This window comes from Pezoporus flaviventris, unplaced genomic scaffold (genome assembly GCF_033815535.1).
Source record: "Pezoporus flaviventris isolate CSIRO_AGI_PZ_B2104156 unplaced genomic scaffold, CSIRO_AGI_Pfla_v1 ptg000057l, whole genome shotgun sequence".
In the NCBI taxonomy this organism is placed as follows: Eukaryota; Metazoa; Chordata; class Aves; order Psittaciformes; family Psittacidae; genus Pezoporus; species Pezoporus flaviventris.
In genome coordinates, this window is record NW_026892605.1 from 3764312 (window position 1) to 3836400 (window position 72089).

Sequence of the window (72089 nt, forward strand, 5' to 3'; positions counted from 1 at the left end):
TAGCTATTTCACCCTCACAGAGACTGAGCAAGTACCTGTTTCACTTGAGTCAGCAGCACAAATATAATATCAGGCCACATCCCTATCGCATTTGTAAAATTCTATAAATCAGTGTAAAACCACTGTTTATAAACCAGAACCTTATATACCACATCTATAATTATACTATTCCAACTACTTTTAAAGATAAATTTGATAGCAAAATTTCCAAATCTTTCCAGTTAGAAAACACAGTTCCAGTTAGACAAGTTGGTTTGCAACAGACATTACTAAAAAGAAAGGCCATATTACATACGTACTTTTAGATGATGTGACTGATCAGCTGTATGCATGACAGGATAATATGTTTTCATTAATGAATATTCATCATTAAAGAACATTTTTTTCCTGTATATATCTGTTTGCTTTTCCTCCATTTGCAAGCATCAAAATATAAAGGAAAAACTCAGCTTTTGGAAAATGACATAAACCTCACAAGCTATATATTGTATTCAGGAAGAGATTTAACAAGGTAAAATATCATGCTAAGAGAAGCTCTAAGAATATCAGAGTTGCTAGCACTCTGAATATGACTGTGTGAATTAATTTGAATATTTATATCACATAAATACAGTTCTATTTTGAAATTTTAAAATAAAAGTTTATTTTAAAAACCTTGTAAAAACATTGTTGAAATTATTAAGCACAGGGAAGAATAAAGCTATTAGTGTAGTTCCTGATGAAACAAAGATTTTTGGTTTAGTTTTCACTAAAGAATGTAGCTTTGTCTTTCAAAAAAATTTCTCCCACCCAATGAAACGAGCTATATGGTAAAAAACAGACAGGGAATCAAAACTGACTGAAAATTTATAATCTCACACCTGGAAGAGCAGTTCTTTTTAGACTACAGAAAAAGTAAACAGGAGAAGCAAGAGTAAAACATTTCTGGTACACTTTTTTTTTGCATTGCACAAGCAAATTGAAAAAGAGAGTACCGATGTGCAAATGCTTGTGTATAATACTGCTGTACAGTTTTAAATTATGCCTGGAAAATAAGCAATCTGTATGAATCAAAATTAATGATTTAGTTAATTATAAAACCAGACCTCACTGCTATGTCTGGAGCAGGGATTTATCATTATTTCCAGAGTTCCCTAACAGTTATCACTATTTCTAATATAAAATGTACCTGTTTCACTCGGGGTCCTTCCTTGTAGCTGCAAATCAGGCTTTAGCAAACTCAGCTGTGTGTATAAATGGCTAAATAAATGAACACAACATTTCAGGTTGTGAGTTGTTAGACTCTCTGCAACCTTTACACTCCTGAAAAGATAACTGCAACTAACCTTTATAAACACAAGATTCCCCTTTCAAAATTCATATACTGCCATTTTTTTATGTTAGCCTTTTCCAGATACCTCTCTATGGTGAGTAGCTGGTCTTACACTTGCTGGAAATATTCTGGGAAACTGCCAATACCTTCATGTACTGTTAGAACAGGTTTTCTGACTTGTTATCACAACTTGCCTGAAATAAGCTTTTTTTTTTTTTGTTAGCTGAGCTTTAGAAATGCTATCCTTTTAAATGTTCCGTAATGATGATGACACTAATCATTATTTTGCCTTTTCTTATATCGGGGAGTGGATGTGGCTGCATCACACATTTGATTGCTTATGGGTCTTCACTTAATATTTGCAGCATTTATCTCTGACCAGTTTGTGAGTTTCAAGAAGATCTCATTTTAAAAGCCCATTTTTTAGGATGCCATTAAGATGCATAAGCTTTTTTCCAGGCTAATCATTTGGAAGGTGGCCCATTCACTTATGCTGGAGGCAATTGGTGACATTCATCAGCTCAGGATGCCAGGGCTGGGCAGGTGGCAGCACCCCTGACACGACAGCTGAGCATTAGCTGACTTGCAATCTGTGCAAAATGGCCAGGGTTAAGAGAAAGCACAACTAGATTAAGGCAAAGGCATTTTAACTTCTGCTGAGGTGCTCAGATCCTCAAATCATTTAATCCTGCAGTAATTTCTGCCTGCAACAAAACCAAAAGAGCAACAGTTGCGAAGCAAGGGCTGAAAGCAGAAGTCAGATGATAAGAGCAGGCAGCAATTAATGCCTGAGTCTGCATGCAGCCCAATACATGCAAAAGGATGGATTGGGCATTTATTTCTTTAAAATGCTAAACCTGGTACCCACTGTTCCTCATGCTTCTTGAAAGTGAATATCAGCACCATCCTGCAAGCAAGATACCAGACAGAGATGTACCACGGGCCCTTCTGTAGCCCCTGGGGAGAAACCATGAATGCAGATAGAAGCAGCCCCAGCCTGTCTCTGGGGGAGGAGGAGACTGGGTTGTTGCTCCATGGGATGAGCTGAAGAAGTGAAGCATATCAGTGTCACTCAGAACAAAGTGGAGACAATCCTTGTGCCTAGGAATTTACTATATCCAAAGTAGTAAAGAGATATGATGGTCATTCCAAGACAAGAGGCAGTGTTGTGGAACGCTTCTTGTCAGTTTTGTTCATAGGACTTGCTCCCAATCAGGTTTAAAGCAATTCACAACCAGCATTACCACATTCTGCTCATGTTTTAGAATTTGTGACTGAAAATAATTTTTTCAGGGGAGTTCTAATTTTTTTAATGAAAGGTATGGGTAGCATATTGTAGAAAACACACATTTCTCAGGCATTTAAAAAGTGACTTCATAGCATCACATGAAACAGAACAGATTACTTTTGAGAACATTGGCACTGATACTCAGTCTTTAGTTTCATTGAAGAGAGAGAAACCCCCAGAGAGCCTAAATTTCTGCCAACAGTAAGGCAGAAAAAATTGTTAACAGCAGCAGACTTATAAATCAGGACATTAAATATTAGCTACTGTGTACAGTTACACAGTTAAAGCCAGGCAGGTCAAAGACAACTCACAGAAATGAACTAGCCATCTGCCCACATGGTCTACCAGGACTTCCTGAAGAGGCCATCCTGAACTTCAGAGCACAAAGCTGGGGGAACCAGACTTTGCCAGTTGACTAGATCAGTCTCCACAGGTCTCAATCTTCAACTTAGCACGGGCTGCGCCACAAGCCCAGTTTGTCAGCAGGTGCCCAGAGCCCTGTTCTTCCAAGCATGAGCCCAACAGAGACTGGGTAGCAGAGATGACTGCAGGACCAGATGGTTTGTGTCAATTACATTCCAAAAATGTTCAAAGCAGGGCCTGAGCCCTGACTTTTAGGATGTTGGCAAAGAATTGAGGAAAATGTCAGGAAAAGATTTTCCAGCTAGCTACCTGCTTTGCAAAGCCATTAGCTCATCCCTTAAATTTATAAATACAGCATGAATATGGGAAATAATAAAAATGTCTGTAACTTCTGAAAGCTTTTGTATCTGTATTTCACACACATAAACATTTTGTAGTGAAGCGCAGACATCCCTGTAAGACATTTCCAATGAACCTACAAATGGCTTATGTTTCTTAGTTGTCTTTCAAAGGCCTCTACAGATTGATGAGGGGAAATTGCGCAGCAAAATTCCTCACTTCTGTACTAGTGTGTTAAGTGTTCAGTTTGAATATTTTTACGTTGGTATATTCATTGAATTTTCTGGAAAGCACAAAAATCCCAGTCAGCTATTAAACAGCTCTGGTGACTACTCTAAACCAGCTTTCACTTTTAGCTGTACTTTGCTGTTAGTCAAAATTCAGCTCCCCAGCATGGGGGTGCTTGCCCTTCTCTTGTTTTCACAAGAGCTTCATTGACCTGACTATCATTCATCTCTTCCAAACAGTGCATTTGCATATACTCTCAATAGTATATTAGTCACTAAGCCAAATATCTCAAGTGTGTTTTTAATAGTATTTAGATGAGTTATTTATGAATTACCTTGTACATATTTGAAAGTTTCCAGAGGCTTTCAGAAAAAAGAATGTGTGTGGGTTGGAAATTAACATGCAAGATATTTATGCTTTTGCAAGAAGCTTAGGAATAGAAAATCAGGTTTTTTTCTTTAAGATCTTAAAGAGGTCTTAAAGAAAAAATAAGATTTCTCACTAATAAATTTAGAAAAGAACTGCAATAATTTAAATGTAGATGTGAAAGCAAAATTTTTGGTATTTTCAGAAGTATGATTTTAAAAAGATAGTTTTATTCTATTTCTTAAACAGCTTTATTTTGCAAGTCATTTGGGATACCAAATTTGAATGGTTAGCATGGCCATTGTTTATGAACAATTGCACATGTGAATAACAGTGTGGAAGGAAGCTGGCTATCTTAAACACATTTACTTACATGTTAATGTTAGTGTAACTATGCTGTATTTAAAGCCTGATGCTAAGCTGACATGAATGCGTAATTAGTTCAGTCTCCAACAGAACCCCCTCTCCCCAAAGCAAACCCCAAAATACCAAATATAGTGAGACTTAGATTGGATTTAATATGTCAGTTAGGTGAAGAATATATCTTATATAAATGTAAGTAATGACTGGGAAGGCTAGAATTTCTAGACTTAAGTGTAAAATGACACAGGATGTGTTAATAAGCTAATCTTTTCTGTGTGTATTAGAGAGTAGTGTACCCAGAAAATTTTTTATCTATTTAGTTGCAAGGACATGGCCACTCTTTTTCACATATTCCATCTGTCTAGTAACAGAAAGGCAAAGTTGTAATGAATCCCACAGATGCCAACAGTTTACAGCATTTTGTAATATTTTGTGTAATCTATTAGGTTACTGAAACTTCGCATTTTTCTGCTTTAAAATAAAAAAGTCAACTACACTTTCACTGTTTTAATGTGCTTATAACTTCAGGAAGACTGTCTTAAAAGTTGCTACCTTTTCAGCTGCATTATCATTCCAATCAAAAGTGTTTCTAGTCTTGAGAATATTACTGTAGATTACCCTGTAGATTCTTGCTTTTCCAGATTTTGAATGCTATTTCTTAGGGGACTACACAATGTACGCATTGATTAACAATGTCTTTTTACCTACCACAGAGGTTATGCAGAGATAATAGAAATCAAAAGGAGGAGTAAAGAGTGCTAGGCAATCTGAGACCTCATGTGACAACCTAAATGTTAGCATCAACTTTAATCTGGATCTCCAGCAAATGGCATTAAAAGTTTCTACTAAGATAGAATGTAGTAAACTGTAAGAAAGCAAATATGTGAGCATTTGCAACTACCAAATAAGTATCAAGAAGTTACAAGGCTTTGATCTTTCATTGCAGTTTTTTTTGTCAGAAGAAAGTAAATAGCTCTACTCATGTTTGTTGAGATGGATGAAATACTGGAACTGTATGTAAGTAGTGAAAATGATATTCCAAAATGTCACATTCTGTTTAGGCTTTGGTTGTCCCTGCTTACAGTTGAAGATCATGGGAGGCTTTTACATGTGAGATCCTAAGGTTTTGAAATCCTCAGTTTGAGTGGCAGTTCCAAGAAGCTGAATGAAGAAAAACATAGTCCTTATTCCATCTTTTTAACAGATCTGGAAAATTGCTATGAAACTGTTTCCAGGCTTTACAGAACAAGTGGGCTGTCCAGCTACTACTAAGCAAAAATTTATCCTACACAGGCATGCAGTAAACATGTATTTAACATTTTCCAGCTGGTTGGTTTGTATGGTATCCTCCATAGCATAGTAGCTCCTCTTTGCTCTGGCCAAATATAGTGCCCTCATTAAGCACTTAGGTAGCTAAAACAATTTTTAGGCTTTATACTGTGTCATTGGTCATCTTACAATCCTTATGTCAGTTTCCGCTATTTTTAGATACAGGAGATCCTCAAATTATGTGAACCATGAAGAATAAAAGTCATAAATTTTCCATATCACTTAGGTCAGACATATAATATATAAAATGTGTTTTCCCATTCTATGTACAAATCAACAAGATATTTCTATACTGCAATTCTAGTAGAGAGAAAAAACTATTAATTACAAATGACCTCTAAATTTCTGATTTTGTCAATCACAAAATGGTTAAAAATTGTGAAAAATAATAATTCTCCATGTAGCCTGAACAAATTTTCAACTTCTGTCATGACTGGGTCGCTATTCTTCCAAAACCTTGTTTGCTTTTGGTTGCTTAAAGTAGAATATATGTGTCAGTAAATAGCCAGAGGGGTATCACTGATGAACAGATAATATCAGACCCCATAGCAGTTGACCTTTTCTAAAGGTGTCATGTAGCCATTAAACAGCCTGAGGACAGGAACAAAATCACTAGTCTGTTGCAAGGTACAACGGTAAGCGTGGATTCAATATCATTTATTACCATTTCTAAATTTCTGTCTTTCAGATATAACTTGAACAACTGCAGACCATTTCTAGAAATGTGAGCATTCAGTAACCACAATATAAAATCAGTTTGTTCTTTATGGTCAATGGCATACAAATAAAATGTTAATTGATTAAGAGAGGCTGTGCTTAATTTTTTGACAGTCAGGTCAGATATCAAAGGAAAAACTTTATTAGCTGAGAATACACAATATGAGGTGTGTGACTAAAATGGTGTCTAATGAGTAGGTACAGAGTGGGCAATCAGAGCTCTATCAGACATTGCAGGCTTGTAGCAGACAGCCATTTTTAAGTGCTGTAGTTTATTCCCTATGTGCCTCCCAAAAACATCAACAAGGAGAACTTTAATTGTAACAAGATTTCAAACGTTTGATTTTTTCTTTGATTATTAGCAGCTGAGAACGGGTTTATTGCTTGCAATATAAGAAAATACTTCCCATGTTAAATGCTCCTGTTTAAATTGCAAATATTACACCTATCAGTCAATAAACATAAACTTCAATAAAACCATGCAATGTTACAGTAGACACAATGTCACCCATGGTCTTATCAGTAATTTCTTGCATTTGCTATTAAATACTTAATAAGATACAGCTTGTAATCACCTTTAAGAAATGAATTACAAGGGTAGGACAGCATTAGTTTTGGTCAACTGATGTTGGGTTGCAATGAGTTAACAGGGATCATTGTTTCTGGGGCTGTTCATATCCCCAGACTTTTCACAGCCCTGGCAGAGGCTGACTCTGTAATAAGTCTCACATTACACGTGGATTAGATTTGTAGAAATCCTGTAACTCAATAGGTACCTGCCTATTCTCTCCTGGCGTCAGGCTGCCTGCACTACTTTGCTCTGTAGACATACCTGACATTCCACCCGTGCCTCCTTGCTGGCTAAGTGGGCTGGAGCCTGCCTACCAAAACATTGGGGTATTGTTGGGAAGGGGAGACCCCCTTGACAGATGAGCGAAGTGTGAAGTTAGTCTTGCAATGCCTTATTACCTTCCTATGAAGTATACACGCAGCTCCTTTAAACTTCCTTTATGCTGCAGTAATGTGGGAAATCAGATCTGCACAAGCGTTTGGGAGTAGCAGGGGGTGGAGATGTGCTGTAGACAAGGACAAAGCCAGTCCGACCTCAAGGCCTTCCGGCTTCCCCCCAGCCACCACCACCATGTTTGTTTACACTGCTGGAGGAAGACAACAAAAACATATTTGGCAGCACATCAAGGGTGTGAAATAGCTTGATTTCTGGGAATTGTGCTAACATTTTGTTTTAACACCCGTTCTTCATTTCACTGCATATTGTTTGCTAAGTAATTAGTGGGTAAATGAATTAGGATTCTCAAAAAAATTGAATAAGATTAAAATACCCATTTACATCATTTAGGGCTTTAAAAGTGAAACAGCTATCTCGCTCATGAAAACTGACACATGTGATGCTTAAATAACAAAGGGAAATTTCTCAATTTGTCATTAACAGTTTATGGTTCATATCCTGAAAGTCTTATACTTGAAATCAATTCCACTGAAACTCACAATAAAGCTTATAGAAGCATCATCAGATCAGCTGATCAGCCAACCTACTAACTTTTCATTGTTTTTTTTTTTGCATATTTGGTGAGAGATTTTTTTTTTTTAAATGTGTAATGAAATTTGAGATCTATAAAAACTCTTTCCTCCTCTTTCAGCAGTTCATCATCTCATCCTGGAAGATAATTAAAAGACTCCTAGTGATTTCATGCAGATTTGTATGTGATTCTAACAACTTACTAACAGCATTCAACATTAAATGTTAATAAAGCCTAAGCCTTATATTATCATTAAAAGGCACTATTTTTTTTTAATGGAGAGGAGCAATCTGTGTAATGGATTACCATCACAGAATGTATGATAACAATCTGTGCATATAAATATCTGCCTTAGAGTTTTGGGAAGTGTTTTTACAGGCTAATATTTTGAAGTTCATGGCTGTGACTTCTAAGATGAGTGAGATTTTACTTCAGTCATCAGAGAAAATGTTGGAATGAAAATTGGGAACATAGTTTTCCCATGAGCTGGCAACTACCTTAGTTAGGCATTGTCCTTTCCAAAAGCTGCAGTGTAGGTAAATTTGTGCCATTCAACTGGACCATTCTGCCTTGTCAAGTGGCAGTGACTTGCAAGGATTCTGCCTGAGAGATGTGCCCAAACAGCCTTCATGAGAGACAATAACTACACAGTAAAAGGGCCTAAGGGTGCACGTGTTGATTTAGGATTATTCAAGTGTGTGCCTTTGCAGGTTTTTTACCACTGCCCTCTTATATATTTGTTCAAAGAAAGCTCTTTTATAACTGCACAATATCTAACAAATATAAAATACTCTTAAGCCTTGTACTGTGCTGAAGAGCTTTTATTTTAGCATGGATGGCTTCAGATTGAGTTTTACCTATGAGATTATGAAACATATTTTTAGAAAGAATAACCTGTATATAAGAATTATTTGTAATACCAGTGAATACTTTTCTCTTAATATAATTATATCTCTTATTACTCACTGCTCACCTAGAAAATAAAACTATGACATCAACAGCCTTCAAAGGAAAATAATCCCCAGTTCATTTTGTTTTTTAAAGTTGTGCACACTCTCATACAAATAGACGGAAGGTGGATTTTTTCTTGTTTCTGTTATATCCAAAATATTCCAGTTTGCACAGTCCTTTTATTACAGTGTTTAACTTCCTTGTACTATAAGATATTTAGGGCTAGATAAAACTAAATTGTTGGTGAGCAATGCAAATAAAAAAGCCTGATTTCTCATGGATTTTTGTCCTTTGAGCATAAATCCTTTCATTTCCATCCTCAAACCACAATAATCCTTTCCCCTCCCTAGTGCCTAGTATGCCTTCACTCACAGGTAGCAGCTCATGATACAGCTAGTTCCTGAGCTGTGCGCTGGCTGATTAGGTGGCCAGCACTCCTGTGAGAACTGGCAAACAGCCTGCTGCCAAGGAGAATGTATATTAATACTTGTTCCTCAATAGGAATACTGATTTGGATCTTTCTTCTGCGTACACTGATTTTAATGAAATTTACAGAAACAGAATTTTCCTTAAGTTTTGCATCACTACTTTTGAGTTTGTTTGAATATGACCAATAACAAAAAGAAAAAAAAAAGCATTAGGATAGAGCAACCAGCAGGTAAGTAACACAGCTGCATAAACCACATTTCTGAGGAGAATCAAACTAAAAACCACACATGAAAGAAGGAAGATCATGCAGTGGTCTCAGTCTGAACGGTTAACATGAAGGTGTCCAGAATTCCACCAGTTTCAAGAAGTTTTTCTTTCTCATTAGTTCAGTGGCACAATTTTGGTGCCAGTTTCCTGCCAAGCAAACTGCAGAGGGCTTGTACAACTGAAAGGCTTTAAACCTGAGCCTCTGGTGACAAGCTTGCTGCAGCTCCAATCAGAGCTTTACAGGTCCCTAAAAAAGAAAAAAAAAAAAAAAAGCTGCCAATTGTAACAAATGTGAAGTGTCTCTTTGACATGAAACCACTGCCTATTAAAATGAGCCAAAAATATGAGGGTTTCACTGAAGACTCTTTTTTATCAGCTGAACACTTCTCAGCACATCTCTTGGGTCAAATTCAATGTAAAATCACGGTACCTGAAGGAAACAAACTGTTAAGAGTCTTGTATAATACTCAGCGTCCTCTTCTTCTCAACAAAGCTAGTACTTATGTGGTTTTCTTGATAGTAAAATGTAAAGAATTTTCTGAATTTTGACAATGGCAGATGAATGCAGGATGAAAAGTCTTTTTTTCCCATTTCAATACTTCTGCTGAAATAGCTTTGTTACAGTTTATGAATTCCTTTAAATATAAAAAGTCTATGAGCAGAATTTTGAATGAAATATTTCTTCAAGGTTGAATGCCAGCTCTAGCCCCACACAAATAGGAGAAATTACTTCCCAGTGGTGTGCCAAATTACTTGTTAACTACTTCAGCAACATGGTGCAATGAGTCTTTATACCAGGCTTGTTGTAGCCCTAATAGGCGCTTTCATGTCTCTAATTTCTGAAATCTACATCATCAGAAGCATTTTTCTGTTTCCAAATTCAGTTCAAAAGCCAATAACTCACTTAAATGAGTACAGCTGAGTACGTTTTCCAAGCCTGTAGTTACAGTTTCCAGATCTTTAGTGTTTATTGTTTGTGTAAAAATAATAATAAAAAAAATATACATGCAATTAATTATTAACAAGGTTGGTAAGCTATTATTGGAAAATTGAAGGAACTCTGAATTCTGTGTTTTCCCAGAAATGCTACAAGAAAAACTAACTCCTCCATGGATGTTCTAAATTCTGTGCTTTTAATGTGTACTTGTACAGAGGTTGAAATAAAATGCATTGAGCCAGTAACAATGATCTTCAAGAATCTTGTTAGGGAATGCTAGAGGTGACTAAATTTTTACAGGTTTCTATTTTTACTGTATTTTCTTTGATTATCTGGTTTTGTGTCTTTACATTACTGAGAATCTGTAAAAGCGGCTTAGTACTTTAATCAGGGCTGAAACTGCAGTGCATTAGCTACAGGTCAGAAACTGCCACCTGAGTCTCAGCTTGCGTCTGCCTCACACTTTTAAAGTCCAGCTCAACGCTGCTGCATTTCCAACTTGGCTTTCCCTGGGGAACTCTAGGGCCACATTTTGTCAGCCTGGGTTGTCTCACTTCTTCAAGGCAGGAAGAATTAGGGCAAATTACAGCTGATCACCACTCCTCTATTGTAAGCTGCTGCCACTCAGTCAATACTGTTATCAGGGAACTGAAGGAAGAATGAAGGAGGTAGGGAAATTCCTTCCCCTTCCTGTTTCCTTGGTTCCAGAATCCTTTCAGTAGGGAGAGTCTGACTCAAAATACGATTTATACAAGTTATTCTTCGTTTATGTTACAACATGGTTTTAGTCTCCTTTCTCTCACAGCGCATGCAACAGACATTGTCAGATTCAATATTCAGACTTAAAGCTAACACCACAGTTTACACAACAGGAGAAAAACTTTTCCACCCCCTTGCTGTAAGGCTGAACAGCACAGGCTTTCCTCCTTTTTGAACTGAAATGTAAAAACACCTGGCAAGAAATTGTCAGTGAATCAAGGAAAGAACAATACTGTTTGTGTCAACAATAGCTGTGAGGGTTCCAGAAATTTTCAGAACAAGCCTTTTAGAGAACAGAGAGAAGCAGAAGCTTCTTTGAAAGATCTGCAACACTGCCACAGTTGGGGTCTTTCACGTAAACATTGTCTCACTGACAGCTGTCCTTTCATGTGCCACCATATGTCTTTGACCCTCAGATTATGGGTAATCAGGTTAAACCTGCATGTTAAATTCAAGAGCAAAACACAACAGTAGTGAGTCTGGAGCAAACAGCCTACCACAGTCCCTATTGCATGTAGCTTTTTGCGGAGGGAGGGAGTTATTCACACTGTCTCAATACCTGAGTTAGTATATTAAGATGAAGGGAGTAGTAGTCAGCAGAGACTACCTTCTGCACTTGGGGATATCTTTATTTTTAAAACACTGGACCAGACTCACAGACTCAGGCGTGTGGGATCTTGACAATCTTCAAACCTGCACCAGGTATTTCCTTCAGCCTTCATTTCAGACCTCCTGGAGGCATATGAATCTATGTGAGCTGTGAATGACCAGGTTGTAGGATCAGTATAAAATGATGGCCAAATCAGCTCAATAGTGTAGGTAAATTCATTAATATTTGGCTGCATTCTCTTGTACAGATACTTCTGCAACTACTTAGAATTCTAAGTCTTGATTTTTATTGCTCCACAGAGAAGTGTGGCCTCCCGAGGCATCTTAGGAAATCTGTACAGCAGTATCATCTTTGCTATCAAGTCAGCACTTTCCATTTCCACATTTCTTCAGACAGAATGTACTGTTTCCTGCTGCTTCTATTTTCTGAAATGGACATGGCATAACACTCTATTACTAATGAATATTTTATTCATAAAATGGAGCTAAAAATGTATTTGTGCTGCTCTAGGGCCAAAGAAGTATCTCCATTTAAGATTTAATTGTACTGCTGTAACATCTGGACGACCTAAGCGAGATTAAAACTTCTCTATTATCCATGCAGTACACTGAGTTATTTTCTTCCCCAGAAGCATTTTAAAAAAAAATATAACCAGGTGAACATAAATACATGAAAGATCTTTGTGATGTTCATGGAAAACACTTTAAATACAAATATATATAAGTGGATAGACAGACAGACAAGTGTTTACATCTCCACTTGGATTTTCAGTGATTATTTACGAAAGAATGGAGAATAACATGAAGAAACCAGGAAAAATGGGGGGGGGGGGGGAAGAGGAGGGGAGGAAGAACATAAAAGGGATCATGTTTTAGCTTGTTCAAAATTTTATTACTTTATTACATTATAAACTATATGCCCTACACATACTTCATATAATCTCTTTCTTAATGTTTTGTGACAGCTTTAATACAACAAAATTAGACATGCTGCTGCAGTAGTCCTGACAGTTACTTGATTTCTGTGCATTAACACCATTGGCTTCTTGCCCAATGCAAATAAACTTGAAAGGCTAGAGAGCACACCCAGTGAAATCAAGTAGCCTAAAACTAAAAGGTAGAATTCAGCATTGCAGAATAAAATATCATTGCAGGGGAAACATTTGATGATATAATTAACTGAAATATTAGGAGCAAACACAAAAAATTCTTGAAACAAAGGCATTTCAATTCTACCTGTATATAGGAGAGTATATGAAAATGTTATTCTATAGTTAGAACATACAGAAACTTTGTGTATTTTATTAAGGGATAGTATTTGCATATCATACTTCCAAAAATCCTTTCCAAATAAAATTTGATTAAAATATGGTGTACATTGTGAGTGTTCAAAAAACTCAAAGGACTACATATACTTGCCTTTTGTAATATATTTTTGTTCTTCATCTAATACTGACACGTGAGTTCATACAATCATATACATATTCTGAACTATAACAGAGAGAAAGCCAATATTCCACAGCAAATGACATTTGACCACTGCATAAATATATATGAAATTTAAGTCTCTTAACTTGTTGTCACACCCCGAAACTATCAATTCAGTTATATATTGAATAAAATTTTTTAACCTTCACATTTTAAAATAATTTTTATAAGTATTTTTTCTCTATTTCAGTTTGGAACTGTTCTGGCCATTTTGAGTCCTATTTTTCTCTTTTATCACTAACCAAAGGGTCCTTTAGGCTTTTCCCTGTTTGATCAAAATATGAAGTGTCCCTGAAAATCACATAGAAATCATAACACTGTGAGAAGTATAATCTTATCTATTACTAAATTACTGGTAAATGGAAAAAAAACCCTTGCAAGTGGACTTGACTTTAGCAGGCTCTGGTTTAGTAGAAAAGTATTTTTACTATGATCTAAATGATTGCATTAGTAGTGTCATGACAGAGACAGAGATTAGCTTTTGTCTGATTTGGAGAAGTCCCCTGTAACAGCCATTCCCCCATGCCTGGGATGCAATGAATAAAGACCTTGATGCTGTCCTTACTCAAGGCACAGAGATGATCTAACAGTGTGCTGTCTACTGCATGAGAAGAAGTGTGTGCAGTCTTAGAGTCTTACTGTGTTCTGTACTTGAGTGGAAGATGGACCTATCATTAGCACTGTAGCTGCACAGGCAAAGCAGGGAAGGTATTCCTGGAGGTTTTTTTGTTGTCAGAGGTTGTCTTTTCTGAGATCTGACTTGTATTTTCATTACTGAGTCCTTATCACTGGAAATGAGACAAAAAAAGTTTCTGGTAAGCATCCAGGACTGTTTTGATTGGTGTTTTGAAATAACAATGTGGGTGATATAGATAAAAGAAAAAGTTTTTAGAAGCTGGGAGACTTTCATGGGTTAGAAAAAAGAATAAAAATAAGAAAGTAAAAATTAATGTTCAGCTACATGTGGGAATATCTTCCCCTTCATTTTTTTCTCTGTTAATTAGTGGGTACAAAGGATGCATATTCCAGTAGAGTAATCATGTTTGCCTCTTGTAACTTTCCTGAAACAATGGAAGGTTTGACACTAATTGAAAATATGGATCGTGCTTACAGACTTTGTGGAAGGGGTACAGAGTGCCAATACTGCTAACAGTTCTGAAATTGTTGTCGATATCTTCAACTCATTGCCTCTTTCATTTCTATCTCTTTATGGAAGTTTGAATTACCTCCACAAAGCTTTTACATCACCGTAGGAAAAAAGCAAAACCAAACCAAACATGTAGTACTGGCACTGGGACAAATTGCCTGCCACTTCAGAAAATTTCCTATTTATTCTGATGAAGTAGTGGTGAAGGGGACTGATCTGAGCTTGAGACATAAAATCTTACAGGAATAGAGTATCTTATAAGCTGCACCATTTTCTCATCAGGTGCAAACACATTTATTCATCCTGCCTTCCCTAATGTAAATATGTAGGCTTAGCTATTGAAATTATAAAACTATAAAATATTTTACCTTGCCCCTTCTCCAAACAAAGCAGTCCTCTAAGCATTTCACTTCCTTGAGTGTTCCCATGAGTGAACAAACTAAATGTGGCAGATGTTATCCACATTCCTAATTGTACAACTGGAAGCTGATCTCATCCTATAACAATGCATACAGAGGACTCTAGAAGAATCTGCAGAAAAAAGAAGTGGTCATCAAAAAATACTGCACCAGTTGGTAATTTTTTGATCCCCAAAGCAAGTTGCAGTGGCATCTGGAAAGAAATCTCTCCACCAAAGACTTTTAGGCTACATCATTCTCTGTTCTTTCCTAATGCTTAAAAAGTGCAAAGAGATTCCATTTAGCTAGGAATTATTACTATCCACTGTTTGAAAATGCGTTGCTACTTGAGTAAGAGCTTCATGGATGGTTTGTATTTTATATCAATATCATATTGCCTTAATGTATTATGTTAAAATGGGATTCTGCTTCCTCAGCTGTTTAAGTGCTTTACTTCTTTTAATCTAGTAGTTTATATAGTATGTTTTACCTTACATCAGCATATCTGGGTAAGTTCTTTGGTTTATCATAAAGCAGGTTGGACTATATGCTCTAGTGGCTCATCTCAGATTTAAAATAGATGTGTTTTATAGAGGTATGAATAAAGATTTTGCATTTGATTAAATAAATCTCAAAAAGACTCAAATTCAGGAAAGAACATAAGAGCTTGTCCTGGGTTCAGCAGTAGCAGTCATTTTTCTCCTTCTTAGTAGCTGGTGCAGTGCTATATTTTTGACTTTCAGCCTGGGAAAACGCTCATAACACCAATGTTTTTAGTTGTTGCTAAGTAATGATTACTCTGATCACAGACTTTCTCAGTCTCATGCTCTGCCAGGGAGGAGGGGAAGCCAGGAGGAAGCAGAGACAGGACCTGATCCAAACTAGACAAAGAGGTATTCCATACCACAGCACATCATGCCCACTGTATGAACTGGGGACAGTTACCTGGAAGGGCTAGATCACTGCTCGGGTCAGGATGGGTATCGGTCGGTGGGTGGTGAGCAGTTGTATTCTCTTCCCTTGTTCTTTTTCTTATTACTGGTGGTAGCAGTAGTGGTTTTGTGTTATACCTTAGTTACTGGACTGGTCCAGAGGCTCCATGCATCCTTGGCATAGACTACCTCAGGAGAGGGTACTTCAAAGACCTGAGAGGGTACTGATGGGCTTTTGGTATTGCTGCTTTGGAGACTGAGGAAATTGAGCAGCTGTCCACCTTGCCTGGTCTCTCAGAGGATCCTTCTGTTGTGGGGTTCCTGAAAGCCGAAGAATGACAAGTGCCAATCGCGACCACAACAGTGCACCAGCGGCAATATCGTACCAACCGAGACTCCCTGATTCCCATCTATAAGCTGATCCGTAGATTGGAGAGCCAAAGAGTGATCAGCAGGACCCACTTGCCCTTTAATAGCCCCATACGGCCAGTGCGAAAGTCTAATGGAGAGTGGAGACTAACAGTAGACTATCGTGGCCTGAATGAAGTCACACCACCATTGAGTGATTCCATTCCAGATATGCTAGATCTTCAGTATGAACTAGAGTCAAACGCAGCCAAGTGTCATGCCAGTGATATTGCCAATGCATTTTTCTCAATTCCTTTGGCAGCAGAGTGCAGGCCACAGTTCGCTTTTACTTAAAGGGGCGTCCAGTTCACTTGGAACTGACTGCCCCAGGGGTGGAAACACAGCCCTACCATTTGCCGTGGACTGATCCAGACTGCACTGGAACAGGGGCAAGCTCCAGAACACCTGCAATACATTGATGACATTATTGTGGGGGGTGATACAGCGGAAGAAGTCTTTGAGAAAGAGAGGAGAATAATCCAAATCTTGCTGAGAGCTGGTTTTGCCATAAAACAGAGTAAGATCAAGGGACCTGCACAGGAGATTCAATTTTTGGGAATAAAATGGCAAGATGGACGTAGACAGATCCCCACAGATGTGATCAACAAGATAACAGCAATGTCTCCACCAACTAATAAGAAAGAAACACAAGCTTTCTTGGGTGTTGAGGAGTTCTGGAGCATGCACATCCCGAATTACAGTTTGATTGTTAGCTCTCTCTATCACATGACCTGGAAGAAGAGTGATTTTAAATGGGGCCCTGAGCAGCAACAAGCCTTTCAGCCTGGGAAAACACTCATAACACCGATGTTTTTAGTTGTTGCTAAGTAATGATTACTCCGATCACAGACTTTCTCGGTCTCATGCTCTGCCAGGAAGGAGAGGAAGCCAGGAGGAAGCAGAGACAGGACACCTGATCCAAACTAGACAAAGAGGTATTCCATACCACAGCACATCATGCCCACTGTATGAACTGGGGGCAGTTACCTGGAAGGGCTAGATCACTGCTCGGGTCAGGATGGGTATTGGTTGGTGGGGGGTGAACGGTTGTATTCTCTTCCCTTGTTCTTTCCCTTATCATTATTACTATTGGTGGTAGCAGCAGTGGTTTTTGTTATAACTTAGTTACTGGACTGTTCTTATCTCAACTGTGGGAGTTACATTCTTCCAATTCTCCTCCCCATCCCTCTGGGAGCAGGGGGAGTAAAGGGGGGGAGTGAGCAAGTGGCTGCATGGTTCTGAGTTACTGGCTGGGCTTAAACCATGACAGAGCTCAAATCCCATTTAATTCTGGGAAACTTAAGAACTCTTCTAAAAGGAATACAGCAAATTCTACTATGTGCTTAAACCTAGCCATGATCTAACTGCTTAGAACAATCTACTGGCTGCTTCAATCTTTTAAAGGGATGTAGCAATTTTTTTTTCAGAGACGGGACAAAACTATTACATGTAATTGTTATTTATAAATGTAACACAAATGCACTAAGTCAGCAAAAATAGTGAGAGACCACTGTTTGCAGAGGAGAATAATGCCAGGCCAGTTACATTAGTTCTGGATTTATATACTACTGTTCTCCTACAAGCTGCGACTTTGGATCAGTCGGAGTGTCTCAGAGCAGTTTCAGTTGCATGTTCTCCATCCTCTACTATTACAGTTATGCTAGGATGTACATAGTTTTCATTATTTGGCTTTATCACCTGTGTTCATGGCCTTTTACTACAGCAAACTGAAGTTATGAAAAATAGCCTTTTAGTCCACAGAAAAAGGGCAACCTACCAAAAATTTTCTTTGGGAGAAATGTGTACACACAGACAGCTATCAGAAAGTAATTGATGTGCTGGAAGTTAGAAAGACTTGGGTTTGTTCCTATGCTCTGCCCTTTCAGTCAGACACAAAATGTTCCTTTCTCTCTACAGTAAGTTGGCCCTGAGTCCACCTTGGCTTTTATTTTCTCAAAAGTACCATATTTGGACTGTGGCAGCAGCTAGGAACTCTTGTCATGGCTCACAGTTTCGTTACAATCGTAGTCTCACTGACACAGAAACTGTGCAAACATGCAAACCCCATTCTTTCTGCCCGTGTCCCATCTGCCATCCTGCTCTGTCAGTTACACAAACGTGAAACCCAGCCCCACCCCCTATACAATGTCTTTCAACAGTATCTCATGAGTTTTTTCCAACTTCTACTCACTTGCAGACTTCTACATGTGAGGTAAAGCTTGGAGCTTGTTTTAAACTGTTCTCCAGCTGACTTACTTTACAGTGAATATGCAGCTAAAGCATCATATGTATATATGCATATATACATACACACTCATATAACATATGTACATATATATGTACATATTTATACTAATTATGTACACATAAAAATATGTGTGTATATATATACACACATACATATATGCATATATATACACACATATTCTTATGTGTGTAGTCTCCCCCATGTCCTGTGTGAGATATCCCGCTTTCTGCAGACATCTCAGGTGCCCTAAATAATTGAATGGCCCTGGCTTCTGTGTTTCTGCTGCTGACTCCCACCTTAAATGCAATCACACAGGGGATGTATGTGCTCTATCCCTTCCATCTATTGACTTTCTGCTTCCCTGCCCTATACAGCTGGCCACCAATTAGCCCTTGTCGCATGTGACTGCACAGCTCACTCAGGCTGAAGATCTCAATCTCTCATTCTTTTGGCTTGGCCAAGAATCACATGTAACCACAACAAAATGTATAACTATGAGATAAGGATAAAAAAGAAATTTAACAAAAACTATTTTAAAAACAGTAGTAGGGGTGGCTGTGAGAACAAAAGCTGTCCAAATGTGAATTAAACAGTGTCCTCTGCTCTCAAAGGTGACCACCACACAATGCATAAGTGGAGTTTCAAAGAGAAATATGAGCTGGCTATATACCATGTGCCTGTGTAGGCTAGAGAATATCTTGGGCCATACGCCAAAGAGATGTAGAAACAGGATTGTCAAAGCTAAAACTGGTAGTGAGGTGTTTAAATTGAAGGGGTTTGTAATCTGGAGAAACAGGCACTTTGATTTTGTCTTGCAGACTGATTTTTTCCAGAATAAAATATTCTCAAGACATCAATTAGTCGGGAGTAAGGGGGATTGAATTTAGACACCAACTAAAAAGTGCAGATTTAGAATGTCATCTTTGTATCCTACATAACTATGACTGTGATATCTATACTAGTGTAAGTGTATAGATAACATTTATAAGTATACACATATACATACTTTATTAGACCATAAATATCCTGAAAGTATTTTTTTCATGGTAGTCTTCAAATATGTCAAAGTATTTCTATCCTAGAACAAACTTATATTTCACCTAAATCTTACTTGTAATGCTGCTTAGGAAAAGAGTTAAAGATACACAGCAAGGAACTCTTCTCTGTGTAGCATTCCCACCAGCATTATTCTACCTTTGGCATTATTGTTAGAGAGGATATTACACACAATGACACAGCTTGAACCGTGCCATTTTTCAGTCTCCTATTTTTCTTGCTTTCTCATTCCTATTATGAATAATTCAAGGCTGATTTTGAGCAGAGAAAATAATTTAAACAGGCAATTTTCATCTTTCTCTCTCTTTCTTTTTTTTATTTGTTTAGTTTTTTTCCAAAGTCTACAGTTACTATTGTGGGGGGAAAAAAACAAACAACAACAAAAAAACCCAGCAAAAGGAAACCAGAAGATATAAGCCATATTCATGAAATCAACAACAACAACAACAAAAATAGGGACCCTGAGAGGTCATTTAGCCATTCCGTTGTACCAGCCTCTAATATCTAATCTGAATCTTCTCTGTGATACTTAAAACTGGTGTATGTTTTCTCATGTTCTATTCTTCCTGTAGCTGTTTCATATTGTTTGAGTGATATAATTATTTATAGCACTGATACATCTCAGGCAGCTAGAATATAAATCCTAGTGACTATTTTACATGAAAATGTGCCCTGATGCTTAGCTTCCTTGAACTGTCCCTTATTGTTGTTCTGTCCAGAGCATGGAGAGTGGCAGAAAAGAAGATAAATCAGCTTTGTGACTAAAACCTTGCATCCTAATTAAGCACTTCTTACTGAACATCCATCTTTTGTCGCACACCTGGTCAGTAGGTGTTTTAAGAGTTTTGCATCGAGAAATCCAGGTTGTACTGCAGATGTTAGGGCAAGGCCACTTCTGCAGTGGTTGCTTCTGTAGCTCATGAGCCCCTTCCTGTGCCTGGCAGATGGCTCTGTCAAGGGGTGACAAGGGTGATTTTCCAGTCTGGAAAACTTTTTTTCATCCTCTTCTGTTCCTTGAGGGCAAAAGGCTAAAATAATAGTGAGATTCTGGTCACTTTAACTGAACTTCATCCCTCTTAGAAAGGTCCTGCATTTTTAAGAGATAATTAAAATAAAATCTAAAATTCTGATGATAGACCCTTGACCTATATGCCTAGAATGAGCTTATGAAAAAGCCAGTTCATAAAGTCTAACAATAAAGAACAAAAGTATTAACTAAGGCACTGTAGCCCTGCCCTTTATATAGAACGGGCAAAGAGAGGAATAGACTTATTCTCGCCCAGCTCAGAAAACAACAAGCAATCTGAGTATTTTGGGTGGAATTCTGTTTTCCTTGACTGTGCTAATAGCATTAGATTCCTGTGGAGGCAAATCTCAAGCTATATAGAAAAAGGTTTGTGGTCAAATATGACATATTATGTGATAATACACAGAGGTAAATAATCTGGGATGATTTTATGAAAAAAGTCTATGTTCTTTTCACAAAACATGCATATTGTACTGAGCAGAGATGACCAAATTATATTTGCGCAACCTACCTAAGGCAGAAATCTTGCTGCAGATAAAAAAAAGACTTTGTGATGGAATAATTTATCCCTCTGAGAGAAAGTGATTATATTGTAGACCCTTGGAACAACAGAGAAAGAAAGAGAATCAGGACAGGTAATATGAGGAGAGGTGCTGTTGAAAGACATGAACCTGTTGGAGCTAGTCCAGAGGAGGGCCGCAAAAATGATCAGAGGGATGGAACACCTCTCTTATGGAGACAGGCTGAGAGAGTTGGGGTTGTTTATCCTGGAGAAGAGAAAGCTTGAGGGAGACCTTGTTGCCTTTCAGTACTTAAAGGGTGCATATAAGAAAGATGGGGACAGACATTTTAGTGGGGTCTGCTGTGGTAGAGGGTAATGGCTGTAAACTAAAGGAGGGTAGATTTATTCTAGATATAAGGAAGAAATTTTTTACAAGGAGGGTGGTAAAACACTGGAATAAGTTGCCCAGAAATGTGGCAGATGCCCCATTCACAGTCAGGTTGGACACGGCTCTGAGCAACCTGATCTAGTTGAACATGTCTGTCCTGATTGCAGGGGGGTTGGACTAGATGTCCTTTAAAGTTTCCTTCCAATCCTAACTATTCTATGATTGTATTCTATGATCCTGTCATTATAGCAACAATCCCTATAACAACACTTCCTATACCCTTCTACAGAGTCAGTTTAGTTACAAGTAGAAATGACTGGTCTTGTGGTGCTTATCTACAGTTTTTATGGTGTAACTGGGACAGATGTAACTGAATATGTCTGCTAATTGCATTGGGAGGCTAAGAATGGCTCTGTGAGGTTTCTCTGAAAAGAGATGAACTTCGCTCTACATATTGTGACCCAGTCTCTTACTGATGCTAATGTTGCAGGGGAAACCTGAGGATAGACCTTGGGTAAACTTAGCAACTATTCTGTGCAACTGAAGAGCTTGTGTGGAGAAAACAGGAAGAGCTGATTTTTTCTAATAGGATAATTTTTTTAATGGTTCTTAGAAGCACAATTTCAATGAAGGAACACAATGTACAGTAAATTGTATCTATGTACTTGCTTTATGTGTGTATTTGCCTATGAATGAAATGGCTAGTAATAATGCATGGACACTGAGCCCTGTCTATGTGGGAATAGTCTGAACAAGAACGCTTTCCAATTTCCAGGTCTGGGCTTTCACCAGATTCCCATTCTTTTGCAGGGACAGTACCTGGCAAGTCCTATTCCTTTCTTCTACTGGTGTGAGCCACCATGCGCAAGCCACAGATACCTGCCCAGTAACCCAGCAAGTGCCCCATCAGGGTAAACCTGAACTGGGAAACCAGGACTGCAGACTGCAACACGAAAGCATAACGGTCTCAAACCCTAGACATAGCTCAGTCAAAATTTATGGAGTGATCAGAGCTACTGAAGTAGTGACTTTCAGCATTAACTGAATGTAATTTCCATTCAAGCAGTACTAAATAGAATATTTAAATTTCTTTTATTATTTAAGTAATTCAATCTCTAAATCTGAAGATTTAAGAAATGTGTGGTTTATTTGTCACAAAATTGAAAGCTTTATTTACTTAATGACTTCTTTGACTCAGTCTTCACTGGCAAATTCTCTGATCACACCACCCAAGATGTGGAAAGCAGATGCAGGGACTGTGAGAATGAAGACCTTAGGCGTAGTGTAGGAGAGGATCTGGTTTGAGACTATCTTAAGAACTTGAACATGCACAAGTCCATGGGTCCTGATGAAATCCATCCACGGGTCCTGAAGGAGCTGGCAAATGAAGTTGCTAAGCCATTGTCCATCATATTTGAAAAATCGTGGCAGTCAGGTGAAGTTCCCGACGACTGGAAAAAGGGAAATATAACCCCCATTTTCAAGAAGGGGAAAATGGATGATCCAGGGAACTACAGACCGGTCAGTCTCACCTCTGTGTCTGGCAAAATCTTGGAGCAGATTCTCCTGGAAGGCATGCTAAGGCACATGAAAAACAACAAGGTGGTTGATGACAGCCAGCATGGCTTCACTAAGGGGAAATCCTGCCTGACCAGTTTGGTGGCCTTCTATGATGGGGCTACGGAACTGAGGGACAGGGGTAGAGCAGTTGATGTCATCTACCTGGACTTGTACAAAGCATTCAACACTGTCCCACACAACAATCTTGTCTCTAAATTGGAGAGACATCAATTTGATGGATGGACCACTCAGTGGATAAAGAACTGGCTGGATAGCCACACACAAAGAGTTGTGGTCAATGGCTCAATGTCCAGCTGGAGACCAGTGACGAGTGGCATCCCTCAGGGATCGGTGCTGGGACCGGTCTTGTTCTACATCTTTGTTGCTGACATGGACAGTGGGATTGAGTGCGCCCTCAGCAAGTTTGCCAATGACACCAAGCTGTGTGGTTCGGTTGATACGCTGGAGGGAAGGAATGCCATCCAGAGGGACCTTGACACACCTGTGAGGTGGGCTGATGCCAACCTGATGAAGTTTAACCATGGCAAGTGCAAGGTCCTACACCTGGGTGGGAGCAATCCCAGGCACAGCTACAGGTTGGGCAGAGAAGAGATTCAGAGCAGCCCTGTGGAGAAGGACTTGGGGGTGTTGGTTGATGAGAAAATGAACATGAGCTGGTTTCAGTGTATGCTCACAGCCCAGAAAGCCAACCGTATCCTGGACTGCATCAAAAGGAGTGTGACCAGCAGGTCGAAGGAGGTGATCCTGCCCCTCTACTCTGCTCTTGTGAGACATCACCTGGAGTATTGTGTGCAGTTCTGGTGTCTTCAACATAAAAAGGACATGGAACTGTTGGAACAAGTCTAGAGAAGGGCCACGAGGATGATCAGGGGACTGGAGAACCTCCTGTATGAAGATAGGCTGAGAAAGTTGGGGCTGTTCAGCCTGGAGAAGAGAAGGCTGCGTGGAGACCTCATAGCAGCTTTCCAATATGTGAAACTTACAAGGATCCTGGGGAGGGACTCTTCATTAGGGACTGTAGTGATAGGACAAGGGGTAATGGTTTAAAACTCAAATGGGGGAAGTTTAGATTGGATATAAGGAAGTTCTTTCCTGTGAGGGTGGTGAGGCACTGGAATGGATTGGCAAGGATGCTGTGAATGCTCCATCCCTAGCAGTGTTCAAGGCCAGGTTGGATGGAGCCTTGGGTGACATAGTTTAGTGTGAGGTGTCTCTGCCCGTGGTAGAGGGGTTGGAACTCGGTGATCTTAAGGTCCTTTCCAACCCTAACTATTGGGTTCAAAATTGAAACCAGCAAGTATTCATTTTGAAAATCTTGAAAGAAAATGTTTTCAGTGTTGAAGGCTTTCCTCATTCCCTTGTTTTTGTCCATCTCTTGGTTTTGTTTGTTTTTTTTTTATGTTTTTTTTTTCTTTTCTCAGTACTGTCTTACAGAATAAGCAGTCATTTACTTGTGATGACTGAAGAATATCATCCTGTAAATGTGAATAAACATATGCAATCCTAGACAAATTAGCTGCACTCACAGCCCTGTTCATTACTGGAAGCAGGCACTCCTTACATGAGATACAGTGATCCTGTTCCCCATGAAGAAGTGACTGAAAACTCTGAAGCCCCTAAGGCTGCCTGGAGACTGTGGTTGTGCTTACCATGCTGTGGGATGCACCTGCTTTTCTCAGATACCTGGGTAAGCTAGGCATTAGAAATAGCTCATGCACGATGACTTGCAATTACACAGAGCTGATGTCTGAAATTCAGAGAAAGCCAGTAACCTGAAATGTAAATGTGGTTTAGGGAATGCCATTTAACTGCATCACTTCAGAAATGGGCCCAAGTTTGAGATGATAAGCCTGCTAGAGACAAGTCCAGGAAAAACACTGCATTTGTAGTGCATCATGAGTGTTTGTGTATATGCGACCTAATGATGTCCCAATTTATATTCCAAAATAACTTCTTTTGCTTGCTTCATCAATTGCTCTAATAATCTAAAGTAAATGGCCAAGAAGTAAAGGAAGACATTTATAGTGTCCTGTTTACAGTGGACCCTGTAAATTCAGTGTTATCTCCATATTTTTCTAAAATGTTTATGTGCAAACGATTTTCATTCCAGTATCTTCATCATGCATGAATAAAAATATATGCTTAGCTATCAAAAGATAATTAGGTGAGACATGTATGTTTTGTCATAATTAATATTCTGTCAATAGGCTAGATAAGAAAGCTCCAAGGGTTAATGCTTTCCTGCTCTGTATCTAACATTGCCAGTGAATTTCTCTAGCTCACTCCATTAATCCAGTCAGCACAATGGATCAGGTTAGAGATGTGTCTCAATAAATCACTCTCAAGTGCTGGGGGTAGGAGTACCTAATTAATCAGCACTGTCATTATGTTTGACTTGTAGCTGCCTTACTGTGTATGGGATGAGGATTCAGTGTATTTAACCCACGCACACTCTTAAACAGATCTCCAGTAGTGATGTAAATTTTAACCCTTGTATGGAAGAAGCCATCCCATGTTTCTATAGGTGGCAATAAACGTACCAATAAACTAATCCACAGGTAATATATTCTTCTTTCCCCCCTGCCACTGCCAGGGACCATTAACATCCCGCATCTTATCTACTCTAACACCAAACTTCTAAAGTTAAACACACCACTACAGTTCATCACAGTCCGAAGCTGTACCTGTTAGCTTTCCCCCTCCCACTTCTCCATCCATCCCTTCTCCCCTCATTCACACTGCCCCCTTGTCCTCAGGCCATTGCTCCCCGTGGGAGGACTTCAGCCTATGCTGTCACTCTGGCCATGCTCTCCTGCCCTCACTTACAAGAGGCCTCTTACATCAGTTGCTTCAGTAGCTACCAGTCTCTTTCTCTCTATTCCTGCTCCTTTGCTTCTTTATTCCACAGGCATGCCTGGAAGCTACACACACCTTTACTGGCTCACTCTCCTCCAACTGCAGGCAGCACCTTGCTACCATAGCACAGATTTTTTGCTCCTTCAACTTTTGACCTGTTGTTTAGCATTATATTCCTAACTGAATACGGTTACAAATTTTCTGTCAAAATAATTGCTCCACTATGACTCTTTCCCTTGTGAATATTTTCCTCACCTCAGAATTCAATGAATTTGCGCTGATCAGTTTTGTGTTATTTTAAGATCCAGGTGGGATCAGTCAAGCTGGCAAGGTGATCTCTAGAGACACCGGTTCAGCCTGATGGAATAAGCATTAGCAGTGATGTGGTGCTGAGCTCATGGTAAATTCTTGTCTATGTGATTTCTGCTCTCTACTGGCATTCAGGCCACAGCACGAAGAGTGCAAGGGCATGATAGAGTGCAACATGGCAGAGCAAACAGTGTTTCTGTTGGTGGCAGGGCTGGCCCCTGGCAGCCTGCAGGATGAAGAGGCTGTGAATACAATTAGCCTGTGTCAGTGAAGAAACTGTGAGTATGGTTCCTCAATTATAAAGTGTAGACTAAGGCATAAAGAGGTGTAATGAGAAAACACACACTATCAGTATCTCGAACCTCATCTAAATATGCACCAAGCCAGTCACATGCAGGTCTGTAAATTTGCCTCTGCTTGCAACATAAACTGTATCTCAGATAATTTAACTCTCGTGTAAGGAGGCAATTCTTGTGGACCTCAGAGGAAAATTTATGTGTTCAGACCAGCCTGAATCTTGGTCCTTTTTCTATTGTAGAAAGAAAAATCCACTTTGAAAATACCTACACTAACAATAATATGCCACCTGCTTTCATGTGATGATGAATAAATTTATTCATCATGTGATGATGAATAAATGTATTAACTCTGTGTTGTACTAACTCAGTGCTTATAATTTTGTGCCTGTTCAGGCAAAAGCACCTATGTGACAAAGAATACGAAATAGTCTGAAAATAAAGACCCTAACTTTTCAAACTAGAAGTGATAAAACTGTATGACATGACACTAATACTTTTATGTTTGAGTTTCATCTACTTTAAGAAAAGATATATCACCATTTAATTTTAAAATGATATTGAACAATTATTCATTAATGCCTGAGGACACTTCCTGCTAAATTCTAATCACTGAGGAGAAACTTAAGAGAGAATTTACAATTCTGTGTATTGAATTAGTTGCATAGTGAACAGTAAATGGTACATTAAACAATGTGCTGGATAGTTCTGACACTACAGACAGGGCTTCCTGCCTATCCTGGAGCTGCACAAAGTGTATGTTTTGTGAAAACAGCCTGCTTCTGCAATGAGCAGTGGTATCACACAAAAGGCTTGTGTTCAGATTGCAGTCTTTGCATTTCTTAAGTTTTGAAAGCTTGACTTCTAGAATCATAATGATCTTTTAGTGTATATAGGAAGTTGCAAGCATAAAGTGATATTTACATATTACTCATCACTTATTTACAGCATCTGGCTCACCCTACATCAGCTGCAATCACCTTCCTACCACTCTGCAACCTGTGTATCAGCAGGATGCAGGCCACCCAGGCCCCAGCCGCGGGCTCCATCTCCTTCACTTGTCTGCTCCCTGCACAGAGGGGCAAACCCCAGGAGAAGCAGCAGGCCAGGGCTGCTGGGGGAGCTCACAGGCTCCAGGCAGTAGCTTAGGCTACTGACACTGATGATATTGATGACAATTAGTAGAGTGAGATTAGAATGGAGATGAGGAGAAGATTCATCTGTTACACTATCCATCATCTGTGTGCTGCCCCAGGCAATGTGAGCAGGCTGCTGTTTCAGTGGAGGTGCTTTTATTACAGACTAGCATTAGCCTTTCTGTGAGATAAAACTCCTTGAGTAACTTTTCCCCAGTAAGTCTCAGAAAAAAACAATTTTTTGCTTTCTGTGTTTCTCAGGTTTGGACTGAATGCCTATGTAGGTAGATCATTAAGTTTCTAGTTTTTGTGTGATACATTTCATACAAAAATCTGTTTCATATAAAAAGTCAGTGCTAACCTAAGTAAGTGGTAAATTGAAAGTGTCAATTAAAAGAAACAAAACCTGGTTTAATTACTAACCTCCTTCAAGCGCAAAAATGAACAACAGTTGAAAAGCATACTTACCTGTTGGCCCATTGTGAGCATGTCAGCTTCATAAAACAGTATTAAATTTTCCATTTTTCAGTGAGTAGTTACATTAATTACTTAACATGTTACAGGGATATTTTTTAATCCAGTAGTTTGTAAAAACTCTCACTCTCTGATACTTCAGCTATTTATATCACCATGAACCACCAGTTTCTATTTTATTATCCATGTTCATATCTCCAGAAAAAAAAGTAATGCATGTTGTTCATTGCAGATGATGTTTATATATATGTCACTTGCTGCATACATGCATACATGTAATGTGAACAAAGTTTATGCCACATATTTTTGCAACATTGCTGGAGGACAATGTTAACTTTAGGTTTCAATAGGAGATATCTTTCCAGTATTGTTTTCCCCTAGTACTCCATAATCAGGACAAGAACCCAAGAGTACAATTTCCTTGAATTATTGCCTGCCCTACATGTTTTGTTTATAGTTGGGACTCAAACCTTATTCTTTGTTTTAATGGTGTTGCTCATACAAGTTGAAATAATGTACAAAGTTTGCTAAGACCAATCAAGCTTTCCTGCACTTACATATCTTATTTTATACTCTCAATGATGATTTTTCTTTCCCAGAAAAAAATCCTGATTATCCTTTTTTCCTCATGACTTTGCATGCTTATAGTCCCTTCCTTCTTTGCTTCAGAAGATGTGTTATGCATTTGTAACATCCATTTATCATTTGGTTCCCATCTTTACCTTTGGCCTAACAAACATACACAGATTCTTGATATTTTAGGAAAACATCTTCAATAAATGTTTCAAATCTCACTTTTTTTCCTGTGGAATCTTCATGGTGGAGAGGACAAATTCATTTTTGTACGTGGGTCTGACAACTAATCTTTGAGTCTTAACTAGGTAATAGCTGTTATATGGCTGAAATGTAGAATATCCTTAAATATATTTGAATCACTAGATTGTAGAAGTTTTATAAATCTCACTGTCACAGGCTGTGTAGAGTTTTCTAGTTCATTAGCTAAATGTGAGCTTGAGAGGTTATCTGCCATCACCTCCACTGTGCAGTGTCCACTGTCAATGGAGAATTCACTCAGTAATTCACTTAGATTAGATAATATTTGAATTGTGAGTTTATCAGAGGGAGCAGGCCCAAACTGTGTTCTCTAGAGGCAAATACATACGAAGTAACTTGAACATAACTGATTGTCAGAAAATCAATGTATGCTAAGGGATCATTCTGTATTTTAATTAAAGATTAGCACCACAATAGCAAACAGAGCAGGCACTTTCTGACAGGGTGAGGTAATTTTCTTCCTTACAATACTGTAAATCTCAAGGAACCCCACTGGAATTAATTACTCTAGATTTACACTAACCTTTTGTAGTCCTTTCCTAATGTTAGATCTTGTATCTACGCTGAAACCAGTTTTCTTTTCTACACATCTGTACCCATGAACAGCTACAGCAGTCAAATTAATTGTTTTTAGAAGTGTGTTGTGGATATTTGATCCTATCACCAAAACAGCTGCAAATCAGACCCTGGACCTTCATTGTGTGGGTACCTGTTGTTACATTGTGGTATAATATTATGTGCTAAAGTTGGGTACTAATTCTTCTGCTCTCTTAACAAAAGTGACTTCTATTGAGTTTTGTCAACAATAAGAGAAATGCAAGAGAAACCCCCTGCTTGGACCATCTCTGACTGTGAGTTAAAGGATATCATAGGGCAACTTTATGGATATATTAACCAAATATGGTCAGTGAAAATTCTTCCTTAGAGATATATAGGGATCAATATTCGCTCCTCCCTCCTTTCCTCCCTCCTTTCCTCCCTCCCTTCCTTCCTTCCAAAAATTTAGTTGTTGATTTTAGATAACCAACATACTGAAGTCCTAGCTACACTTAGGGAGCACACAATCATAGTCTAACAATCCTGTTTAGCCAGTAATAAGAAAGCGAGTGAATGACTTTCCTTCCAGCTTGGTTTTCTATGCTTTTTACAGCTGTTCCACATATAAACAAGAACTTCAGTGTATAAACAAAGACTAAGCATAATAGAATGACAAATTAGATCCCTCAGAACTGATAATGTTTAGATTTCTTATTCATTTTTATTAGTGTTGCATATTGCATTTCTAATCCGTACTGAAAGAACTGTGTAAAGTGGCTAACAATATTGGCCTCAACCATTTATCTGGCAAAATAGTTCGATGTATAGAGCCCACAGAAAACCTTAATTTGCTAATAATTCTCAGTGAAAAGAGGAAGAATAGAAAAGAGGCAAGTCCAGCAATGACTTATTGAATTACAGCTGGAACAAAACTGTTTCATATTCAAGCAGTTAATTGGAAGGAAAACAGCACATTTCAGTCTTTAAACTTTGATGCCTTTGTTTTCCAAATATTTATTTATCCTGTACATGAGAGGCTTTATGAAGGAAAGCATTTTAAAAGCTGCAGGAGACATTCAGGCTGAACAGTAGTTTACTTATAATTTACAGACTTGTAGTACTTAATATATAATGCAATAATCTATGCTGTGCCATTTGTCATTTGGACTAGGCAGCAGATTATAGCTTAGGGCAGTGCATCTGTGCACAGATCAGGCAGGAAATGGCCTAAAATCTTGAACAGCTGAGTGTGATGTCTCAGTGTAGTTGCAAAATTCAACCTCTGCTCCAGAGGTCACTGCATGCTTCAGTCATGACAGCCCAAATTGTTAAGCATGTGACTAATATGCATACAGAAGACAGGCTGCCTGATGTCTGCTGCAAGCTTGATGGCTGGTTAGCGGCTAGTCTTAATTTTATGTGACAATCCTGTGTAGGAAGTGCCGGGTGGGTGACTAAATGGAGCATATTGATGTCCCACTGGGTGTAGCCCCTGTTGTTTTGACAAATTCTCCTTAGCATTTATCAATCAGGCCTACAATGGGGAGTGTGCTGAATATCTAATTCAGACATGCTAGTCAGGACTAATAGAGCAAGATAGCATGTTATTCAATTTGTACTTGTTAGCGATGTCCCACTGTCACTGGGCAATTTACCTTCACACTTCACAAATGAAAAGAGAAATTTGCTGGGCTTCAAACACCTACATGAGTTACAAGCAAAATTTTAATTAGCATGTCATTACAGCAATAATTTATTGCTTCTTCCTAGTTGTCTTAGCGTCCAGATTGCACTTTTCCTTTTTTTTTTTCTTTAAAGAGAGATGCGCTTTAATATTTATGGGACAGGTACTTAAAACAAAAATAAAAAAACACGCTGCAGCAATTGAAAAACTGCATAATAAGATACATATCAGTACGCTTTATTTTATGAAGCCTGAGACAGATTTATATGTTTATCACTTAAAGGAACCTTTTGAGTTCTCCCCTTACCAAGTATTAATGGATTCAGTAAGCAACATCATATAAAAGTCTGTTTATTTTAATCAACTTTTAAACTATGATAACATTTTTAAGTGCAATTTTCAGCTGTTGCCAAAGGAAGCATAAAGAAAGTGGGGGAAAACAGAGAAAGATGTGTACTCTAGAGAACAGTAAAGCAAAATTACAATTTTGTTATACCTAGGTAGACATTTGTAGTGAATTTTCAGCAGGCAACCCCCGTGTTATCAACTGAAGAAAGCCTAGTTTAAACAGTGAAGAGAAGGATCCTTTAGTTGAAGTCAACTAAAGATTTGAATGGATTAGTCTTTAAGGGAATTTGGGAAGCTAAGAGCAACCTATATTGTCATATAAACTGAAAAGGGGCTGCTTAGTATGTTGCAGAGGTGGTTCCTATGGCCTTTGAATGTTATTGTATTTATCTGTATCTATTGGTTCACATACCTCTTCTATATTGTAAACCACGATAGAACATAGATACCCAGTGCTTCATAAGCACTAAAAGAGGAAATGCAATCAATCTGTACAAAGCAGCGGGGAGCTCAGAGATGCCTCAATTCCTCCAGACAAAACCCAGTGTAGTTTAGTCAGTGTGCCTGCCATGCTCTGCATTTCAGGATGCAGGGCAGCTCTTTGAAGGCCAACTCACTGTCTCTGTGGCACATTACTCAGAAACATGGGCATGCTCCCATGAGCTATCTAGTAGCAGGTTCTCTAATAAACTGATGAATAAGCAATTAAAAGAAATGTGAGCAAACAGATCACCTTGGATGGTTTTAGAGATGGCTGCACATGATAAGACACCCTTTCAGATTCTCAGGGAAGAAAAATTAATTTGGTTCCAGGAGCATTTTTTTTTAATACACGAGAAATGAAATATTCTTATTGCCGTTATGCAAACATTCCATGAAAAGCAAGATGAAGACAGAATACTGACAGAAGAGGGGCCTGCAAGATCAGTTCCAGCTTGTATATGAAGAAGCACCTTAAAGGAAAGCTAATGAATTGCAGAGTTTAAATACACCAGGAAACGTTCTTTTCTGCTGCTAAACATAATGGTATTTCATCACTTTAAACACTCGAAAAGAAAACTGTGATTTCACAGAGAGAGCTCATAAAATTTAAAGAAAACTTTATCTCGGAGTAATTTTTGTCAGTAATAATTCCTTTCCTTTGTGACTGGTGCTTTCAGAGTGACAGTATGTTTTAGCCTCAGTTTTGGTCTTATTTAAATTGGTTCAAAAGCAAAATTGTCCTAAGTTTTTTTCCCCATCTCGGTATATCCAGCTTGCTGGTGATCTTTCAGAAAGCAACTACTGTGATCAACTTACATACATACCTAGTAAAAAACACATGTAATCTTAGTAATTTTTTCTGGTTTTTTTTTTTTTTTGGTGTGTTTTTTCTTTCATTGTTGTTTTGGTTTGTTTTTTTTTTTTTTGGGGGTTCTTTTTAATACCACTCAACTTACAAAAAATGTTCATATGCTTATAAACTTGTTGTCTTTTCTTTACCCATCTCTATTCCCATTTCAGTGTGTCTATCCATGGAGTGCTCTGTTTCTCTGATCATTCATACATCTCCCAAAGATTTACGGCTTTAGAAGGCTCACAGATACAACCCTTGCCAGCATGATATTTATTATTATTAGGCAGTAGTTTATATATTTTACAACTCAGCAGTTTTTTATTTACTGCATTGTGTTCTTTTGCCTTACCTCTATTCTACAGAATTTTTAAGCTCTTTTAATATATTTTCTTCTATTTTTGTAGCGGAACATCAAGCCCTAATCTAACCATTTAATCATGTAGCTATTCTTAAAATTGTTGTCTATTACATATGTATATATTTAATTTCCATCTCATCATCCTAAGCCTGAAGCATTTACACAATTCAAATGTATTTTGTTGGTCTTCATTTTCATGAAGACCTGTCATTTGAATCCACATACTGATAGTTGTAAGCAGTTTTCCCTGATAGGAGTGCAGGGCAGTTAGATTTCCTTTATCCAGGCTACCAAGCATCTGACAGTTATTTCCAGTTGCTATATATAACCAGAGTAGCTCTCACTTAAGGAGAGCTACTTTATTTTCTTTTGAAAGAATCATTCCACTAAAAGGAATACTAAATATTCTATTTAAGGGAGAGTAACACAGCCAAGAGCTCAAATACGCCAAATGTAATACTCTGTTTAGAGTCTGGGGCTGTGCATTTGGTGAGATCATATTGAGAGACATGAACAACCTACACCCATGCTATTAAATCTCTTCCTTTGCAGAAAAACATGGCTTAAACCTCAGGCCAGCTGAAGCTGGTGCCTGGTATATGCTACCTTCTGCCCCTCTGTTGCCAAAGCCAGTGATTTCTCCAATGGTTTATCAGTGTAAGTGATCATTTTCTAGCACTTGCAAATATTTCTGGGGACAGTTTAATTTACTGAAATAGCTACAGTCTTGGTTTTCTGGACACTTATACTGTCTTTGGCAGTGTTCAAAATCTAGAAGAGAACAGACCCAAAACATTTTTCTTTATTATATAAGTCAAGATCAAAGATTTTTCTGGAGGGTACAATGTCACTCAAAAGAAGTTATGGGCTAGAATAAAGAAAACCCCCTGAAATTCTGTTGCTCATGTTATTTATGAAGGTAAAGCCAGTAATTATGAATCCCTCTCTTGACTTAATACCTCTGAGTATATGCAGTGTTTATTCTGTTGGATTCCATATCACATGAATAACATCCATCTTTAGCCAGCATTTCTTAAGAAACTTAGTCTAATCCCTCTAATGTTATACTGCAATAGCAATGTGAATGGTCATCTAGTAGTTTTAGAAGAAATTGCATTTAGCTCTCAAAATAAATTAAATCCATGTTAAGAAATTGGGAACCTTGCACTTTTTTTAAACCCTCTTACATACATGATGTAATTAGAAAAGATCAGTGTAGATTTCGCCTCATTATCATTAGAGGTTCTTATACCCTACATTAGATTTTCATCTGAATTAAATACTATCCAAAGCAATTGATCAATGGATATGGTGTTACCCACTGAGAACTTTCAGACTTGCTGGCTTTTTTCAACATGACATGTATATTACAAACATAACAGGTTATGGATGTCACACAGGTATCTTGCACTGAGGGACATCTGTGTAAAATACAACAAAATGAAGGTCAAAATATAACATAGCAGGCTTTTGTGGACATTTCTATGAGATGTTGATGACAACATTAGGCAATCCCTCACTTCATTCTTTCTTTTTTTTTTTTCTAATAGAAAAACCTTAATTTCAAACTGAAAGACATTGTTACAAAAATCCCAAAACTCTGTGTTCTAACAGATTATACAGAAACAATAAGATGTACAGAAATGTTGATTTTTATTTTTTTTTTTAATCTCCATAAAATACTCAGAACTCTGCTAATCTTTTCACTATTTTTATGTGTTCTTGGCAATCCCCTGCCTTTTTCCGGAAGTTATGATTTAGCTTAAATACCAACTGAGCTAAAACTGTAAAAGGATTCATGAAGACAAGGGTACATCAAACCAGGAAGAACTTACATTCAGTTCAGTGAGCACTAGGTAAGGTCAAAAAGGCCCCACTCAAGTCAGCAAAGAAACTATCAATTTACTTTTTCTCTCTTCTCTTGTGAATTTTTAAGTCTATCCAGATAAATATGTTTGCATTTTAGCTGAGGATCAAATCAAACTCTGTAACAAGCTCCTGGTGTTATGGCTTAGTTTTTCTCCATGATAACGTAACATCTCAACACATCTCAGACTAAAACCATTCCTTTACATAGGGTGTACATCTTCAAATCTAAACATTTCTACTGCCAAAAAGAATCTGAAATAACAAATAAGATGGAGAAATAGAGTTTTTCTGACAATTCCTAAACTAACAAGTCTAGCCACTGAAAATAAAACCCAATTTTCTCTATATTAAACTAAGGAGAAAGAACCCAGGCAAAACACTCCTGCATAGAACTGTGTGCAAAACAGCTATCAACAACATTTTTCCTTATCTCCCACATTGCACGGTCATTGGAGCAGCTACCTCACACACTTGCCTTTTAAAATGTGAGAAGAGTCTTATGAGTGCGTAATGCTGGCACTGTCATCAGGTTCATTCACAAGCTATAACTTCCTTAAAAAGGGACACATAATCACTTCAAAGACAGTTGTAAAAACAGGACTGAAGATGAATGCACACTTCAAATATTGTGGAAATCAAAATCCACCATGTGGCTGTACCTCAGCAAGGAGGGAAATACTGCAACACACTCATTGGACTACTATGGGAGCTCAGAAGTTTTCACTGAGGTTCAGCGTGTGTTTCACCCTCTCCATCTAAAGCTTCAGCAGGTCATGAACCTCCACATCAATCTCCTTGTGGTCATCCATAGCATCTGGAGAAGGAAGCTTGATGAAGGTGAACCAGCCTCTTTCTGTCTTCATGTTCTGTGATGAATTCAGACTGCACAGTATGATCATGGTCTGCTTGTACTTATCAAGGAGTGGAGGGTACCCTCAGGGTTACTCTGCTTAGTGTCTTCCTGGAGTTACCTGTTGCTGTATTTAATCCTTTGACCTCTTCCTCTTTCTTATCTTTCTTCAGTTCTAATCATGAACCTGGTCAGAGAGGGCTTATAGATACTGGTGCTGCTGCTTTCCTTAGCAGACAAGCAAGTAACCAGCAGACAGCAAGGGCAATAATAGCCTCCAATAAGAAAATACTACCAGGTATAGATCTTGATATTCACTTAGAATACTCCTCCACAGACTTCCTGTGCCTCTAGTAGTGTCTCTATATTTAGTAACTATTATTGATTTATTTTTTATAAATTTGCCCAATAGCTTCATGCCTTACTCAACTTTCAACTTCCTTCCTCTCACTTTAGCAATATAATTCCTTTGCTCCATAAATTGAAGGTGATTTAAAGCTTCAAAAGCATAAACAAGGAGTGTGGGATTAAAAGTGAGTTCATATTGCATGTTTTATATACTTCTATATTTATCCCAATCCCACTCAAGGGTGGGTCTTATCATGCAACTTTCATTTTTTTTTTGATAGAAGAAATATCAATTTCTTCATTGCAACAACATTAATGAGTTTTCTGTGGAAAACTTTGCACTTTAAAAAACACTGCTCCTTTACAAGAGAAGAAGGAAGGTATGATGCAAGTAAAAAAATTCAGCCTTTTTCATTTGCATATCATTTCAACAGAGAGAAAAGCTCCTTCCCCAAGAAGGGAAGACCCCTTTCTAAAGTCATGTTCAGGGATTTTATGTAATTACAACTTTCCTCTAAATGCAAAAGATAAAGGTTTGGTTTCTTGCATGGGACTGAACAGGAAAGGCTTCCCTTTCTTTGTATTTCTGGACTCTCATATTTTTTTCCTTCGTTACTTTATGACTGTTTTCCCACTGAGTTTTCATATGATGTGTGAAAATGGAGCATTCTAGCAATAGTCCCCTAAGGGCAGCTATCCCAGACAGCACAAGGTTTCCCAGTACCACAATTGTGGAAGTCCCAGATGCCACATGATTTAGAGGTTTGATCAACATTTTGCTTTATGAAGACACTTAAAGGCAAACCAAAGGTCATAGGAAACTAAACTGACATAATCAAAATGTAAAAAAAATAATCCTTTATATCTATCTGTGATTTTTAACATAAATTGTTCTTGTTCACAATTTGTTAAAAAATAGGCTTTTGTGAGATGTAGCAGCTCCCTGTGATCAAGAACATGTTTTAATCTGCAAAAAATTTACTCTTGAACTATCTAGTTCAGAGGTATTTCTGGGAATTATATAAATAAATGTGATCTAATTAGTAGTCCATAATTAGTGGTGACATGGTAGAATGAAAACAAGGTGGGAAGCTATCATCACAGTCCTTGCTTTTCATTAATTTCTCTGAAATCCTGGGTTAAAATTTCTACTATTTGCATATTAATGGACTGATTTTTGTACAACTTCAAGTATCCAGGTTTTCTACACTTTATATATATAGAAAGCAAGTATATGTTTATATTTTTTTGGTAGGGAGGGCAGTAGGCTGAAATCAGAATCTGACCGTTTCATGTCAATCAGTTTTGAAGATGAAAGTTAGCTTCATCTAATGCTGAGATCCATGTGTGTCTTCACATATGTAAAATTAGACTTTAAATGCTTTCTTGTATTTCTTTTCCAGTAATTCTCTCTTTGTTCTTTGTGAAAAATTAAATACTCCAGCTCTTCCTTCTGGATCTCTTTTCCACAAAACAGGTTAAAGTGTTTGATGAGGAACTAGAAATTCTCTCTTTGTTCTTTGTGAAAAATTAAATACTCCAGCTCTTCCTTCTGGATCTCTTTTCCACAAAACAGGTTAAAGTGTTTGATGAGGAACTAGAAATACTGTTATGTGGTCTATGTCTGTAGGATGCACATACCACTTAAAGATCTGAAACAAAACTGAATGAGTGATATACCTCAGAGTATTTATCCTCTTCTTAAGTCAGTTACAATTTTCTAGGAATGCTTTCAAATCTTCTTTGAATCTTTTAGTCTGGTATGGGAAAATGACCAAAACAACAATCCATTTGTAGAAGATGTTAGCCAGGAAAGTATTAAATGCAAAACATAAACTGTTCAGACTTATGACAGGGTCTTTTGACCACTCTGAGGGAAGATATCGTGAACGCAGAAAATGAAAGGTCTTTCATGGTCAGGGTATTTCAGTGCTGAGGCTGATACATCAGCAACTGATACCTATTTGCCATGCAGACTGGTAAGTAACTTGGCACTACTGCCCTTTCTCTGACTTTTACTCTCTGGAAAAAGGAGAGGGAAGAGATATCAATGAATATTTATTTCAGTCAAACAAAGATGTGTTTATCTATTACTATGATGGAATCCACACACACCTTTTGAGCACAGATAAGATTTTATAACTGTGATTTCACACCATCAGTGTTTGATGTAAAAGGCATTATAAAAGGAAAAAGATACATTTCACCATAGCCCTTTTTATTTTTATTGATTCTAGCTTCCAGCATAAACTAATTTAGTCTTTATAAATCAAGTTTAGAAAACAGCTCTATCTCCCTTCTGCCTATTCCACTCTTATTGGAACTGTATTCACAGTGTAATTCCAGTTTGAGTTTGTGTTCTCTGTATTCAGCAGGCTTCCTCCTTTACTGATTTTTTTTTTGTGAGACAAATTGTCATGCATTTGTTGCTATTTTAAATGACTGTAAGGACATGGTTTGTCTCTTATTGAAATGACAGGATTGGTACTTCCTTAAATGTTTGGTTAGAATCTTGGAACAGTGGTTGAAAGTAAAATAGATGATAACATGATTTTGAACTTCAGGACTGTCTCACTTAGATAACTCAAGGTCAAAAGGCATCTTGTTTTCTCATCTGTAGTATTCATACAGACTTATTAAACAGTAGCAATACCTCTCTGCATTTAAAAAAAAAACAACTCAAAAACCAAAACAACACACTGTATTTGAAAATTTGCAATTTACTTGCACTTTGATCATTAGTTCAGGGGCTATTTAGCAATATAAACAAGGCCCAAATATTTTCGAACTTACTCCTATTGAGACGTCACTTGCTGTACAATTTCTTTAAAATCAATATGCTGCTTCTAAAGAAAGAATAACAGCACCCAGGCCTTCATGGTTTGTAATTTTTAAACTATTAAAAACGTTTGCGTATTTTTTTCTCTTTACTTATGTCTCTGTTTCTTATTTGAAGTATGTCTGGGCTGTCTGCCTGCCTCTCTTTCAAAATTAAGTGCATGGGTATACCTTTGATTGTAAAATTGTAGAAGATTTCTGCTTTTGTTTTTCCACTTTTGTATTAATAAAAATAGTTTTTTGTCCTTTTTTCTTTTTTTTCTTTTTTTTTTTTTTAAGTGTGGGCAGTACATCTGCAGTGCAAATCTGAATAACGAAATAAAGGCAATTTTCTTCTAGTGCATGCCTTTTCCTCCAAAAAAAAAAAAAAAAAAGAAGAAATACAACTCTTTACAAGATACAAGACAAATGACACAAAAGTGAAAGGGCACTGATACAAACTGGATAGGCTTACAACATAATTGAATTAAGTCTTGTGTGCCACATATGATCACAAAGCAGGGCCACGTCTTGAGCACTCTGAATGTGGGGAGGCTGCCAGTCAATAAAAAGACTCTTTAAACTGGTTAAAAGCATCATGAGCATGTGCAGAACCCTCCTAGCTAACAGGTGGCTGAATAAAACTCAGCTGGTGTTGCACAAGGCTATAGCATTGACCTTCTTTAGGATAATTTCAGCCCTCTTTAAAAAAAAAAATGTTACTGTACTTGGTGTAGTGGAAACAATTTAAGGATGAATAATTTCTTTTAGTCCCTTGAGGCACCGGTGGCTCCCTCTTACTCTCTCTCTCCCTTTCTGCGTCTCTCGACTGAATTAACATAAAGGAACAGTGACAACAGCAAGCTGAAAAGCGTAGCTGGTGGGAGGATTAAGTATATCATTGAAAGGAATTATGTTGTAAATGACTGGGAGGGGTAGGGGCTTCTGTTCCTTGGTCCCATCTGGTCTTTAAAGAATACCTTGTTGTAATTACCCCCAGATGGCTTTGTGCTACACTGGGTCTGGACAGCCAGGTGCCACTGTACCCTGCTGGGTGTGATATTCATTGCTACATGCAGTGACAAAAATGGACTTTATTGCAACCTAATTTCTTCCAGGGTATTACACAAATATGAAATGAACATAGCTTATCAAACAAGAGCTTAGTGCGCCAGGAGCTGAGACTGTCATACCTAAGACAAGAGTGCCTTATTGTTTCACTTTTTAACAATTGTCTTGAAAGGTGGAAATATCAACAATTTACAGTGTTTGTCTGCTAATAAATATATACTATATCATGTTAGCTATTTTCCAGGAGCTGAAATGTTCAAATTACCCTAAGGCAATTGCTGGAAATGGTAGACTGAAAAAGACTGTTACAAAATCTGTTTTGCAACAAGATTTGCTGTAGGCAAAGCTCAGGCCCAGTCCTGGAAGACTTTGGCATACAAAACTCTCCCTCTTCAGTCCCAGCCTCAGGCAGACACAAAATTTGTGTCTGCCCTGGACACAAATTTTGCTGTTTCTTTTCCGTTTCTATTGATATTGCTGCATTTATTTTATGTAGTTCCTGGTAATTTTACCGCCAAAATTATAGTCTTACATTTTTATATCCTCTTCTGAAGCTATTCTAAAAGAATCATTGTTACTATTCAAAAATACACCTTTTGCCACAAAAGAAAAATGAAGCCTGAGATAAAAATAGAACCATGGGATTTAAAATCCTGATTTGCTCTGAAGCAACTATTTCCAAAGCAGGGGGTCAGCAGTTCTTTCCTTGCTGAAACAGCACAAATGTGTAAGGGACGAAATGGCATATAGAGTACGTCCCTTCCCACTTCTCCTGCTCGGCTGCCCTGACACACACCTGCCCCCACTCAGGAGCCTGGGGTTTCTTTGGAGAAGAATTTCATGGACACATGCAGACGGATTAGCTGCTGTTCTCTCAACAAACTTCTGGAGGTCTTGCAGCTCTCTGGTGCTGTGCTGGAGCAAGTGCGGCTTCTCTTTTGGTGTCTTTGCACGGTACAATTTATGCTGGTATTTCTAAACTAACTGTAAACTGACTAAACTGGGTATTGCTTGGGTAAGAGCCTGCAATGTGCAAGCCACTATGTACACATACATACTCAGTATGCATGTACTATGTATGTATGAAGTACACAGCTTCTCCAGCATGGTTTGTACAGCTCATGCACAGCTCCCCTGTTCCCTACCAACATTGTCAGAGGCACCACTGAGTGACCAAGGTGCTGGTCTGCAAACAGCAGCGGTTATCTCAGCAATGCCTGGTCACTACAACGTCAACAACAGCATCTGCTTCTTTTCTGAGGTCTGAAAAGGAACAAAATGCTGATTGCCAGCTCCTTGCAGCTCCAGTTAGTCTTGATGATGCCAAGATTGCATTCCCCAGGCTTTTCCTATTTTCACTATGTTGCATAGTCCAGAGATGTAACCATGCGGCAGCTGGTTTTCTACTGCAAGTTACAAACATGCTCAGAAGATATGAGTAATGTGAAAAAGTTGCTCTTTACATCTTCTAATTTACCTGTGAAAATGTGTAAGTAGATTCATCTGAATTCCTAGCCTTCTTCATTACTATCATCTGGTTAGTAACGTACTTCAGAGAGAATACACTGGTTTGCTCTAAGGCTCTTTTATTCTGACCTGACAATGTAATTTTTAAGACTGATATTTTTTGAGAAGGGAAAGGAGTCTTAGACTATAGAAAAACCAAATTTCCCTAAAGGTAATGACATTGTAGCATGTTGTTTGTTTTCTTTTTTTTCCAATTGTCTCCAGTTAAAACATATATCAAAATATGACTATTCTTACCTTAATTGACCAGGTTCATATTTAACTTGGAAATTATCAGCAGATAATTACAGTCTCCCATTTTCATAATTCAGCTTTTTTTTTTTTTTTTTTCCTAGGGAACCCTTGATTCTACTAGTTATTCAGGCTTCAAATCAGTCATATAAAAAATAGAACTTCACTGGAAGATAAAAGAGATTTTTCACCCATTTTCTGTGACTTGGGTGACATAATTTTATAGGATGTCTCTGATCAGTTCTTATTCACCCTTTCCAGGAAGTTCAAAATCATATATAAAGCCTCAGTGTCATCTTCCATCACCATTAAGAATACTCTCAGGAAATATAAGTGTTGTCCCAGAAACTTGCCAGAAAAGTGCATTAGTCAATCAGATCCTTTACTATGAAAAATGATGGGACAAATTTTGACATTAGAGACAAGGTCAGACTTATGCTGACTTAGTACTACTATGCAGTTCACCAGAATAGTAGATCTTTTATTCCTTTATCCCTCTCTACCCTTCTCTCTTCCCTTCTCTATTATGTGTTTTTGTATATGTATATATAACTCAGGGAGAAAATCTAAGATATCAGATATATACAATTATAATTCCTATCCTGTTAAAATCAGCAAAATTACAGTGTATGTGTGTTTTTCAGAAGATAAGCCATAACTGAGATAATTATCAAAGCATTATATATAAGAAGGTTATATATATGCCTAATATTAATGAAAACAGGCTATGTAAAAGTCTATACATGCTTGGGAAAATTAATTTTAGTACATGCAAACTTCTCTAAGTGCATGATTTTCACTACATGAATACTAGTTATCTACACAGGAATGAGGAAAATGTCAGTTCTGGCTTTCAGTGTGATCTATATTATAATAATAATTGAAGTTACTAATTGGAAAAATGAAGTTCCCAAGTCCTTCATTCAAACATTAATAAGACCAAACCAAGAATAAAAATTATCTGAAGATTGCATATGAAATCCAGGGTTCAGTTTGGAGATGCCAGCTCTGTATTTCACATGCCTCCCATAAAAACAATACCTTTGACATGCCTCCATCAGACTACAAACCTCTTATTGCTCGTCTACTTTCTTCACACCTACTCCTGGTGATGAAGAAATTTGATTGATAACAGATGTTACATGTTCTGCCACAGAACTTGTATGCAATGGAAGAAAACCAGTCCCAGACGATTATTCCTTTAAGAAGCATATTGCCTCTCTACCTCCTCCACACTTGATTCTGGGTTTGGTTTTTTTTTCAGACTGGGAAGACCTGGTAGAAGAGATGGCTTCTCCTGTATATAGAAGATGGCTACCATTTTGTGACATTAATGATAACTAAATAAATTAAAGAAAGAATAGCAATATAATTTTAATCTTCCTGACTTGATGACATCAGTTAATCTAATTTTTAATCTTCACTTCAGTTTTAGTCATAAGAGATTATGCATTTCTAAGCAATTTTTACAACCTATGATTAATGATTACCTTCTGAATGTAGGACATTAATATAGTCCCTCAGTAGGTATGTTCATCCAAGAGACTGAATGTTTACAGGCAAAGCAGAATCATGGAGCACAGGAGATGACATATTTATTGATGAATGCACTGTTATGTCAATAACACTGAAGTGAAGCTGTGTCATATTGAACTATTTTGTGAGGAAGATCTCGTGCGATGAGCTTGCACACTTAAGGCACTTTTTTGGTCGTTTTGTTTTGTTTTTTGGTTTGTTTTTTGTGATGTTTCATATTTGAAAAATAAATTTTTTTCTAAGAAGCATTATATTGGTAGCAGTGATAATTTTTGTTGAGCATTTCTCAAACTTTTGTGGGTTCCTATTAACCAGGTTATGATCCTGGTTTAAGTTGTACAGTGTACAGGATGCATATGCAGAGTTAACATGGGTTTAAGTTTGCGTATTAGTTTTCATTTTGTGTGGAAGTTCTGAATGTACCTGAGTAGAAAGAGTAAACAAGACAATAAACTTACCATAACTTACCACAAATAAAGAAAAAGACAGTGTCACCCTTCTGCATTTGGGCAAGACTGCAGTTCCTGAGAAACCTCTTTGTTCCAGGGCCAAATGGAGAAATTCAAGATACTTAGGTGAAAATACATAAGGACAGACATGAAAATGCAAAAAAGAAAGCATGGAACACCCAAAAGTGTACATGTGCATATACACATATATAGCTAAGAACTCTGATGTATTTTATCCAGTACCAGATGCTTGGCAATTCAATGGCACAAACTTGGCTGGAAAATAGTATCTCTAATGTCTGAATTCACTGACAGTGTGGAAGAAGCTATTCTACTTTACTAAGTTATTTGGCATCTGATAAACATCTTATTTTGAGAGTTTTTTTGGAAATAAATTTTTGTATCAAGGTCTACTCTTACTTAGTTCTTGGATTGATCAACTTGAGGCATGGTGTAGCATTGCAGTGCAGTTTTTAAAGTGGCAGCAGAAATGGAAAAGCTCCTCTGACAAAACAGCACGGCCTTAATGAAAAAAATATGATGCATTTTCAAGCTGGTGAGTTGAGTAAATTTTCAGTATTTGCTAAGCTGAAAGCCTTATTGTTTCATAGTTGGAATTTACAGGTAATCAAAAATGGCCACATTCTAGTGCTGAGGATCTTCCACTCAAGTTTCACTCAATAAGTTTTCAAACTGTCTTAAAGTCAAGCCAGATCTCGAACCATACTCTAAAAATCCGTGAACCGTCTTCTACACGTGGACATATCTTTTTAATTATTACTAACCTGAATCACTAAACTTTGGTGATTTATGGCCCTTTATGAGAAGGAGCCTTGCAGTGCAGTGTGGTCACAAGGGGCAGAGTACGAATCACAGCAGGGAGCATGCAGGTGCTGTAAAGCACTGCTGAGCCCTGCCTTGAAAACTGCAGGGTCCTGTATTTGCTAACATTACAGTGCTTTAAACGAGTCCATACGGGTGTGTCATAGGGATGGTCTCACCAACTCTATTTGTAGACTGCTCCCAAAGTTGTAATAGCTAGCCCTTAACGAACATGTGATGAACATGGGAGTTGAGCTAAAATTGAGGTCTAAGACAGAAGGTAAGGATGTGAGCAGGAGTGAGTGGTGGGATGACAGATAGGGAGTATGCAAAAAATGAGACTCCTGGGAAAGTAGGAGGTCTCAAGCATTCTCAGTCACCTTCAACAGCTACTTCTAACCTGCCATGTTTAACTGCTTTCAGCCCTCACCAACCATTAGGCTCATGGTTGTGCACTGTGAATTTAAAACACAGTCTAACTTTCTAAATTCAGATGAGCTTTCCTACTGATTTCAGTGGGAAGACACCCCCCTGAGATAACATTTGGTGTCATGTATTTAAATACTGTTAGCCTCATATTCTCTTTACATCTTCCTTTTCCTCTAAAACTACTGTGTAACTGCTCAAATGGCAAACACTTGATTGGCAAGGACATCCTGTTTGCTGAGACCTAGTTCTAGAAGACGCATTTTTTTTTTTTTTGTGGAAATAAGTGATAGAAGAAACCTACATGTAAGCCTGGTGCTGCAATCTTAATTCTGGGAATAGTCTAACTAAAGCAAGACCACCTGCAGTTGTGGTCTTTCATTCTATTTTATGTAAATAATACAAACCAGAAGAAAATAACTTGCTGTTCTAGCACATTAGAATGTGTGCACTGAAATTTTAGTTATTGCTTTGTAGGCACCTACCTCCTTTGAAATATTCTGAAAAATTGGTCATGGCACTTAAACAGTGTAATTTTGAGAAGGATTTGTGTCTTGTGTAAATGTTATTGCCACAGACTAATATAATAAGATTACTAATTCTACAGAGTTAAAGAAGACAGAGGTGATGTTTAGTTGTTTGGGTTTTTTTGCAGGGTGAGGGGAGTTGTCTGTTTGTTTTTGTTTCAAGGAGTCTATAATGTACCATAAGGCTAATTGGAATTCTATAGTCTTTATAATGATGAAAATGTCATATCATGCAATGGTGCAGCATTATGACTACCATGGTGTAAAATCTTATCTTTTAGGTTAGGTATCAGTCTGGTTTTGAAAGTTATGTACTAAATTCATAAATCCTATTTTTCTTTTGATTTTTTTTCCCTCTCAGCACCCTATTTTGAAGTGATATTTTGTAAGTGTTGTGCTTACTCAGATGCCATCACACAGAGTAAGTGATCATTCCTGCCTTTTAATGAGTGCAAATCACAAAAGATAGAATTCTTCTCCTGGGTGAGAGGTAGATGAAAAGTTAAACTCTAAACCATAATGTTCTGTAGTAGATGATAAAATATGGAAACTTTCAAAGAAAACCTTCTTTAGGGATTAAAAAGAATAACTCATTTGTTTGTGATATAATGAGTGCTCAACATACTCAACATATTTCTGCAGTTAGTGGAATATTTCATAAAAAAAACTACGAGGAATAAGAACGCTCTCAATTTTCTACTTCTTTGCTATTTGCAATTACTTAGTGCACAATATGCTTTTAGAATAGCATCTTGAAAATAAAGTACATTAAATAGACATTGTGTTGAAATCTACAGCAACAGTAGCCTGAAAGGAAACACTCATATCAGTAATCCTTTTCTTTGACATTTAAACTACATAATTTTTTATGAGCTAACTTATTTTTAAGTTGAAGAGGTTATGGTTTATAAGGACCAGATAGAATATTGTCCTGAAATACGTGAAAATATACTTTTGACTAACAAAAACAATACCACTACTGTTAACTGAAATTTAACATGGAGATCAGTAGGATATTTTCTTCTACATACAGAGAAATCTGTATTTAAGAAAGCACTGAAAGATCTGTCAAAAATTAATTGTTCAATATACCTAGTTCTCTAAAGAGGAGGAAAAAAAAACTATTAGGTAAATTTGGTGAATTATGTGATCTGCTGCTATCATCAGAAAATTCAGTAAAGGGACTGAATAAATTTTTAGGTTTTTGCAACCAAATTCTTCAGATTGTTTGGTGCAATCTGCATTTAGGTCTCCTTGAGTGGAATCAGTGTTCATCCAGATCAGCGTTTGCACTAGCTCCCAGTGTTCATTCTAGATGTCACAAGAATTCAGCAAAATGAGCCACAGCCTATGTTTCTACCGTACTAAAACAACTACATCAAAACATACCTTCTTGCCTATATAATCTCTCCACACTTTCCATGTTGTGACCTACAGCTTCCTGTATGTTTAATCTCGGAGAAAAGGACATTTAAAGAGTAACAGAATGAAAACTCTATGTATTTTGTTTAATATTCTGATATCTCACCATCTGACTAGTCCTTTAGACCATATACCTCTTGATCTCCTAAGACAGTAAACTCCAGTATGTGTGGACAAATATTTCAGCTTGAAATGTTGAGCAGACAAGGTACAGCTAAAAATATGTAAACTAATTTTCAATAATTTATCATCAAGAACTCTTACTGAGGAGTTTGTATGGACTTCTGCAAATGCAAAGCATAGACATAAAGATCTTGTAGATGAATGGAAATTCCAATCTATTTATGATAACAGTCAGTACATGTCTTCACTCGAAACCTCTTCTCATCAGATATGATTGCCAGTCTTGATTGTACAATACTCTACAATTGTGAAGATAAAATATTATTCTCTGGCATTTAATTTGTCTTCTCTAATTTTGTATTTTATTTCACTTCATGCTCCATCCTCTACAGGCAAAACTGTAATAACTTGTCATTCACATCTGACAGTGTGGCAAAATTGCAAATTAAATTGGAAAGAGATGGCAAAGCATGTTGCCCATATATACTGTAATCAAATATCTCAGTACGAGGACAAGGCAACTGAAATGCTTGTGCACATCTTCACATGATATTCTCAGTGTCAGCTGAACCAAGCAAAACATTTTGTGGAGATTCACTCTTCTGAGGTCTGCTGCAGTATTGATTCTTTATTAAGGTACTCAGTAGCAGAAAGAAATTTTGCATGATTATTGAAACATGCTCCTGGAAACACTATGAAATATCCTTTGGTTGACAATATCATCTGAGACAAATCTTAATGCACACTTTAGGAAATAGTCCAGTAATAATTTTGAATCACACAATTGACTAGTCAAAAAAGTCGTATCCCTGTAAAAAGCAAGACAAATTATTGAAAATTTCTTATTCTGCTTGTCCTTGGATATTGATTCATTTCTGTCTAACAGGAAAGAAAGAAAACTGCAATTACCATAGTGCTGTTCATGCTACTATACTTAGAGCTCTATCACGTTTTCCAGTATCAACCCCTATTGTCACAGGTTTCTAAACTCAGCATTAGCCTGGCACCAACAAGGTCAGCTGTTCTTCAATGTCTGAATCCTAAAAGGGATTATATTTTAAAACACTTTGGGCCATATTCTGTTCTTAATTATCTTGATATAAATCTGGACTCATACTGTAGTAGCCAAGCACAATCTTTCCATTCCCCTTTTTTGCCATTTTCTAGGAAGAACTCTGTTCAAAAGTAATGCATGAATTCAACATTTCTAGTCTCCTAATAAAGACTTAGTGATCTGGAGATTTTAGAGAGGAAATAAAGTATTACTATGCCCCTTATTATAGTAATGACTGGATTATTTTTAAACCCGATAGGATGAGTATATTGCACTTAAAAACTTTTTGATTCTTATCATGTCTCTAAGTGTGTCAGAGGAGGTTTTATGACTCTTAAAAAATTGGTAGGCATTTTATACTGTATTATCATATAGAAGAGGACTAAGTTCTCTGTAGATCAGCATTTCTTTATCTACCAGATAATTTGCTTCAGTGTCAGTGAAGAGTTAGTTCTTGTGGAAAAGCACTGATAATGCATGGAGTGGATGGAGGTTTAGCAATATGTGGTACAGTTTCAGATGGGTTGTAGAAGGCATATTTGTTTTAATTTTTCTAATTAAGAAACCATCTTTTCAAAGTCTAGAAATTTTTTAGATAATGCTATAGTTCTAGGTCAGCCACCTAGAGAAAATTTCAATATTAAAGGTGATAAATCTGAACTGACTGTTGAATCCTGTATTCAGTTACTTGATACTTTTTCTGAACAGTGTGAAAAAAAATTTTGCTGGTTTGGTGACCTTAAAAAGGGAGAAACAAGGTATACCTATTTATTTCAATTTATTCCAAATCAGGATCTAAAAATGGAGGATAGCACCTTTAACTATCTAATTTTGCTCTCATGAAATTGATGGCAAGTAGCTTCTTCCTAGCTATGATTTAAGTACACACAAAATTAAACTGACTTTAATGAAATTTGAGCAGGTTCATCACTTAGTAGTTTTCAGTCTTTTGAAAGGGCAAGCAGTAGCAAAAAAAAAAAAAAAATTCTGTCATACCATATCATCAGATACTGTATTTTAGGTTTTCCTACCTAATCTCAGACAAATACTAGAAACAATGAGAGTTCAGTTCTAATAGGAGGTTCATTTATAGAAAATTATCTCAGAAACTTTCTGAGGATCAGCCATGATTACAAAAAAACTAGAGGCAGGCCTGAAATAAAGAGCAGATGAAACAGTCATTAGCATGGGAAAACCTGGGTGCGCACTTCAGAAATGGCACCTTTGCTGAAAACAGTCCTACAATACCTCATTGCACCACACACTGAAAAAGAAAAGCAACTTTCATATAACCTCTGAGGACTAATGCAGCCAGAAGTTTCAGGCTAATTTTCTTGAATCAAGAAAAGATAAAGCAGACTTTATCACAGTCATCAATAAAATCTATTGCCGTATTGCTATAGAAATGAATCACAAGTGAGGTCTGAAATACCACCCATTTGCAAAATAAGTGCATATTTTACAAAGCAATTAAAGCATATTAAGTGACCTATAAGAACCTGTTTTTCCTTCCTTTCTTCTCAGGTACAGTTCTGAAATTAACATTGGACAACTTGCTTGCTTTAAAGCAATGCACATGATAATGGTTCTTTCACTCATATTAACGCCACTGTGAAAAGGATTCTGTTAAGAGTGGGCTAACCACAGTTAGTGGGTTAAAGTGTACATAGAGCAGGTTAAAGTGTACTGAACCAAGTTTATTGAGAGAGACATGACAGTGCTGTGTCTTGTGGAGCACTGTGTTGTGGAGGGATGTTGCTGTCTCTCTGGGTAATAGAGGAGTCAGTGACAAAATAAGGTAGTGACCCACTCAGAAATGTCTAACATATGCTGGCACAGATGCTACCAGACATCTCCCACAGGGAATGAGACAGGGAGTGATTATTGAATATTAGGGAAATTTGTACCAGAGAGGATTAAAGCTTCTTTCTTTTCTCTTCCTGTTTTGGGGGAGGGGCGGGTGGGGGAAAGGAGAGGGATCATGTCATTGCCCTGCTGTAGTGGCGAACAAAAGAGAAGCAGCTGAAGTTCAACTTCATGAGCTGCCCCCCTCTTGATATATGTAAAGCCACATGTTCAAGCAACAGTAGATTAATGTGGAGATCTTTCATCTCTGGAGATAAGAGTTTAAATCTAGGTCAGATCCCTTATGGTAGTATTTTGAGATGAAATATAAAAATGCCCATGCTATTTTTGCTTCTAGAAGAGAATAAAATACTTCACTGCCACATTTTGCATTAGATTTTGTAAATTAGTTTGTTTCAGCAGTTTTGAAATTCATGGTAAATGAATAGGTTATTATCAAATATGTTTGTTGGACATTTGTTTTCCTCTGTTGTCCCTATTAAGAAGAGGCATAAAGCAAGCTCAACATAGGTATACACAAACACAGACCACTAAAAGAACAAAGGAAAAAAAGGGCCAAATTTTGACTGAGGAAAATTTCCCACAGGGGGAATACTAATAGGTTAAACAGAACCAATTATGCATATAAATATTGAATAAAAAATAGCAAGTATTAGTTTTGTGATACATTGTGGAGTTCCATTTACGAGGTTTCACACAATGCATACCTGACTTGATTACAGTGCGCCAGAATATAGTGCCACTGTCTGCATCAAAGGTTTACATTGGTGCAAATTATTGACATAGGTAAAATGTTTGGGAAATAAAAACGCTGGTCTGCCCACTCAGGTAAGAATTTGATCCAAATAGAATCAAGTTTGGGAATATTTCTTTTTTCTGGTATATCTTTCTTGTGATATGCCTGTGCATACAAATGAAGATTTTAGAAATACAATAATAAGTTGAACATTTCATTAAACTTTTAGTTTTCCCTTGTAATTTGTGGCCTTTAAGAGATATGGGGATATTAAGGGGCAAGAGGATGCAGGGCTGAAGTTCTCAATTTGCCCGATATACCCAGAAGGCAGATACATGTTTTGTGGCAAGGAAGAGCATTGCTAGCTGTACTTTACCCATTCAGCTTTTGAAAATTACTTTCCGAGCAAAGCAAGAGGTGACCTAGTCTCTTCAGGGGGATTTCATTTGCAACTTCAAAATTGCTCTTGAGGAGACTGCCTACAGAAATTTTATGTACAAGCTGTAAGCCAGGCTTTGGATTTCTAATCTGTATTCACAAATCCAGTTCCTTTGTTGCAGCAGGAATGTTCCTGATTTTACCAACAACAGTCACAGTTCTGAGAACTGGCAGGCAGATAATGTTTTCAAAGAAAATAGTTTTAAAAAGAGAAAGTGTCATCACAGGAACCGAACAAAGTACATTAACCAACTCAACTGCTGTTATGCTTAATCTTTCACACCATGGTTTCCCTTCTGCATCCAATTCTCAGGTATTACCGCAAAGACATATTTTTCTGAATAGAAACTTCAGGACTGGGAACAATAGACATGTTTTTCTTATCCAATCAAGGAACCTCATCTACATAATCCTGTTCTGTCTGTATATGGTCTATGGGACTAGCTGGATCTCCTACTGTTGATAGTTTCTAAAACCAGGTTTTTAAAGTGTTTTTTAGAGAAGAAAGTTTTAGCACTTCTACCCACCAAAACCTTTGTTTTGATAAGGAACAGACTGCTATCAGTACATAAGCACAATTGAAGCTTGTAAAATTTTATTTTAGGGCCTACTTATAAGACTATCTTATTTGTATGCATGTATGTTTTATTAGTACAACAGCAATAGAAAAAATCTTTGAGCAAACTATCTGATTTCCTACCCTTTTTTTCTTCCTTGTGACTGTTATCTTCCATCTCTAATGTTTTTCAGTTGTCCCAGGTGTATAGGCCTGTGCCATGTGGCTACTCTTCTTCTGAATCTTTGACCAAACTCTTTGATGATGTCTCCATGCAGCAGATAGATCCCAGGCATAAAGACAATTTTTTTCAGAACATAATTCAGACAATCTCTGGCTCTTTTATTATTTGCATTCTTTCTGAAAAATTCTGAGGAAAAATGACATGTTGGGTTTTGTTTGTTGTTTTTTTTTTGCAATTCTGTGCAAAATGGAGTGTATTTTATTTAAATTTTCAGTGTTATCTATTAGTTTCTGTGAAGGTTATTGTTAATTATTAGTATGCTCTTGGGAGTATTCATGACAGTTTAAAAATAATTTTGCTCTGAGAAACTTAAAAAATAAAGATTAGACTTTGTACATCTTAGTTCAGCAATCTGGATGGATGTATCATTTTCTCATTACTAAAACAAGCAAGACTGGCTGCTTAATTATACATCAAAGCAGAAAATATTTGAACAAAAGAAATGGGTGTCTGTGTGAAGACAATGGCTAGAAATGAGAACTACACATATTCATTTTTTAAAATGAGCCTTTAAAAATGAGCTTCTCTGTTCTCCTGTTTTTATTTATATCATCCCGGGTTTAATAACATTTTCTCTAGAAGCAGGGAATGGAATAATGCAAGACTAATTCAAAGAGATACGTCGATGAGGGTTGTGAGATGGTCTGGCACACAGTATAAAAATAGATGTGAGAAAATATCATGCAGCAAAATCAGTGCCAGAAAATGATGCCATCTAAGGAGTGAAAGCAACATAGTCAGCTACGTAACAGTATGACTTTGATATAACCCTACAGGCAGTTCTACACCAACAAGCAGTCAGCACTGAACGCAGCCACATTGCTGGCAGTGAATCCATACAAAGGACTAGCCACAGGCCATGATGCCACTGCAGAAGGAATATATATTTCAACATTTGACATCTTGCTCTAACAGCTGCCAAGTTTGGCAGTAGCTATTGACCTGATTGCTCAAGGACAGAGAGGAAAAAGAAAAGCAGCAATATAAGCAAGCAATACACAGAGATTTAAAGATCAGAAGCATTCATGTAGATACATGAGCAGATACAATGCCCATAGGTGCTAAAGATTCTCTTCTTGGAAACAAAAGCTGTGTAATTATATAAATACAATCATGTTTAAAGAGCTTTAACATAGTGAAGATTAATGAAAAAAAAAGATTTACTATTTTTGGAAAGTACGTGGCCCTTGGTTATATTCTGAAGGCTTTCACTTCAGGCTTTTATGTAAGAATATGTGAAATATGTCTGCATGTATAAGAATATCCAGTATCTCAAGTGATTCTGAATAAGAAACATTTCAAAAGGGAAAATTGTGCACAGGTAACTGATGAGACATTTTAGTCCACTGCATTGTCAAAGTCTAACTATTTCTAATGGCAAGGAAGATAATTAAAACCTGTTAATTTCCAGTGGCCCTCCCACATCTTTACACTCAGAATCTCTGATTTAGCATAACCTTTGCCGATACTAGCCTTGTGATTTCTCTTTTCCTTCTCTTTTGCTGTTCTGCCCAGCAGTAAAATCTCCATGGCAAGGATTGTCATTTACTCCAGAGCTGATTTATCAGGAAAGCTAATGGGGTTGTCATGTCCCCTTAAATAGCCATTAACACTTCCCCCTGTGATGCACATTACGTGTCACAAGAAGCATGTAACTGAGCAGGTCCACTTTGCCATTGCCAGTCCACTGAGGCAAAATGCAATTTGTTTGTTTATAGGGATAAGATATAATGAAACTGTTCATTTTTGCTTGACAGTAAGTACATTTTATTCTCTACTTATTTCTAAAACCAAGTATCAGAGTGAGTTTCCAATTCTATCCCAAGGTTGCATTTAAAGGCACAGATGTGAAGAAAACACTCAGATATTTGTTATTCACTTTTGGAAGCACGGTAGCTCCCTAGTGATACATGCTCTAGTTCTTTGTGGTCTATGGCTTAACTATAGATCTAAGAAGCTGTTACAAATGGAAACTATGAGTGTTTTAGCTCAAAGGTAAAGACTAGAACTATTAATTCTCTGTTCTTTTGGTGTTGTCTCTGTCCAAATCATCCCAATATTTGTCTTAATAACAACAAAGAGCAGTTATGCTTCTAATACAAAGATGTGTACAAAAGTAAAGAAAAGTGAGGCTTAGGAAATTATTTTAGCATTATACACTTCAAAATATGTTTAAAAGTGTATTTTTTTCTCCAATATTTCCTTTAAAGCCCTTTTAAAAAATATATGTTCTGAAAAATGTATTTTTCCCTTTGCATTTAAGGGTGGATTTATGCATTTGCTTCTATACTTTAAAGGGATTTTTGTAATTTGAACTGCGAAAAAGGGTAGGTAAGAATCTGCATTCATTTATACCAGTAACCTCTACAGTTCTTATGAATTCTGTGTGTTCTTGCATATTACTTTAGGAAAAGTAATTACGGACTTGCCAGATGAGTCACACTTTGACAGCTACTTTAGAAGTGTGTTCTCTCCAATTTGGGTAAAGCAAACGGACAAACAATGAATAACATGGGAATTGTACAAACAGTCAGAGCAATTCAGCATCACAAGTCACTTGTGAAATCTGTAATATCTGAGGAGTAAGCAAATATAAGTACAATTCAGTATAAAAGGCAGCCTGAAGTTTTAAAGGTGACTTGAAAGAAATGTTGATTTGTTTGTTTTCCTTGAAATGAGTCTTGGGGTTATTTATTTATTTTTTCCTTCAGTTTTCGAGACCATAGAAGCAAATCTTTGATTTCTATCTCTTTTCTTACCCTTAAAGATATAAAGAATATGAAGCCTTTGGCATATTTGTTTTCATTTTATTGGAGGGACATGATGTTGCAGGCAGGGTAGCTAGCAATTGAGAGGAAGATATTATGAAGGCGGAGGTATCTTAAGTGTTTAATGAAATTATCCTTTAAAAAATATTTAATTTGATCAGAAAAATAAGTTTTGCATTCATCTTTGGGTTTGCAGTTTTCTTCCCCACCTTTGTCCACACAAAGCTTTTTCCTTGATGTCCCCCTCAGACTCTGTCAAATCTGACCGTCCAGTAGTGGGAGGTGAGCCACTGGGATTGCTCCTTAGTGTCCTGTGGTCTGCAGCTTGGCAGAGTGGCAGTACAGATCAATGTAAATTCAGCCAGCCTAGTGCTTATGGCTTTTATTCAGTTTAGGGAGGAAATTTGTGTTGACTCCTGTAATTTCCTGGTAGAACTGAAAGGTTTCTCCATAATGTGCCAGGAGAGTTTTTCTCATTTTATTATAGGTTAGAGCAATAATGTCAGAAACAGTCTCACATGTTACAGTACTGTGTGTACTGTGGTCTGGTACAGTTAGATAATGGCAAGAAGAGAAACAGAGCATAAGTTATAAAAACCCAGCCAAGAATCCATGAGAATACTATGAAGAAATCATCACTGTTGTCTTCCCTTTCTTTCCTATATGTCATTCTATTTCATCCTTTCACCCTACCTAAATCTCACACCCAGTGATAGGCAGAAGGGGCTAAATGCTTTATCTTTTTCAAGACTCTCTGCCCATATATCTTCCTGCTTTCATCTGGCCAGCCTGAGGCTTTCATCTGCGTCCTCTAGTGAAGAACACTGGTTCACTGTTAATTAGAAAACTGAATTCTGCAATCCTCATACATGCACGCATCATGTGCCATGGTTTAGCACTTCTGCCATGTGGATTCATACCAGCTGAAGAGCTGATTCTAGAGATACAGCAAGGCACCAGTTCCTTAGTGTTTGTTTTTTAAATATTGGATTATGTTTACATGCTCCTATTAATAGAAGCTGACATTTAGCTGACTACATACTGTGTCAGTTGCTTGAAATTCTTGGATGAGAATAAAATAAACATCATGATACATTTACTGAAGCTGTAAAAGAAAGTCTTGCAAGAAGTGAAAGATTTAAGCTGGAATGATTTCCTCTTTTGCAGGCAGGGTGCTATAGGTAAACTGATGTGCTTAGGAGAGGTAGATAGGAGTGTAACATAAAGATACAGATAATTGCAGTAATAGCATAATAGATGAGACAAGCACTAAACACAAATATATAAGACTAATTTGGAAATACATGTATGGGTAAGTAGCATGCCACATCGCCTAGTATATGAAATAAAAAGTTTCCCTGTTTCCAGGTTAAATGCCTCCACCTTTGTTTTGATGAAGCTCTGTCTGAGGTCAGTGACTAGTCTAAGAGAAGACAAACTCCAAAATCGTCTACAGTTTGCTTTGCAGTAGTTAAAAATTGATGTTCATGTGGTAGGTATTAGTCAATGCATAGTGGGCAGATTCTGATTTCAAGCAAACACAAATCAGAACTGACTGTCCTGAAGTGAGTGAAGCTACTGAGATGTGAATATACTGTTAAATTTCAGTGTGTTTTTAACCAGGCAGATTTCCTCTTTTTTATTCTGAAACATGGAGGAATAGACAAGGAGGGCCACCTGGGAAGCATTATTTGAAGTGGAAAAGACTAGGATCTATTGAGTTATGGGAGCAGCCGATGATACCTACACCCCTAAACAGTGCCTAGCTATACACATAGGCACAGGAACTCATCAGCACAAGAGCTGTGTAATGTGTTACAACAGTCCCTTCTATACCTCTGACCCATGGCAACAAAAAGCAATTCTCTGACACAGAAGCAATGACCAGACAGCTTTCCCAGAAGACAGTCTGGATGTTACCTTTCTGTTTTGTTGAATAATAGGACTGAACACTGCAGAGGCTCCAATTCTGTGTCAGTGGTGTCAGTTGCAGAAGGTTCTGGACATGCTTAAGTTACTAGTATTGTTGCACCCTTCTTTACTGTGTGGATCTAATAATTGCACTTTATGCAATTATGAAGAATTCCAGGCATTTGTAAAAAATGAAATAAGCATTGATAAATTTGCACACGCAACATAGCAAGTACTTAGCACAAACAGAAACTGTTAATGTAGTCTTTAAAACCACGAGATGTACTGATTGTCGAGATGTTGCTTCTTCTCCAAGAGCATAATGTTGTCTCCTTTGCATTATTGCATACTTTTTCTTAAAAAAGCTTGTCAGAAAATGCAAGACTTGCTCCTGACATGTCCAGCCCACCTGATTTACTGAGGAAAAGCTCACTCCTCTGCATCTCGGAAAGAGAGAACTGAGCAGGAGTCACAGGGATTTTTGGCTTAGTCCTCTGGGTGATAGGGCACTTGGTCTCACTTTATAGGCAGAACATACAACACTGTCCTACCTGAAGAAGGAGGCAGAGTTTGAAGTGCTAGCATTTACCAAAAGCAGAGGTAAAGGCTGGGTTTTTTTTAGTGGTAAAAAAAGTCACAGCTAAATAAAAATGTCCATACAGTAGTGTTTAGTGGGCAAATGAGTTCATGAGGATGCACAAGCATAGGACACATATAGGGCAATGTCCCGACAACTGCATAGTTTTAGCACATTAAGAGTGCAGGTTGACACCAGTAATGGTGAGAAATAAAGATGCCTAAAGGATGAATCTGAAATAGTAAATCTGGAAATCAGCGTAGCACCAGTTTCTCTGAGAGAATACCCCAGTAGAGGCAAATTGTGTGGAGGAAGGTTAAGCAGTGAGGAAAGGGAGTGGTGGTAACCAGTCCCTTATTAGTTTTATAGAATAAAGTGTGCACCAACATGCCTGACTGGGATGAAGCAATGCCAGGGCAACCCTTTCTCCTCCTTTTGCTTTTCTTCATTCTCTCCTTCCAGATCCTGGCAGTCTCCAGCCCTGCTACCTGATGCAAGTCTCAGAGTTGAGCTGTCCATAAACCCACATTTTGCTTGGGCTGAAAAAAGTAGATGAACTTGTAAAACAAGGTTTTTATAACTAATACATAATTTTTCCCTCTAAAGGTGTTTGATTTGAGGCACATATATGTCATGCAACATTTGGTATACCCAACTTTAGGATTATCATATTTATTTTGATTGATTTTTAAATGGGAGAACAGAATGTGCAGCTGACACATAAAAGAAGGTGCCATTGGCAAGATACATCCATTGCTGCTCCTGATATGAAGTCATGTTGCAGCTGCTAGCCAATCCTCTTTTAAAATTGTTGCCATATACTATAGTCTTTTTTTTTTTCCTAGAAGTGAGAATATTTATATATGTCAGAGAAGTGCTGTAAATATTAACAGTATTCTCTTTTAATGGCTTGGAGTTTCAATGCAACATATTGCTCTGCAAATATGGACTTCATAGAGATCCTGTGAATATGGATACCATGGTAAGATTAAGTGTAGCTCTAGCTTCATACGAATATGCATTATACTTATGTCAGGACAGAGTGTTCTGTCTCAGCAAAATATATTTCCTTATAAAATGTTCTCTCAGTGTGGATAAAAGTTGGTGTAAATAGCAAAAGTTCTTTTGTAGGCCACTGGTTGCTGGTAGCTGAGTAGGTTACACTGTGCTTTGGGGGCTTTTGGGAGAGAGGGAGTTTAGTCTGGTAATCTTAGGCTAGATAAAACTGCTAGAGGAATTGGAACAGCTAGCGTAATTTTCCCTCTGTTCTCAAGTTGAGATGTCTGAAGTGGCCTGAATTTCTTACACAATATGCTTTATCCCTTGTGTCTATATAGTAGTTCTATTTGAGAAATTGTTGTTGAAAAATGCCAAAGTGCAGCAGAGGTCAAATGTACATACTGTACAGCAAATACTAGGAGTAATTTGTGCACCTGTATTTTTGGAAAATGCTTCTTTGTGAGTTAAAGTAAAGTACTTTCTAAAGCTGAGAATGTCTCATTTTTTATTGACTTAAGTTTTCTTTCAGCTTGAAAACTTAAAATTCAAGATTAGATTTAGAAAGTGAGTTTGGGTAGGATTTTTTAGTATAAGAAAGAAAATAAAGATTATCTAAGTGCTTGTTTTTCATTTAAGAGCACAGATCATTCTTTAAGAACAACATGAAAGAATGTAAATTACAAGAATTAGGCCTTATTATGACATAATTACACCTTTTAAAGGCAAAGCTGTAATGTCTATGTGTACCTGGATATGGTAACACATAAGTATCTATTGTATGATAAATAGTTGTCATCCTCATTTATGTGTATTTCTTAAAGACTAAAATGCAAATATATTACACAGATTTGGCCAACACAAACCCAGTTAAATTGGCAAAGGTGTAAACCTAATTAAAATGACTGTGGCTCTGAACAAATTAGTAATTCTTGTAAAGGCAGAGAAATACATACACTAATATTGCTTAGAGATGCAAGTCAATGAAATCACTAGTTTGTCTGTGAATAAATCATAATTTTGAACAAGTGTAATGTCTGCAGATAAACTTTCAGATACAAATTAAGTTGTTCTTTATAGATTTTTTAATATATAGTACATGATGAAAAGTATGTTTCTTTGCATAGTATGATCAATATTAGCATAGATTCAGTTAAATTTCACTGCATAAGCACTTAGAGATTAAGTAAATGTGACTACAATTTTTGAATTGTAAAATACATGATGCTACTACAAGATCCTTCATACCAAGAAATATGACTAAGGCATACATTTTTAATACTCTTTGATGAATTCATTTTTTTGAAAAGAAAGAAAAATAATATTCAGATGTAACACAGCATTTATGGCCAGAACAATCTTTGTAGTTCTATACTCTGACATTTGAAGCATGTATGGATTTCAGAAGTGTGAAGGACAAACAAATTCACACAAGAAAATCTCTACTCCTATGATCCAGCTGTATTTTAATTTTACATTGGTATTCTTGCATTTCTGCATGTTTAGATTTTTCTCCTGAGCAAGGATGACTTTTCTAACATAATGTTTTTAAATCTGACAAGGTCATGTAAGCTAAAAAAAAAAAAAAAAGAAGAAGAAGAAGGGTCATCAAAAGGGGAAAAATAACAGAACTACGGTGAAATGGCTCTCTGTTGGCCTTTGTATTGATTCAGAGTGTGTCAAAAGGGTCTTTTGTCGTGCCCCTACCACAGCATACTAATTTGCTAGATCAAGTCTGTCAGAATATCGACTGGAAGTAAAGAACTACAGTGGCAGCTTTTGTGTTTCATACAGCAGGGAGCCTGTGTGTGAAACAGGATTATCAGGGGGTCATGAAGAGAGTCAAGGGATGTCCATCACTTCCCTTCTGGTAATGTAATGGGGCGGGTGCTTGGATGTGATTAAGATGTAGGACACAGGAGACATAGCAGTGAACAAATCAGACACACACACATGCAAATCAAGTTGGATGCTGTTAACCACATATTTTTAATGAAAAATCCAGAGATAGACCAAATATATATCTATACAGCTGCATTCAGATTAAATATCAAACACATTGTTCAATGTCTGGTGTGTATGCCTGTGCCTGCATCCATGTGTGTATGTGTAGAAAATGTAGAACACATACAAGAAATGACTTAATAGATGGGTTTTTTTTTAATGTAACATTCCAATCTAGAAGTGATTCTTCTACTTTTTACTGTTGAAAATAGTATTTCTGGATGATTACAGCAAACACCCAGGGGATATACAAAGATAAAGTGGTGCTTTGTACTATGGCTATACTTGTATGCCACATCCAGATAAGATGCTCATCAGTCTGCTGTAGGCTTAGCCTTGATGCCTTAGATGCCATTGTCATTCTAATACAGCATGAGCAAAATATCTTTCTGGAAACTAAGAAAAAAAGAGATGTATTTGTGTGATTGAACAATGCATAGCTTGATAAGTGCCTCTTTTTAAGATTGTGGCAGGGAATGTCTGCTTTCTGGAGATGCAGGCTGCATCTCTGTAGCTTATGTGAGAGCTGTGAGAAGCTTTCCAGCACACACTGACACAATTTACAGCCCTTGTCATCTGCATAATTCATTTTTCCTCAGCATTATTCCTAATCTTTAATCCTTTATTTCAGAAAATTCAGTGCTAAGTAGGAAAACAACAAGATGCAAAACAACAATGGCTTTTACACATGCAGCATATGAGGGTCTTATCCAAACCCCATGGACTGTCAGAGGAACCTGAGCAGGGTCCAAGGGGCTTTGCACCAGAGTCCAGATTCCTTAGTCCAGCAATAGTTATTGCAGTCAGCCTAAAAAAAATACAGATTTTCTGAAATGAAAAATTTAAACTTGGGAAAAGTCTAAATCTGTTTCCCATTCCCTTTCTACTGCTTGCTACCAGGCATGACTAAGGCAGTGTCGAGACCCAGTGATAGAAGCTGGCTCCATTGAGCATCCCTCTTTTTTTTTCCTGTTTTTCCTTTTCTATTTCCTTTTCTTTTCCTTACCCTCTTTGTTTTTCAAGCAGCTGGGAACATTTACAATTGTATACACAAAAAGTGTTGCTGTGGATGCATAGAGATATTTTTTTCTCTTTTGAAAGAAAAAGCAAAGCTCTTGTTGGCCGTAACATGACTAAAGTAGCAACCTGCTTTACGCGCAACCACTGTCTCTGCAGTAAAAATGGACTAATTATCTGAGTGTTGTACAAGTGTTACTCTGTTCAGAGACAAACAGAGAGGTAACCAAAGACTGCTCTGCTTGACCTTGAGTAACGATGTATCACAAACAGCTTTTTGGTGTGGGCACACCTAGAAATGATAAATTTCATAGAATCATACAATAGTTTGGGTTGGAAGGACCTTACAGATCATTGAGTTTCAACCTTGAGACACCTTCCACTAGACCAGGTTGCTCAAGCCCCATCCAACACTGCCAGGGACAGGGCATCCACGGCTTCTCTGGGCAACTTGTTATAGTGCTTCACCACCCTCATAGTGAAGAACTTCTTCCTAATATTTAATCTAAATCTCCTCTCAGTTTAAAGCCATTCTGCTTTGTCCTATTTCTGTATGCCTTTGTAAAAAGTCCCTCTCCATATTTCCTGTAGGTCCCTTTAGGTACTGGAAGCTGCTAGAAGTTCTCCCCTGAGCCTTCTCTTCTCCAGACTGAACAAGCCCAAATCTCTCAGCCTGTCTTCATAGGAGAGGTGCTCCAGCCCCCAGATCCTCTTCATGGCCCTCCTCTGGACTTTTTTGATTTACTGTTTCTTACTGGGGTTAAGAACCAATGGTCAGCTGCTGGGCAGCCACTGCACACACAAGAAAGGGAATTGCAGAAATCCATACAAGGTGAGCTTTTATTTGTTTTCAGTGTCTATGTTCAACATCTGCACTGTGCAACATTCATTGCAATGGGAGCTCATGGCAAGATTAAGTGATATTTATTAGAAAATAGCTTTTCTGTGCATATCTCAGATTGAAGAAACAGCTGTCACAGTTATCATCTGTGTGGAATTTCAAGGGCAGAACTTGTCATAAAGCATGAATATATGAAAAGAAGAGGTGAGCCCTGGGAGCTGGTCTGTCAGGAAAGCCTGACTCAATTCTTTCAAGACATGCCATGAGTCTATGCTTTGCCACTGGAAACAATCCTTATTCCTGCCAAGAAACAGTTTCTACTTGCCTGATTCCTACCACTTTTAAGTTTTAGTTCAGAGTCAGGGATTAGGCCTGAAGAAGGCAGAATGGTAAAGAGGACTATTCTGAAAAATACAGTTCTGTCATACATTTCTCTAAACCTCAGTTCTTATCAGGGTGCAAAACTTGTGATCCTGAACTGCTGAAATTAACAACTACTAACAGAATCTAAGACAAGTATTGAAAAAGATGTTACGTAATTATTTTGGGAAAGAAGGAGAAAACATGTAAGACATTTATTTCTTGGGCCTCACGAAAAATCACAGAGTAATTATAAGACATACAAGACTGTTGTGCAGGAGACATTTCACAGTATTTTGTTGTTTTGATGTGAGGTATCCAAAGATGGAGGTGTGCATCACATGAGAAGGGGAGCACAGATTGCAAACCAGTAGGATTTCTGATCAGAAAAGCACAACCTACTTGTCCTTCTGTGGAAATAGTCGTATATGTGGAAATGGAAAATGTTATTTACTATATCTTTTTCTGAGGAGACAGAGCAATTCTCAGAAGCCTGATTGCTTTCATCTTCTGAAGTTAGAGCAGATGTCGGGGTGGGAAAGGATCATGACATATCACTGACTGGAAGGATGTGCGACGTGAAGGTCACCATGTGACATGATGCAATTTTACGCCCAGTATTATTTCTTTCTGTCTCACCCAGTAAAATTTTAAGTGTAACCCAAAAGTATTTGAAAAGAGGAAACTGTCTTTTCGCAAAATGACAAAGTGCAGCAGTGATGCCAACAAAACCATATTTTCTTTGTAATGTAAAAATAATACTTTCCATTTTACAAAATTTGTTCCCTCCAAGACTCAAGAGTCTCAACTTGCAAATAACATAACGCTGTGTCTGAAATTTCACATTTAGTTTTTGATTTCTGGGCTCTGTACACCCTACTAAAGTCCTGGATTAGAGCCTATCACTTACCACCAAAGACAGTTACAAATATGCAATAAGAAACAACACGCTGTCACTAATAGGATTTTTTGTTTGCTTGTTTTTGTACAGCAACAAAATGGTGTCAATAAGACAAAAATAAACCTAAACAGAGTTCAAAGAGACAGTAAAATGTGACCTATCTTCCTGATCCATACTTACTGGAAGTGGTATGCCTTAGCATCAAACCTTCAGTGTAGCTTTCTGTTTTACCACAGAGACATCTTTATACATGGTTGTTTAGGTCTGAGAGAAAAGTAGCTAACTCCATTTTGCTGGCTGAATTCCAAAGCAAAATAGTACTTTTGGTCTACTTAAAAGTCGCCAGCACTTTTACATATATATGATATGTAATGATTTTCTGTTGCTACCTAGAGCTGTACCCAGACAAATATTTTATTTAGTTCTAAAGGTTGCTTTACTTCTATGTGTATTCATATATATATACACACATGTATTTTAATGAGCACACGTAAGAAGCAACCTTTGTTTATCCTTTATTTCCAAGTGATTTATGTTTCTGATAAGTGACTACAAAGTGCTTTTTTTATATTTATGATATACTTTTCAGACATTACAGTCAAGAGTCAAACTGTTTTGATCGTATCTGGTAATTTTTCTTGTACCCTTTTCACTGATTTGGACATCACAATTGCTTTCTGCGTCCTGAAAAGTGAAACACTACATGTGTTCTGGGTGGGGTTGGTTTTTATTTTGTTTTTGAGGGAGGGTGTGTTTTTTTGTTTGTTTGTTTGGTTGGCTTCGGTTTTGTTTTTTTTTGGTATGTGTGTGTGTGTGCGTTTTTTTTGTTGTTGTCATTGGTGTTTTTTTTTTACCCAAAATTTCTGAATGATTCTGAAGGATTTGGTAAACTTGTAGCAAGAAAGTTAAACTGCCCATTTTAGAGTGATTTCTAAAACGATATAAAGTGACTCCTGTGACAAGGAGACCCTTCTGAGAAGGGAACAAAGAAGTATAGTTTAGTCAGTTAATCTGAAGTGTAAAGTGTTAATAACATGTTTAAATAGTTTTCCACTGCTGCATCAATTTATTTGCATGTTGTGTCAAGAATCTTTTATGAAATTATGAAGTGATATACTCTTGGAAAGAACTAGGATATTTTTGGACAGCTGTTGCTGCTTCAAGAACAGCAAGTGTTGATGACGAAATACTCAATATGTATCAGAATTTGAGATCTCAGAAGATTTTAACTTGAAATAGATGAACACATTGAATTTTACAACCCTTGACCTGTGATAGAATGATGAAAAAAAGTCTTAATTTTCTTCTAGTTTTAGTCGTTTTTTTAAGTAGACATTTAAAGTAAAGCATCTAACTGTCTTAATTTAAGCATATTTAATTACCATAAGTAAAATATCTAAGCAGTTAAATAAAAGGCTGTATTTTCACAGGGCTTTCAGTTTCCTTTAACTGCATGGAAAATTAGGTTCACTCCAGCTTCCAAAACACATGGGAGTGCGGCACCAAGAGCAGGGGTCTGGTCATGGCTCTGGCTAGAGGACATGCCTTCCAGCAGGAACCCTGGCATGGATGGCCCAAGGCAACACCATAACTTTCCCACATTAGTCCTGAAACCGTGGTACCAGAGAACAGCAGACAGCTGTAGTGCTATGCTTAAATACATGTATTCACATCCTGCCTGCTTGGAAGCACAACACGAAATCTGTTTTTTGAAACATAGAACACTAGACCTGACTGAACTGTGACAATTCAAAGAACAGCATCGGGACCATGTATTTATCATTGCAGCTATTTTATGTCAGCACACAGCTGACATTCTAGATGCAATAGAAGAACCTCACTTCACAAAAGGGATGGACTGGTACACCGTTAAGCAGTCCGGCACTATATATGACAATTGCTGCTACAGTTCAAAAAGATTCAAGAAAGCAAATATGCTGGTAGGTGTGTTATAGGTATTGCAAAGCTACTGTGGTAATATAGACTATTCATTACTTTACTCCTCTGTAACTGTATCTTACCTTTCAAACACACATTTCCTCCTGCTTCCTCCTGTTATGTCAATATGTGACTTGCTCCAGAGAGAGCTGGATTGAGGAAACTGAGAAAAGGGGTATATATTTATGACTATATTTTCAGATCTTTCATATTTAGTATTATCAATAGTAGTGGAGGCGGTATCTGTAGAAATGGTTGTAGTGTTATTGGGAGCTGTAGTGCTATTATAACACGTTTCTGTTCTAAATCAGAACAGAAGAAATGTGCAACCACAGAACGTAAAACCATCTCTTAGTCTACTTTTATTCTAGGACAGGAAATAGGGAGGCAATAAAAAAAATAACCAAGACCACTAGCCCAGCTCTAAGACCAAGCCTGTGATTTGGAGTTGCATACAGAAAAGTAATTTCATATCTGTTGTGCTCGGAGTAATGATGCTGAATGTTTCCCCTGAAGCAAAGACGTAGGCTCTGCAAATGACAGGTGGGGAGATGTTGCAGAAGGATACCAGTCTCAGAGGGGAATCTACAAGAATTAATAATGAGCAGTTACTTAGAAGTAGCCAGAAAAGAAATTCTGTGAATGAGACCACATCTTAATTCCCATATCCTTCTAGGACATAGTCCCCCTCACTATGAGATTCGAGTAAACCTCATTATCTGTTTTGCCTCTCTGGCTCAGGACTGGAGAGAACAATCTCAAGACTGTATGGAGATGTGTCTGTTCCTCGTAGAGGTACACCTACTTTGGAAAAAAAAAATAAAAATTAAAGGTCATGCCATTTCTGTCAGTTATGTTGAAGGTTTTTTTTAGTGACCTGCAACTCAGAAAATCTTTCTCTTCTGCCTGAACAAATTCACACATCCATTTCCAGGTTTGAGGACACTGGAAGAATTAGCTAACCCTTATAAAATCTTTTGAAGAAGAAAAATGGTCTCTAAGTGATATGCTGAAGCACTGATGGTGATGTGGAAATACTTAAAATACAGTCTCACTGTTAGCCTTTGCAAACAGTTACCAGTAATCCAGAAGCACTCTTAGTGGCCTTCACAGATGCCCGTCCTTCAGTGATAATGAAATCTTCCTACATCACTATTTCAACTTTTTTTTAATAACCAGCTGGCTTTGCTTACCAGTGTAACATGTACAAGCATACATATCTGCTTACTGAATTATTTTCCATTTATGTGTAATCTACCCAACTATCCGTCCATCCATCCATCCATCCATCCATCCATCCATCCATCCATCCATCCATTCATCCATCCATCCATCCATCCATCATGCTTTAGTAGGTGACATTAATCTAGCACTCAAAGACTTTACAGGGCAGTAGATTTCTCCTGTCGATATTCAGAACAGGGAAGCAGTCTTACCACATTTTGCAGTGTCACAAGTCACATAAGTGACTGAAGAAGCAGGGAACTGTCTTGTTTAAAACTTAATGGAAATTTATTGTAGAAAAGAATTTCTTCCACTAATTCAGTATTTCTTTTCTCAAATTGGTGATAAAACTTTCCTTAGAATTCTTTCATAGTCCTTGTGGTCTTTGCTTCATTTATATGCTAACAACCCTTCAGACCCACAGGAGTTACTGCTGCCCCGTACTGATTCTCGAGCATCTTGAATCCGTACCACCTTCTTGTCCTAAATCAGAAATTTGGAAAGAATTTCCCTGCAGACACTTATTCCAGGACAATTCTGGTTTCTCTTTTTAAATATTCTAGTACTGGCCCTTTCAAATTCTGTTTCTGACTGCAAGCGTCCAAATTCTTTAAACAATATTTTTAATGAATGTCAGAGTCCATTTGAACTAGTGGCATCACCTGATGTCAACTTTTATTTTCTGCTCTTCCTTTTAACTCTGCTTTGAGACACTGCCTTTCATTAATATTGTAATCTTTTGCTCTGAGATGATTTGTATCTTCTTGAAACATCAAAATGAATTCTTCCTAAGTTGAGATAATATTTTAGATATTTTTCCATCCATATGATTTTCATGTCAAGTCTACTAGTTAATTGACACAATTTTTAAGTCTGTCACCTTGAGCTTCCCCTCTGCCAGTGTTTTCAGTAAAGCTGGAATGGCTCCACCATTACACCCCAGACCTTCTGCATCCCACTGAAGCTTATAAGAGGGAAAAAGCTGTCAAATTACATTACTCCCATATCCAATCTTTCACTTCACCTGCCTGGATGACTATAATAACTACATCATAGAAGTAATCCTTGCACTTCTGGCTCCAACAACTGGGGAAGGCTTATTCACTTTCTGCTCAGGTGCAATCATTGTCATATACAATAACAACTTTGAGATGAACTCAGCAGAATGAGACAAATGCTGAGAAGATCAACTGAGACCCTTCTTGTCCGCAGACTAGAATTTCTATTAAAATATTGAAAATATCAAGACATCTCTTCTAATAGAGTCCTCATTTATGGATCCAAATTTAGTCTTTACTAGCTAGACAAGCTCTTATTTTCTCTTTCTCTTAGGACAATTTAGCCTACAGCCAAATGAATGCTACATTTAATGGAAGAAAATAAATATAAATCCAAGGCAGAAACAGTTGTTATATTCCAGAAACAGATGATTTTTTTTTTTCTATTGAAAAATGTTTAGATTAAACTCCATTAAAATGTTATGGCTTATTTTTGTTATTGATCTGGTCTGAAATTTCAAATTCTCTTAGCTCAGGATTTTGGCGTAAGTAATCATCAGGTAGTCGCATCTTTTGAATGTTTCTTGGGAATACAATAGTTTGGATTTATTAACAGCTTTATGATAGCAGGGAAGAGTGAGAAAAATATTCCAATATTAGAAAATTAGAAAAGTATCAGAATAATCTACCATTATGAGGGAGGCAGGATGCTAATACAATGTTTTTAACTAAGTCAGTATTCAGCAGCAACATTAAGAAATGTTTACCCTTTTCTGTATGCACTCTCCACCTCACAAAGTCTAAATCACCCACAACATAAATTTTGAGATCATAATTAGGCAAGCTGAATTCTTGTACAGTTTTAGGATTTGCATTCTCAGATTTTCAGTTCAGTTTAATAGGGTCAATGGAATTTCAAAATTTCTCTCAAGAAAAGATTGTGTAAGCTGGCTAACAAAATGCATGAATAAAAGGGGTAGTGCTGCTGAAGGTGCAAAAATGATGCATGCAACAACACTTACAAATAGTAAAAGATGAGACCACTTTTTCCACACCTCATTTTTTTTTTTTTAGTTTTATAAGAAGTTGTATGCATAGGATAACAAAGAATGACGAAACCTTTGTACGATACTTGGAAAGCTGTATCATCAAGAAATACACTGAACAAAGTAGACAGCCTTTTAGAGGGAGAAAAAATGTAGTCCAAGAAATTTGGTCATAGCTTGATATTTTATAAAATTTACATTTAGAATGACCTGATACAAATATATCCCAAGTACCTAACCTAAGACCTGCTAGCACAACCTGTGGTTAGCAGTGGTGTGCAAGCTCAGGAAACTGTACAAGTTTTGCTAATAAGTACAGGATCTAGCCCAGTCAAAAGTAAAATAAAAGCATTAAATATAATGAATGAGAAGAAATAAGCTTCTGTAAAATAAGAGCATGCAAATTTGCAAAAGAAAAAAAACACCAAACTTTTGAAAGAGAGTATAGAAGGCTATAGCCTTCTGCTATAAGGAATATAATGTTTTATGTGGAGTTCTTCCACTGAAGTAATGGTAAATTGAAGGATTTACATGCTCATACTTATTCATATGATTAAAATAAGTTATTTAATTGATTCATCATTTTATATTATAAATATTGTGTAAAAATTTATGTTCACGATGCTTCATTGTTCAAAGTTTTTTCTTTAAATGTTCTAAAACTTCTGTAAAAACTAAACCACTGCTGGGATTTGCAATTTCTAGTCTATGATTTCTTAATGAGAGCAGAGCATGCAAACTATACACATGCATATACACACACAGAATCAGATATACCCACAGATCAGATTTTTTTTTTCTTTTCAGAAAATGGTAAAAATACATATTTTAATCCATCAAAATTCAACCATCCTTAAGTGTAAGTGAGCATCTGCTTTCATCTAAGAAACATTTTAAACTTCTTGACAGTTACAAGAAGAGTAATCCCTAGAGACTAACACTTTTCTTTTCAAAGAAAATTCATCTCATAGATGGCTTTATGGTAGGAAACTGCAGTATGCTGTATGCAATTGCAAGTGAACACACAGCTTAGCCATCTCCATAAGACTGCTGAAACTTCACCATTTGACTCAGTAGAAAAAATTAGCTAAAAAGAGAATGAAAAATATCAATGGAATTTCTATAGTCTCTAGACAGTTTATTAACAGTATTTCCAAAAAAATTCAAAACGTAAAGTCAACTTATTTCTTTATTTTTATGGATTTTCAAGCATAGCTCTCATCAATAATGTTCTAAGTCAGCTTTCCCAGTTACTTGAGGGAAGGTAAGATCAACTTATTATTGTTACTTACAAAACCCAGGAAAACGTAATATGTTCTACCTAGCTTTTTAGCCATTCTAAAACCCGCATTTTGAAATACCTATCTATAGGTTTGAGTCTGCTGTCATTTAGCTTATCACTTGAGTTACGTTTTATAAAGCATTTGAACTGAAACAGGCTGTCAGATGTGGGTTCATGCTTCTTCAGGGACCAGGACCATGGTCCTTTTCTCTTCCCAAGAACTGACCAAGGGTTCAGCACACTTTTAGAAGTCAGGAGCTCCCTCTGCCTCTGTCAATGTGCTCCACTGCCTTCAAATTATATTTTTTATTTGTCCTATGATGTATGAGTTTAAACTGCAGTGAAGATCTATTGCAATGTTACAAACTAAAAATACTTTAATATTCATTCACTTGCTGTGAGACAGAACCTAAACACAGCAGAACTGAGTTAAAATGACAGCATTGCTTCACTGGCCTAAACGTTTGCTAGTCAAAGATAGATTCAAACAATAAAATAATTGGTTTTATCTTTATAAATTTCTATGAGACAAGATCCTTAATCACTGAGTTGCTGCACTCCTATTTAAAGGTGCTGGGTACCTCCATTTCTCATTGAATTTAGTGACAAGAGAGATGATTCAAATCCTACCAGTGTCTTACATTCCTTATGAACAGTGCCAGTACAAATAAGAATTACTGATTGCAATTAAGTTTACTTCTTTAAAACATGCAATAAATCAGGGCAGTTTTCTCCAGTAGGCAAGGAAATAAAAATTCTCTGGGACAAATATATTGAAAACGTCATGTGTGAAACTTGTCCATGCCTGTTTAAGTGTATAATAATGATTATATACAAACTTAGTAATATATAGATACACTTAATAAAAATGATTATCCTTGATAACAATGATTATCCTTGAAGTATATCCCTCAATGTATAACTATATTGGCATGTGACCAAATCTAGATGAAATATGACAGTCACACAAGGTACTGCCCATCATCAGAGCTGCTGTGATTCACTTTCCATGAAGATCCTTGTGAATGATGTTAGGACTTAGGCATTTAAACACTTACAAAAACAACTGGCAGTTTAGGATGCTACTTCCTCCAGTTAATTTGTCATCAATATGCTCCAGAAATTACTCCATGTCAAAGCTGCCAAAATGGAACCTGAGCACTTTAGTGTAATGTCTATGAGTTTGGTCCCACTGTCAAAAGAAAAATTAAAGCAAGACACTTTTTTTCACTGAAGCACCTAAGAACTATCTACACACTGTTTTACTAACTGATTCCCAGCTGTGGAGTACAACATGTTAGCTGCTGGTTCCTTTGCTTATCTAAATTTTAAGCTAATAAATTTCATTTTGCAACTGGAGTGGTTAGGAAAATACATGTAGAGAGCTGTGCAGCTGAGCTCAGCTTAAAAACTGTCTTCTAAGTAATCTGATTGTGTAAGATGGTGTCCCCATAGTCTGAGACAGTCACATTTTTTTACTTTAACTAAAATCTAGAGATATTTTTTTGCAAGTTAGCAACATAAGTTAATGATTCTGCACAAGCAGTGTGATGGATTTTCCAGGTCTGTCAGAATTCTTTCATTTTCTTCCTGCTTTCTTAGGTGTTAACCATTATGTCGTTTCAAGCAATCCCCCTGGTGACACAGAGAATTATTCTGGTGGGTTTTCTGTCCTTCCACTGCCATATGTTCATAACAAATTGTTTTACATGGGCAATTGCATCTTACAAAGCAAGAAAATCTAAATGTACAAGAACATTTCTACAGAAAAAAAAGCCATGCGATTTCCTGGAATTCCTCACCTTTTTTTCAATCTCCTCACCCCTTTTTCTCTTTTTTTTTTTTTTTGCTTGTTTCATGTGAAAGAAAAATTCAGAAATTATTCTTAAAATCCCCTTTTCCACTTTGAGTTTTGTTTGATAGCTTTATGTTCTACCATTTATTTTTAAGATTTAATTTGTTAATATCTATACTTTTTTTTCTCTTTACTATAAACACAGATAACTCTCATTAAGGGAAAACTGCAGATGCTATAATGACAGAAATGTCTCTCTCCTCATATGCTTTCTCTAATATGAAATGCAGGAAATACAGTTTACCATGTTTTGCAAAGGCATGAGGCTCTAAACTAGACAGCTGTTAATGAAAGACTGCTACAATGCAGACTGAAAGACTG